The 72,089-nt window shown below is 35.9% G+C and overlaps 1 protein-coding gene across 2 annotated transcripts; it reads left to right on the top strand.

Annotated features, from left to right (window-relative positions):
* Positions 1-16,253: 16,253 nt before the first annotated feature.
* On the top strand, positions 16,254-64,301 carry LOC129870346 (protein PHOTOPERIOD-INDEPENDENT EARLY FLOWERING 1). 2 transcript variants are annotated; one of them, XM_055945103.1, is made up of 21 exons: positions 16,254-16,336; positions 23,972-24,067; positions 25,654-25,734; positions 25,829-25,936; positions 26,069-26,149; positions 26,250-26,338; positions 27,193-27,344; positions 27,435-27,496; positions 36,534-36,669; positions 37,083-37,154; positions 37,238-37,305; positions 37,394-37,528; positions 38,116-38,166; positions 38,352-38,420; positions 38,575-38,637; positions 38,713-41,779; positions 42,080-42,144; positions 42,306-42,370; positions 51,320-52,076; positions 62,239-62,759; positions 63,435-64,301. In XM_055945103.1, exons 2-21 carry the CDS (start codon positions 24,008-24,010, stop codon positions 63,853-63,855), a joined length of 6,123 nt encoding a protein of 2,040 aa, XP_055801078.1. In that variant the 5' UTR covers positions 16,254-16,336; positions 23,972-24,007; the 3' UTR covers positions 63,856-64,301. The 2 variants fall into 2 exon arrangements, with proteins under 2 accessions (XP_055801078.1, XP_055801077.1); XM_055945102.1 differs by having other exon boundaries at positions 16,264-16,340.
* The last annotated feature ends 7,788 nt before the right edge of the window (positions 64,302-72,089 follow it).

Raw genomic sequence — 72,089 nt, 5'->3', positions numbered from 1 at the left:
GGGATATTGAAAAGTGAAAGGCTATTAATCTTAGTATTACTTTTATGTTAAATAGGTTCGAGAGACGACGAGGCGAACGTGGTCAAGATTAATCTCGAAAAAGGTATGTGAAGCTATCATTTTCTTCTTTTGGCATCTCTTAGCTTTAAGTGATTGATATACGAAATGTGGGTATAATTCCATTCGTAGAACTCCAAGTATGACTCGTAAGTCTTATTCACTTCTCGATGGTAGAATTCCTATACTAATTGAGTTATTGCCTCTCAAGGCTTCTATACGATGAAGAGTAGTAAGTATGTGAAGCTTCCTTCTTTCTCTTGGCATATTTTGGCATAGGTAAGTAAAGCTATCCTTATTTTCTCTTGATATATCTTTGACATAAGTTATGATGTTATGATGACATGTTTATGGTACCGAGTCCCTTGATGGGCCAAGTATGATATATATTATTATCTAAGGATCGGGCCGAACGTTCCTCGGCATATATTACAATCTAAGGATCGGGCTGTACATTCCTCGGCACATATGTATACGATAACTATATGAGGGAAGGTAGTGAGTATGTAAAGCCGTCCCTTCTTTCTTTCGGCATGGCTTAGAATTAAGCAAGGATTAATATGAGCCTTGGGGGTAATTCTATTCATAAGTCTTGAGGGTGATTTATGATTTCTCTTCTAATAGATTTTCCGGTAGTTAATGTCCTCAATTTTTATAAGTTATTTTGTATCATCTTGATTCATGCCTATGGTTTTTAATTCGCTTTTGATATGATCAATAGTAATATTTGAGGAATGAGTGATATGACTATCGTCTTGATTTTCAAATAACAATTCGTCGTTACTACTTCATTGAGTCTTGGACAATGTTTTAAATTGCATATGGTTACTCACTACTCTACTCGTGTATACTGTAACCCTTATATCACCGAGTCCCGGGCAGGGTACGTAATCGTGTGTAGTTCACTGCATTATCCACCGAGTCCCTCACCAAAGGGCCGGGTACGCTATATGAGGAAAAGATAATGCAATGACATGAATGACTCATCAAGTCCCTCACTAGAGGGTCGGGTACGTATGTATATATATATGATGATGATGTGATGTGATAAGGTGACGATGGCATGGGGTCTGATACTGATACTACATATATGATTCACCGGACCCCTGACAAGGCCGGCTATATTGAAAATTTGAGCATGCATGTTTTTATAATTCATAGGGTACAAGTACAGGTTTTGCATATGATATGTTATCCCCTACTTCGCTATTTCAGATATGTTTCTAGTCATGCTATATTATGTTTTACATACTCAGTACATATGTCGTACTGACCCCCTTCTCCAGGGGGCTGCGTCCATGCCCACAGGTACAGGTACACAGTTTGGGAATCCGCCATCATAGGAGTCCCACTCAGCGTTCCAGAAGTGCTCCATTGTGCTAGAGCCTGATTTTGGTACTGAACATTGATGTATATATTCGTTGGTTACGGGTACGGCAGGGGCCCTGTCCCGCCTTATGTTATTGTTCTTACTCTTAGAGGTCTGTAGACATGTATGTGGGTTGTATATGTATGTGTGAACAATTGTGCCTTTATATTACGATAGCCTCATCGGCTTATATATTGTCTTGCCTGTTGGCACGCTATGACTCAAATAAGAGACAGGTTTACTTACAGTTAGCAAGGGTACACGCGACTGTCCAGTTCGGGCACCCGTCACGGCCTATAGGGTTGGGTCGTGACATATACCCTAGCAAGGTAGCCTATCCCTTCTCGATAAGAGTTTTATCGTAGTCCATTTTATAGCTCGCATGGTCTAAGATGTTGGTTAAAGGTCTTATCCTACAAAAGTCAAATGTTAAGCTATGAGTTTATGATGAAGTTTTATGATATGCATTAACCATGAGTTTTCATATGATTTTAAATGCTTTTAAGTCTTACTCATGTTCCTTATGATTGGTCGTGCATCTTATGTCATATTGTTCATGTTCCTTTACTTGTTCATGCATCTCTTACACACTTAGTACATTCTATGTACTAATGCATATTTTGCCTACAATGTCTCATAATGTAGGGATGGACGACACTCACGATCATCCTATTCGTGGCTAGAGTTTCCTAGGTATCAAGGAGTTGGTGAGTCCTCATCTTATCGAGGACAATGACTTTCTTTTGATGTTGCTACTAATTGACTTATTCTATTGTTTCGGGTGAGCTAGGAGCTTATCCTAAGCCCCCATCAAAGACTAGACTAGAGGCATGTTTAGATGCGTTCATCTGGACATCTATGGAGATTCCCTTAGACCTATTTCCTTAAGCTTTTACTTCCGTTTTTATTTTCATATTTATTTACCTTGTGTATGCGATGTATGCTAAGATAGATTGGTTGGGGTCCATCACATCCCGACGTATCATGGTTTTTCCCTAGTTCGAGTCATGACATAGAATACCCATGTTGAACAACCTGTCTTGACACTCAATTAAAAATTCATAGGCCTTCTCTCCGGCCGTACCATCAAATATAGGAGATATCAATTGAACAAACCTCTCAAAGCGCTTCTACTCGGTAACTGACATGGCAGTACTAGTGGAGCTATAAGCCTCGGAGGTGCAATAGAAGGTACTAAAAAAGAACCAGAGTCTAAAATCCAACACTAGGCCCCTAATCTATATAACTCTTGATATGAATAACTCAAACGAAAGGAATTAAAAGAAGGAATTTCATCTAATAAGTATCTTGTAACCTCTCAAGATAAGTACGAACGTCTACATACCGATCCGCAAGACTCTACTAGACACCCTGTTCTTTAACTTATGAGATTGGTAACCTAGAGCTTTGATACTAATTTATAATTACCCAAAAATCGAGGTCATGATGGCACACATCCCAAATCCATATGATGTGTAAGCCTAAAAGTAAAACTCATATGAGACTCCCAAGGGGAAGTCAAACCACAATTTAAACGAAAAGAAAGATAACGAAGAAATAATTCCAAAACCTGATGTCATAAGTAATAAGAGCATCTAATACAAGGTTTGAATCTAAATATATAACATGAGTATCCGAATAGTAATAAGGACTAAAAATGAAAGATAGAACTAGTGGCGATCCGGATTCTAAGTTCTCACCACTAATCTGATAATGAGATAATCCGCAAGAATATCAGCTCCGCGTGAGATACCCTGACTAGGATTTGCATCAAAAGGGACACAGAAGTAAGGCTGAGTAAAATCTATATGTACTCAGTAGGTTTAGACAACTCAGTATGAGGAATTAATCAAACCTATGAAATAGAAAGGCTCAAATATGCCATCGAACTTTGAGAAAAAACTTATTTATGTTATCAGTTAAAAGTTTGGCTCATCTATGTCATTGTAGATTAAAAAAAGGCTCATCCATTCCATTATTTTTTAACACCAATTTTGCAAAACCATTTTTACAACTGGCCAACTATAATTCGGCCAAGTCATTAGATTTTTTTTAAAAAAAAAAGCCAACCTAAATCAACAAGACCCCAAACAACTTTAACACTTTTCAATTGGGATTTTGGATCAAATGTACTATTTTTGCTTTTTCTTCCTCAAAACACATGAAAAAGACCAAGAACTTCAAATTTTTCAACTTCTTCAATTCTTCACAAAATCACCTCAAATTTAAAGAGTAACGTTCTTTTAAGCTAGATACCAAAACCCAATATCTTTTAAACTTGAATTCAACCTAACTCAACAAGACCCACTTGAAATTCTTCAAATTTTCAACTCTTCAACATCCTTTAATGGTAGAATTTTTTTCACAACTCTAAATCACTTGAAATTTAGAACATAAACTTAAAAAGAACTAGGGAACAAGGATTTAGTGTCAAAAACAATAACAAAAAACATGAATCAAAGTTGATTTTCAAAATTTTGGGACTGATTTCCATTTTTTTAAATGGGTGGATTTTTTTAATTCCACAAATGATTTTAGAATTTTGGTTTTTTAAAAAAATTAATGACCTAGCCGAATTATAATCGGCCACGTATAAAAAATGATTTTGCAAAATTGGTACTAAAAATAATGGTACGAATGAGCATTTCTCAAATGACAATGACATAGATGAGCCAAAATTTTAATAAATAACGAAAATAAGTCTTTTCTCAGAGTTCAATGATATATTTGAGCCTTTTTCCTAAAAATGATATACACAATCATCGATTCAATTCAATTTTTTCTTTAAAATCAAGATCAATTATAATGTTAGATTTTTAAAAATTTAAAATAAAATCAAGCCACGTTCAAAAAAATCAATTTATTTATTTATTAAATGGATTTGATTTGTTTTAGGAGGAGCAGTAAATTATAGAAAAATATTATGTTATACTTAACAGTCTCTCCTTAAATTGGCTTTGTGAAAGGGAGTGGGAGTCCATCTATAAACTTATTCAAATTTATACTTTTGTCCCACGTATATATAACCGAAAGGGGTAAATCTAGTTTCAGTCCCATTCCGAACATTCCCTTTAATCAAACCTCCGTCACAAAATTTTCTTTCTCTACCGTTGTCGAGCCACCACTACTGCCAAGATTGTTTTTTGTCGGCGCTATTCGCTCACCTTCTTTGGCTAATTAATTTTTTTTACCAAAAAAAGTTAGTGAGGAAATTCATTACCTCTACTCCTATAACCCTTCTCTCCCCGTCCTACGAAAAGTCTTTCTTTTTGTGTTTTCTCTTTTTAAAAATTTCTACTTTGCATGTGAACATTTGATTTGAAATTTTAGACTTTTTTTGTTTTCTTTTATGTGATTGTAATGTCCCAATTCTTGAGAAATTTTTTTTATGTGAAATGACTATTTGGCCCTTGCCCTTAGCAGTTTCATGATTTATTTGTGTTTCGAAAATGGTTTGTGTGGTTTTTGATGTGATCGGAGAGATTTTGGTGATATTGAGACTTCGAGTGGATTTTTTATGAGATAGTTGAGTTTGATCAATATTATGAGATCTGAGCATCAGATGGTGATTCCGTCAGTTCCTTTGCATCTAGAACATTGAGTTTAGCCTAGTAGAGTGGTTGGTTAGAGACCCAAGATCATAGAGTTTATTTTGAGCATTTAGGCTAAAAGTTGAGTTTTAGGCCTGAGAGAGGTATGTGGAGTATTTTTTTCAAAACAACCTTCTTTTTCAGAAATTCAACAATTTCATTGGCTCCAAAATATGTTTTATCATCAATTTACACTATTTGTTCATGTTTATAGAGTTCGAGATGAGTTCCGAGGGTCAAAAATATATTTTGAAGGGTGTTGGTGCAAGTGTGATCATGGTCAACACGGTCAACACACCTTTTATGCTGAAAATAGCCCATATTTTGGGTTCTTCCTCCTTTTTCTCATTTCCACTATTGTTGCTCAATCGGTGCTTAGGAGAGGTGATTTGTGAAGCAATCTTGTGACGAAATACGTTGAAATCTCTTTATTATTTCTAAATTATTTCCTAACGATTTCATCTTCCAAAAATATTTCAAAATCAAGATTTCATTGTGGGTTTTGGGTTTTTTCTCTCAAATTTCAGAATTAGTAATTTCATTATTTCATACTCGATTTTAATAGGTCTTTCAACCAAGAACTCCTCTGGATGAGTAGAACCAGATTTTCAAATAGAATTCCATTTTTATCCTTTTCGTTTTTGAGGTAATTTTTAGATGATTTTGACTCCGGTTCTTAAACATTGCAATATGGATACATAGAACTCTTTGTGATAAATTCTTTCCATTCTTGATAGTTTGGGATCATTTCAGACTAGATTATTTGAGGTTAAAGCTCTGAGGTTAATGACAACCTTTTTTTCTAATCCCTTTCTTAATAAAATTACAAGTTTTATATAAACTTAGAGAAGATAAGGTATTCTTGAGGCTTGGCTCCTGATTGGATGGTTTGGATTGCGTTATCTCGAGGGTCCACAACTTTTGAGGCATGCCCGACTTTTGTTGAAGTCTTCAGCTTTAATAAAGTTATCGACAATAATTTGCCCAAATTTTTCGAATAGGAAAAATTTCCTTTAATGAGGATAATTTGCTTTCGGTCAAGGGGTCCCATTTGAGTTTAATCAAAATAAATTTCGTCTATTTGAGACTCTTCTTTTACTTTCTAGATAATTTCAACTTTTTAAGTTTCTATCTGAAAGTCTAATTATTTCAGATTTTAATAACCTCAATTAGGATTAATCATCAAAAGGATATAGATAAGATTGTGCTAAAGCTCTTGGATTTAGCATATCTCCATTATCATCGCTCTGTGAAGAGGCTTCATCAAGAAGTTTCATTATGGCTTCTTCATTCTGATCATTATCTAATTCTGACAAGGCTTTTTGCAGCCTTTTCTTTAAATCACTCTTTGTTGGTGATTTCTTTGACGAGGAACCTTTCTGCAAAGATTTTTTAGACTCCTTTGGAGCTAGAAACCATTCTTTGATAAGGACTTCTTTTGATAAATATTTGATACTGTCAAATTCAACAATGACAAAAGTCCAACTTATAATATAAGAAATTCTTTTTTAAATAAAACATTTACACATTTGAATGTGTTCTGGTAGGGTAGAAATGCATTGATCAATTTGAAATTGATTGTTTTTTTGAAAAAATAGTTTTGATAAAACTTGGCGGTTATATCTAAAATAGTTTCACCATTCATAGAACCATCGAGGGATAACAAATTTTATCAATTTTGGACTGTATTTTACAAACCAATTATGAGAAGATGGTCGTAAATACAGGATATTAAACCACGCATTTTTATAATCATGCCAGTTGAAAAATTGAGTTTTATGTTCCTTGGAAAGATTAATAGGGGAGTGTAAATGGTCTACTTGTCATTCAAAGGGTGTTAAAATCTTTTTAATAGTAAATTTTGAATAGACTATATTATCCAAGTGTAATTTATTAACGAGCTCATTCTATTTCGATAGAACTGGTATCAATAAGGATAAATTCATAGAATTTCCTCGTCTTCAGGGGATTTTCAATCTCCACATAATTTCGGTTAGTATATAGGGGCTTGAGTAAGTGTTTAACTTCATGTCAATTATATTCCTTGTCTAGGGCAAGGATCAGAGAGACCTGCAAAGAAACAAGATCAAATTTCTCTTTAGCCTTCTAATTGGAGGTTGTTATAGGTGTAACGGCTTCAGCAAAACTCTTAGGAGTCTTCATGGTATAACTATCCTTCGTCTAGGTTTGGAAAAATCTTTATTTTCCTGAAGGTGAATAGGAACTAGGCTCTTATCATTGTAGAAATGGTTTTTTTCAAAACCAAGAGATTTGATGAAGAGCTCGGAGACAAAGGGGGATATGCAGCTGGGTTTATAGGGGAAAATTGTGCCGAAGATAAATATCTGTTTTGGTTATTCAAAGATGGCCTTATGTTGAAAGGTTTGGCTGAAAGGGTTTTTGCTCCTTCTCCTCCCTTGAAGGGACCACTTAATGTTGGCCTTACTGTTGGCCTCAGTTTTTTCCAGCAAAAATTCTCTGATTAGAAAATTTGGGAGAGAATTGTCTTTTCCCTAGAGAAACACAATTTGAAAATCAAAGTTGGATAATAAGGCTTGCCATCTAGCAAATATTTGTTTAGAGACAAGATTTTTTATATCCTTTTACAAAATATCGTTAGCAAACTTGCAATATACTCGAAGTAGAAACTCTTTGTTGATAAGGTCATCTTGAAACTTTGTAATACAAAAAACTATAGAAAGAACTTCTTTCTTTACCGTACTATAATTCTTTTGAGCAGAATTCCATACGCCAAAAGTATAGCGAACTAATTGTTGAATTGATTCATGAAATTTTCTTTATTTAAGAATTCCTCCATAATCAATATCAGAAGCATCAGTTTCAACCACCATTAAATAGTCAGGGTTAGGGATGCCCAAACAGGGAAGGTTTTTGACCATTTCTTTGATCTTAATGACTGTAGAGGTTTGATTTTTTCCCTAAGGGTAGAGGTTTTCTTCAACCTGTCATAAAGAGGTTTGCAGATCTTCCTGACTTTTGGGATAAAATCTGCAACATAATTAAGGTTTCATAAAAATCTTTGCAACTGAGTTTTATCAGAAATATCATCTGCGAATTTGTCAGAGAAATCTATGGCCTTGCAAGAACGTTTATACATGCCTTGGTATAAATCATTGCCAAGGAATCGGATCTTTTCTTGAAAAAGCTCTATCTTTTTTGCACTAACAACAAGACCATTTTGCTTGACGATTTTAAAGAAAATATTCAAGTGTTTGAAGTGAGAATCAATTTCGTCAGAAAATATCAGTACACATCAATATAAACAATGGATACATGGTTGATATGATTAAAATTATTATTCATAATGTTTTAAAATTCAGAAGGGGTGTTTTTTAATCGAAAAGGCATAACATTCCATTCATATTGTCCAAATGGGACATTGAAAGCAGTTTTATATTTATCCTTTTCAGAAATTTGAATTTGCCAAAATCCTGACTTCATATCAAATTTATTATGAATATTTACTTTAAAAGTTCTTTTCAAAAGATCCCTCTTGTTAGGAATCAGATATCTAATCCACTTTAAAGCAGTGTTTAAAGTTTTATAATTGATAACAAGTCTAGGAGAACCTATTTCCTTCTCTGTTGTATTATTGACATAAAAGGCTTAAATGCTCCAAGGAAATTTAGAAGGTCTAATAATTTTATTAGCCGAAAGAGTATTGATCTCCTCTTTACAAATTTTCATTAATTCATGGTTCATTTGAATAGGCCTAACTTTAGTTGAAATAACTTTTTCATTGAATCCATCAATATATGGATAATCAACGATGGGCTTTGCGTTCCCAAAAAGCATTAGGAAAATCTGAACAAATTTCTTTCTCAAAAGTTTGTTGGAGATTGACAGTTTTAGTTACCATCTCCGGGGTTTTTAAAATTTACTTAAGTTTTTTGATTTTGATATCGTCTTTGAGAAAATAAATCTGCTAATAAATAAGATTTATTTTAAAAGAAGTTTGTTTCTGCAAGAGCTTACTTTTTTTGTGACAAAGAATTTTGATAAAAGGAAATGAAATTTCTTTTTCCAAAATCTTATGCATATAACATCAAAATCTAAAATGTAGGATTTTGTTTGAGTAATGAAAGGTGTACCCAAAATAATCTCTTCGTTAATATTTTTTTGTAATAACAAAATCATTAGAGAGACAAATACCATTATTGCAAATATGGGCATTGGATAATTTATAATCAATTAAAATACTTTCTCCAGTAGCGCTGTCTAATTTCGTAGTACCCTTCGTAAGGTATTTGGTAGAAATCAAGCCTTCAATAATGCAATTTCTATCTGCACCACTGTCTAACAAAGCAATTTTGTTAAGAACAAAATTATCATTAATAACTAATTTGATTAAATTTGTGAGGATATCGTTTCATTTAAGGAGTCGAGGATCGAAGGTAGTACTGTGCACTTGGTTTTCTTTCATGAGCATAGTTACTCCTTTGAAGCTAGCAGTTATAGCATTTGGGGCTATAATGATCTTCATAAGCTTGTAATATACCCGATATATTACAGCAATTTCTCTGGTATCTATTTTACTATTCATATTCTTGATTTTGACATTAAGAGCCAAGGTATCCAAAACATTGGGATCATGGATATCAACTGAGAAATTGGGGTAACAGTTAAAGTAGACTGGGACATTGGCGAGGTTACTTTCAAGTACTCCTAACTGAGAGTCATCAAAATTCAAAAGTCTATCATCTGTAAGAAGTAGACAAATAGGAATATTCAAACCTTTCTGAAAAAGAGGTTTAACAGCTACTTAAACAAGACCAATATGAAGAAACTTTAACTTCTTCTTAAATCTATCAATGTCGGCAGCAATTAACAACTTGATAGTTTCAAAGAAATTATTAATAGCAATAGTGGATTCACAAGCCTTGATATTATATTTTTTTAACATGGAAAAATTACCTAGCTGGTAAATCTTTTCAAAAGGTTCTTTCGGAATAAACCAATTTTGTATATCGCTTTCTACCTTAGAGATAGACAAATTAACACTATTAACAGTATAAAAGGGCAGCCTGGTGTATTAAAGCTCCCGCTATGCGCAGAGTCCAGAAAAGGGCCCGACCACAAGAGTCTATTGTACGCAGCCTTACCTTGTACTTCTGCTAAAGGCTGTTTCCAAGGCTTGAACCCGTGACCTCCTGGTCACATGGCAGCAACTTAACCAGTTACTCCATGGTAGCAACTATTAATAGTATATTGATGATTATTCATGAAGAAAAAGGTTGCCTTGGACTATACTTAGGCTATGAAGTTCAAACAACAAAAAATTCTTTATTAATAAAGATATCAAGAATTTATTGTTAATAAATTTATAAATCTCTTGAGTAAATATGGACTCATAAATGGATTTTACACTAAGGTATCTTGGATATTAGTCGAACTGTCAAGTTATCTTAGAGGTAGGAACACCTTATAGTCTGTGCCAGTCTCATCGGCTAATGACCGCCCTTCTGGCTTGCCTACCTAAAGTCGGGAATTAGTCGGCATCTTCACACTTGACAGGATTCAAAACCTCAACATTAATCACCTGATATAAAACATCCACTTTTACAGATAGAGAGCAAGAAACTAGATAATTGTATTAATAAATGATTTTGTTATTAGAAAATCATAAACCTAAGCATAGCCCAGGCAGAGAAAATTTTGCTACTCATAGATAATAATAATTATATCAACATGGATCTGATATCATAAAATGGATTGTAAATATTGTAAGTAAATGAATACGAATTACTCATAATAAGTGCTGGATTATATGATAAAAGCGGAAGCTTGAACATTGTTACAGAGAATAGAAGACTAAAAGAAAAATGAGAGTATTTTTTCTGATTATAAATTAGAAAAATACCATTATTGCAAATATGGGCATTGGATAATTTATAATCAGAAAAAATACTCTCATTTTCTTTTATTCTTCTATTCTTTGTAACAATGTTCAAGATTCCGCTTTCATCAATATAATCCAGCACTCATTGTGAGTAATTCGTATTCATCTCTTTTGGCGGATGTTAAGGCTAATCAAGATAGTGATCCTACCTTGTTGGAGTTGAAGAAAACGGTTGCCAAAAAAGCCATTGAGGCTTTTTCCCAAGGGAAAGATGGTGCATTAAGATATTAAGGACCATTATGTGTTCCCAATATTGATAGATTGAGGGGAATGATATTGTTCGGGGCTCATGATTTGCAGTATTCTATTCATTTGGGTTCCATGAAGATGTATTGAGATTTGAGAAAAGTGTATTGGTGGAATGACATGAAAAGGGATATTGCGGAGTTTGTGACTAAATATCTAAATTGTTAACAAGTGAAGATTGAGCATCAAAAACCAGGAGGTATAGCTCAAGATATTGGATTCCTACTTGGAAGTGGAAAGCTTTGAATATAGACTTCATTATGGGATTACCTCGTACCCGTAGGCAACATGATTCTATTTGGGTGGTTGTTCACTAAATAACTAAATCAACTCATTTTCTTCCTGTTAAGACTTCTTATTCAGCTAAGGACTATGCTAGATTGTATATTCTAGAGTTTTCTAATCTTCATGGTGTTCCATTGTCTATCTTTTCAGATCGAGGTACTCAGCTTACATCTAAGTTTTTGGAGCTCTTTCCAAAAGGGTCTTGGTACTCAAGTTAAGCTTAGCACAACTTTTCACCCTCTAAGGATGGTCAAGCTGAGTGTACCATCTAGACCTTAGAGGACATGTTGAGAGCTTTGTCATAGATTTCAAGGGTAATTTGGATGATCACTTGCCATTGATCGAGTTTGCCTATAATAATAGTTATCATTCCAGGATTCAGATGACTATATTTAAGGCCTTATATGGTAGGAAGTGTAGATCTCTTATTGGTTGGTTTAAAGTTGGTAAAGTTGCTTTGATAGGTCCTAAGTTGGTGCATGAGGCTATGAAAAAGGTTAGATTGATTAGATAAAGGATGAAAATACCCAGAGTCGGCAAAAGTCCTATTTAGATATGAGGAGAAGGGAACTTGAATTTGAGGTTGATAATTGGGTTTACTTGAAAATCTCGCCCATGAAAGGTGTGATGTGTCTTGGAAAGAAAGGAGAGCTTAGTCCCCACTATGTAGGCCCATACTAGATTTTGAGGCAATTGGTAAGGTGGCATATGAGTTGGATTTACCTTCTAAGCTAGCATCGGCGCATCTGGTGTTTCATATGTCCTTGTTGAGGGAAGTTTGTTAGTGATCCTAGATCTATCGTGCCTTTGGATAGTATTGGTGTAAAAGAGAGTTTTTCATATGAGGAGGTTCCGATTTAGATCCTAGACCGACAAGTTAGAAAATTGAGAAACAAGAAAATAGCTTCAATTAAGGTATTATGGAGGAACTAAGAGGTTAAATATGCTACATGGGAAGCCGAAGCTGATATAATATCACAATAGCCTCGTCTCTTTCCTTCTTTTTCTAGTTAAGGTATTGATTTCCTTCATGATCCACTCCATCAAATCCATGTGTTTCAGTCATTCTCATGTTTTCATATGCATTCATGTTCATGAAATGAGTTTTAAGGTCATATTTTAGCTTGGGACCGAATATTCCATGTTTTTCGCATTTTTGATATGTTTTTCCATTCATGTTGGGTTGATATATCTCCTTTCTATTTCATTCATGCTAGTTTGAGTTCCATTCGAAGACGAATATTCTCAAGGGGGTGATATTATAAGACTCTGAAAGTCAGAAAATAAGGTTTAAAAGAAAGTTCTACAAGAAGTTGCTGCTTTTGGCACTAGGTGAACTTTATAGGACGTGAAGGGAACCATGGCCATGTAGAGGCTCTGTGGTGGATTCCTAGAAGTTTGAGGATCATGGGAAGGGTCCACAATAGGTATCAAAGATAGTGGTGTGCTCTACGAACCGTAGACCCTTCCATAGAAGTGGACCCATGATTAGTCAGGAATTTGGACTCATTTAAAGCTTAAAACTCAATGAATTAGTATCCTCTTTGCCTATATTATGTCAAATATTGACTTTAAAGTGATCATTTGCAGATGTGAAGAGTTAAGGATAAGGCATGAGCATAATGTTGAAGAAAAGAGCTAAAAATGGCAAAAATGGGCAAAATGCACTTTGGAGCTCGCAAAAGGCCTTTGGTGTCTCGCCAAAAGAACCTTGGAGCTCACCCAAGATGCCTGAAACCAAGGCCAACAGCCAAGGTAACTCAGTGAGGTGATGATCAGTTGGCGATTCACCGAGTGGAAAAAGGCAAGACAGGTCGTGCCTGCCTAAAAGTGTCTTAGAGAATGGTTTAACTACAGGCCAAAAAGGCGAGTAGGATAAATAGTGATGTGGGTAGCCTAGGTTCAGGCTTAATTGTGTTTCAAATAGTTCTTATTGTATGTTTGAACTAAATTGTTGAAAATCTAAAGTGGGATTCAATTTTGTATGTGTTGGCGAGCTGTTTCATGATCTCCTAGTTGGTTTGTGAGTCACATAAGGGTATTTTTTGTCTTGTTAATTGCTTAATTACTGTAATGATCCGTTAGATTATTTCGAGAATGAGTCCTCTCTCTTTCATAAAAGACCCTTTTCATAATTCAAATTAGAAATTGCAGACTATTCGGTAAATACGGTTAATTAGTTGACGGATAATTAATTTAGTTGGTGGGCTAAATTGATAATTTATTTAATAAACTATAGCACTTGTCTCATATTTATTAAAACAACTTAGCAGGTTTTGTTACTGTTAGTACATAATTAGTTTGAAGAAGGGAAACAAAAGCACTTATTGTTCGGAGTCGACTAGAAAGACGACCAACTGACTCAGATAAAATTCTCACCAAATCTTTAAATTGCCATATGTTTTCAGTGACTCTAAGGTAGATGGAAATGAATATTAAAATATTAGTCAGAGATAAAAGAAATAGATCATTCAAATTATTTCTTAGAATTATGTGAACAAGAGTTAGTGGGCAATCATGGCCGAATGATTGCTAATGATGAGGAAATCATTGAAAAAGTTATGGAAAAAATGGATATGATGGTTGATTCCTTGAATTTTATATTTGGGCAGATATTGTTCTTACGTTAAATAGAGGGTTTCTAGGGTGAGAATTCTCAAATTAGGGGTTGAGATATATATTATTAGCTAATGATTGGAGTTTGAGATATATGAAATTTATCATTACATAGTGGTTAGGGTTTAACCAATGTTACTGATCGTGTGTTTGGTTTTGATTTTAAAACGTCCTTATGGTTATCACGTTATGATTCAAGTTTTGATATGTTACTATACCTAATTAAATATTAAGTATATTGTATTATATGAATATAATTAGATTTATGTTATTTTGAAAATTTGAGACATAACCCTAGGCTTGAATTTGGAAAATAGGAGAGTTGACATTTTAATTGACATCATGATTAGGAACTTGATTATGTATTTGAGTGAGTTTTTGGGTCTAGGATAACCTTATAGTAATATGGGCGGTGTTAGTTTCAAAATCTTATTGTGATTATTTATTTGATTAGATTGCATTGATTTGGAAGGCCAATGAAAGGGGGAGACTCAAGTCTCTGAGTGATTATTCGATTATTTGAGGCAAGTGAACTTCTAAAACTTCATAAATCTTTATAATCGTCGAATTTTCTTTCTTGTATCCTTTGGGGAGTAATGGGAAAGAGGTGGTGGATTATTTATTCACATGAATTGACCTAAATGAGGTTAATAAAAAGCCAATGTTTTGTTATGTTGTGATCGAAAAATGTGAAATGCCTTGATCTTGATGCGAATTTTTATGATATGCTTTGATAGCTTCATTGTGATTGTAAATTGCTTGAACTTGTCGTTTCTTCATTATTGTGTGAACATGCCGAATTGGATTTTATTCTTGAACACTGTGATGAGATGAATATATGTGTTTCTGAGGTCATTTCAGGCGAGATTGTGATGGCGAGGTAATTTCCAGCAAAAGTGTGATGTCGATGTCATTTCCGGCGAGAGTGTGATGCCAAGATCATTTTCAGCGAGAGTGTGATGTTGAGGTCATTGCAGGCGAAGGTGACTGATACTTGATTTTTGATTATGTATAAGCGTCCTTGCATATTTATGTGTGTTGTATTGGCTTTTGTGTATGACTCGTGTGATACTTGTGAATTCTTTCTTGTAATGACTTAACTGTGATTGTGGAACTTATATGAATTATGTATTGTGAACTCTAGGTTGGGCTGATTTTCTGTGCACGTTGTAGTTACAGAGATTCGGTTGGGATGAAAGGAGTTCCTATATTCTAATAGATTTGCCTAGTTTTATTAGTTGACTTGCAGAGTACCATGTTGTTTGATACCCACTCCTTGCTTCTACACTTGTGTAGGCTCCGAGCTCGAGCAGTTTGTTTGAGTCATTCTTTATCCGCCGAGGCTTCAAGGTAATTTTGAGAGGTAGCTGATTGACGCCCGACGATCTCCCTTGTCCCTTTTACTTATGCTTTGTTCTATTTGAGACACAAAGACATTTGAGACACGTGTTTTCTATCATTTCGTGTTTACTAGTGGCTTATACATGTGACAACTAGATGTTGGGGATTATTGAAGTTACTTAAATCTTCCACTTTTGTTTATTTGACCTATTTAAGTATTTTCGCATTGTTGGGTTTAGGATGACTTGTCGTGCTGGGATAGGACGAGTGTCATGACGCCAGTTTTGGATCGTGACAATTACTTTTAATTTATTTTCTTAAATTCTTGTTAATTTTTTCTCTGGCGGTAAGGCAATAATTATTAATTGTAATTAATTTCTTTGCTTAATTTCTCTACAATGGACTATCGATACAAATTATAATTTTTTAGTTATTTGTTACTCCCTTCATTTCAAAATAATTGAATTATTGGAATATGACACACATCTTAATAAAAAAGAGACATAAATTAGTCATGTTTTTCCATTTTTGCCCTTTTCAAACTCTATGCTAACTCTCAATACTCATTTAATTCATTCTTAGAATTCAATCTTAAAAATTTAATTAATAAAGGGTAAAATTGAATTTTTTTCCCAACATCTATCTTGAATAGTGAATAATTCAATTATTTTGAACACTAAAAATACTTTAATAATTTAATTATTTTATAATGAAGGGAGTATTCATTTTAATTTAAATTACCTATTACTTAATTGCTTAATCATATTGAATATAAATTACTTACCCTTACCAAACGACCCTTAGGGTATTTTGTTTCTTTGAAGTGTGCTATTGGTTAATACGGTGCTTCTCACAGTTAAAATACTTAAAACATTTTACATCGCCTTCATCAGATCTGCTTGTCTCTTTTATGTATGTATGTATCTCCTTCATCTTTTGTCTGCTCAGTGCTTTTGGTTCTTCCTTTAATCGGTCGAATTTATTTCTTTTTTGTGCATCTTCGGACTTCGGTATGTTTTCGTATTTGAGGGAACTGAATTTGTTTTTTTTTTTGGTTCTTTGGAGGCCATTAGTTTTTGGGGCCTAAAGCTTTAGGGTTGAGCCGCCCTTGGTGGGAATTCAAAGAAGAAAGTAAAAGATCTTTCCACTCTCAGTGTCAAGAAAAAAGAGACTACGTTTTTGTGAAAACTTTGATCTTCCTTGTGAAAAGGGTAGTGGCTATAGGTCATGCGGAGTAAGAACTATGAGTTGTCACAAGTTTCTGGCCCTCCTCCCTTTTTTGGACAATGATGTTGTCTGGGCAGCTTGAACGCACCTCGATTAATCCAGTTGTTGCGTGCAACCTCCAGCTGCTACATGTACTCTATTAACTTTTCTAGTCTTCAATGATAGGCACATTAGAGGAATTAGCCTAGTGTAATATTACTCTGCTGGAATTCGAACCTTGATTTTCAAGTTGTTACTCCAGCTCTTTAACCACTAGTCCTCCCCCATAGAGTTGGTGCCACTCCTTTTCGAAAGGCTGCTTTAAACACAGTGGACTACATAGTATCACAATCCTTAGATAGGGTTTCCCTGCATTGAAGCTGCCTAGGAATTAGGATTTCTTTTTGTGCATGTATGATCCTGGAGTACTATAAGAAAGCTCCGACACCAAAGCTATCAGGGAGTTTCTGTACGAGAAATTAGAGGAATAGGGTCCTCTTGTAAACCACGTGGTCTCAAGATGATGAGGATTCACCCTATTCAAGAAAAGGAATGATGTATGAGGTTTGAGATGAGGATGTCATCCTCTCTGGGTGTTGCTCTTTTACACCTAAGCAGAAAGTAGGACAAGGGTTTAATCTTCTTAAAAATTGGACAATTAGCCCACCTCTCTACCCTTCTCCACTTAAATATCAGTTTTTTTTTTGCTGACAACAATGTGCAAACCTGTGATATGCGCCTAACCAACTGTGGACATTCATCTTGATGGAACAAATCTTTTAACCAGTAAAAAACTAAAAATCTGTGATATTACTGACCAGTAACAATCTTTGTTGTTGATATAGACTAGAAAGTCCTCTCCTTAATAGGCATGCGTCCAATAACACAACCTAGGAACAGTGAACGCATATTTCTAAGTCAAGTTTGAAAGTTCCCCTCAACCTGATTTAATGGGTTGGAGAGAAATCCCCTGTTCTTTTTATTTGTTTTGAAGGTACAAAAATTGCAATTCTTTTAGCATAGGTTTTTGATGAGTGCCCATTTTATAATTTCCTTTGGACGGTCAAAGCATCTCCCATAATCTGTCATGTTAGGTCTCCTTTCTAATTGCAAACTAGAGGTTGTTCTACTTTCTATGTTTTTTTTAAGTGCAGGTGGCTTTAATTTGCTTATCACTTCTTTGAACTGAAATGGCATAGTGGCCATTGGATCTTTTTTATCATCAAACTAATTGTTATCTGATTTGTATTTGTTGTTTTGGCAATTAGACATTTTTTTTCTCTGTGCACTTGATACAAATTTTACCAAGAAAAAAGTGAATGTAATATTTAAACATACCTTCCTATTTTTGATATTTTAACTGATAAAATATGCAGGTTCTTCATAAGCTCCATGTGTGCATGTGCTTAGGTCTATAGGAAGCCCTGTACCCCCTCTATTCCATTTCAGGTTATGGTGATTTACTAGAAATGGAGTTTAAGATTTTAATTGACGTATATATTGCATTAGTTTTAGTAAAAGAAAGTATTTATGTAATGCTAAAAAAAATAAAGACATGAAAGTTAAAATTTTGTAACTAAGTAAATTTGAATCTTGAAAATTGTGAGAGCTATGTAGAATAATATTATTATATTATTAATGAATGGTGTCTATTTTTTTTGTAACATCCCAAAATAGGAAGTGTCGTATAACTCTGAACAGAGAGTTCTATTTGTACCACACGAACTGGAGTTTACACTATTAAGTTATTTCCCTCCTAGTTAGGTGGTGTAGGATAATGAAGATTGTTTCACAATCTTTTCTTTTGATAATGAAAGATTGATTCACATCTTTTTTTCTTTACATTTGTTTTCCTGCTATTATTTGCTTAGCTTTTTTTCCCACTTCTTGAATTACTGGAACTATAGACTGCCTCATGTGTATCTGAATACCTAAGGACTCAATCTCTTAGTTCCGAAGTCTTACGTTTCCTGCCGCCGTGAGATTCAGTCTAGTATAACACTTCATTAATATTTTGTACTTTTCAACCATGAGATATTGAGATTCATGTAGGAAGATTACTTGGTAGAAAAAATCATCACAAGGTTGTACTATAGCTTAAATACTGACTTAGATTTGCAATACTGAATTATTCGAAGAGCTTGATGTTAGTATTCCGATTAAGGAGGTAGTTTAATTCTTTAAGAATGTAATAAAGATTTTATTGCGGATTGAGTTTCAGAAACAACCAATTCATCTCTATTTGACTTGGGAATCGTGCCAACCCAAGTCTGACCCTTCCCTGCACAGTCTCTCTTCACCAGGAAATTCCAATATGGGTGAAAAATTTCTCTTCTTTTTCAGTGACAAATCTTTTGAAGAAAACAATATTAGGGATAACCAGACAATATGATACTCTTTAACAGTAAGTGGCAGAAGATTTACAAGTAAAATCACTATTGATGGACAAAATCTCACATAGGTGTGTGATGCCCTTAAACAAGCATCAAAGGGAACATGGAATCTTCACAGAAGGTGGAGGAGAACACTACCACAATATCTCTAAAGGGTATATCAAAACTACATCCATGACAAATTAGTGCGCTTAGAAGGTTGGCAAGGAACATTTAAATTGGGAGTGGCCACGATAGGGAATCCGATTATTCTTGTGTAATGACAATTATCTATATATACAACACTGCTATAGAGAGAAGGAGATTATGGGAGCATCTAAGAATACTGTCTAGAAACTGTGTTGAGCCGTAGGTCCTTCTAGGCAACTATAATGCAATTCTTTCACATGAAGATAGGGTGAACGAAGAACCTGTAGCACCCCAAGAAATAACTGATCTCCAAAGTTGTATAGATAATATAGGGGTGGGTCAGGTGCTTAGTCGTGAGAGACAATTCACATGGTGCAACAAGAGAGACGGAGATGCCAGAATCTACTCACATATAGATTGGGCATTTGGCAATCAAGAATGGTTACACAAATACAACTACATGGAGGCAAATTTCCTGGAACCTGGATGCTCTAACCACTCACCCATCCTAATGAACACAAGGGCTATACACAATGACTTAAACTCTTGAATATGGTTATGCAACAAGAAAATTTTAGTACATTGGTAGTTGATGTCGGGAGGCAACAAATACCAGGTTATGCATTATACAATATTTGGAGAAAACTACATATACTAGCCCAAAAATCAGGACAACTACAAAGAGAGTACTTGACAATGGAGAAGACAATGAGCCAATTGAGACCAAGACTCTAGGGAGTACAAGATGAAATGCTAACAAACCTCTTCAATCAAAAGCTAATTATGGAGGAGAGACAACTAACAAAGGAACTAGAGAAATGGGAAAGTGTAAATGAACGAGTGTTGAAACAAAAGTCCAGGGTATATGGATCAAGCATGGAGGCAGGAGTTCCATATATTTCTTGCACACGTCAAAGCTCGACAAGCAAGGAACATAATATCATCTATTTATACTGAGCAGGGGACTAACTGGCTGAGCCAGATCAGATTCAACATGAATTTGTTGAATCCTTTCGAACTTTACTGCAGAAAGTTGCATAAACAATGCCTTGCATAGACATATGTACTATCTGTTATAGACTATGTCTCACTATTGAACAACAACAACTACAACCAGTGACTAGTCAGGAGGTGGTACAAGCATTGAAACCTACCAGTAGATAAGATCCTAGGTATTGATGGTATGATGCAGAATTTTTCAAGCATTACTGGAGAATAATAGGTGAGGAAGTGACCAAGGGAATTCTACTATTCTTTAAATATGGTAAACTTCTGAAAAGGCTAAACATAACCATAGTCACACTTGTGCCCAAAGTTACACCATCATATGTCAAAGGGTATAGACCAATAGCATGTTGCACAACTCTATATAAACTCATAGCCAAGATACTGACAACCAAACTAAAGACAGCGGTGGACTATATTGTTTGTCCCTCCCAGTCAGCTTTTATTGAGGGTACAAATATCTTGGGCAATGTATTAACTGCACATGAGCCGGTGAAAGATTATTCCAAGAAAGGCGTGTTACCTAGATGTATCATAAAGGCGGACATTAGAAAAGCACATGATTCAATAGAGTGGCCATTCCTGAGGATGATTTTACTAGAATTTGGACTCCCTACAAAAATGGTAAATTTAATAATAGAGTGTGTGATCACAATGTAATACAACCTCCTAATTAATGGTGGCCTAACCCCACAGTTCCAGGCAAAGAAAGGGTTGAGTCAGGGGGATCCTATGTCCCCTTACCTTATTGTTTTAGCTATGGAGTATCTCCGTAGAACTCTCCAACAGCTTAAACACAATCCCTGTTTCACTATCATCCAAGATGCATGAAGCTAGGCATTATCCACATATGTTTTGCTGATGGTATGCTAATGAGTTGCAGGGCAGATGTGGGATCCATCAAGCTTTTATTCAATACATTCAAACATTTTTCTAAAGTATTAGGATTGCATGCTAATATGGAAAAGAGCTCATTGTACATAGTTGGTGTTCCCCATGATTTCAAGGAAAAAATACTTACAGAGCTGAAGCTATCCTAAGGAGAACTCCCCTTCAAGTATCTAGGAGTCCCACTATCAACTAGAAAACTCTTAATACATCAGTGTCTTCCTATTGTGGAAAACATGATAACAAGAATTAAATGCTGGACATCCAAGTTATTATCCTACAGTGGCGACTACAACTTGTGAAGAATGTTCTATTTGAAATGCAAACATATTGGGTTCTAATATTCTTAATGCCTAAGAAGATTTTGGCAATGGTTACAACAGATTTTGGCAATGGTTACAATAGTATGAACATTCTGGTGGATAGGAAGTCATAATTGCTCAAAAAAGGCACTAGTAGCATGGGAGACAATATACAAGCCCAAGACAACAGGATGAATGAATGTGATAGACATATTTATATGGAACAAGGCAACAATATGTAAACTCTTATGGGCAGTGGAACCGAAGAAAGATAAATCATGGGTAATATGGGCACATACATACTATATAAAATCCAAAGACTTGGAGACAATGTAGACCCCCAAACAGGCATGCTGGCTAATGAGGAAAATCTTTGATGCCAGGAATTGGTTGGACAAGGGCAATATATTACCTAAAAAACTTAAAGCACTCACCGACTTAAAGGGGTATAGTATCAAGAAGGGATATTTAGCAATTAGTCAACAATACCCGAAAGTAGCTTGGAGTAAATTGGTGTTAGTCAAAGGTCAGATATCTAGGCAGCAATTCATCCTATGGTTGGCATTACACAAAAGATTGGCAACAGTCGACATAGTACAGAAGTGGGGAATTGTAGTCTCGACTAATTGCATACTATGTGATGATTAAGTGGAGGAGACATTCGAGCACTTGTTCTTTGATTGTACCTATTCTAAAACTATATGGCTGGCTCTTGTGAGATGGCTAGGATACAATAGACAACCAGGTGATTGGAATTGTGAAATTCACTGGCTGTCCCCACAGATCAGGAATAATAGACCACAAGTAAGAATGCTAAGACACTGTTTTGCTGCAGCAGTGTATCAAGTATGGGCTGAGAGAAACAGAAGGAGGTTCAACGATCAGACTAATACGTGCACACAAAGGCTTCAAGAGATAGCAGTCCAAATGCACATAGAGGGACAAAGGCACAAAAAATGGTTACAAAATCTAGAACAACTCAATTCATATCTAGTCTAGTTATAGAGAATGTAAATAGTCTCCTCTGATTGTAAGCAGGGTACCCTACACATAGATAATTGAAATAGTATATAGGACGGCCAACTCGAGTCCAAACGGGTTGGCAGATATATAAAGAGTTAGACTTTTGGTTGAATGAAAATTGAAGCTTTTGACCCAAAAAAATCGGGAGTGATCATCCCAGAGATGTCACAACAGGGGCTTGATAGGTGTTGGCAGTTGCCGAGAAGATCCTTCGATTTATGGGGAAAACATCACCTGGCCATTTTGTCCAGCAGCTCCACTACTGAAATCCTATTTTGCTGCAACAAATATAGAAAGCTGTCCGGATATCCCATTGGTAGCCAACATAAAAACAGTGAAAGACACATCCTTTCTCTAGATCTCTAGTTAGCACCTTCAATGACTCTTTCAACCTTTGTTTGAACCATAACACTATTCAAAGTGGTTTTTGTTCGGATGGAGAGTTACCATAGGCACCAAAGTAATCCCCATGGATCACGAATAGATTTCTATTCAAGAGGCAGTGCGAGTCATAGTAGGGAGTCAGTTTTTGAATGGAAGGCAGTGCGAGTCAAAGCATGGGGTTGGTTTTGGAATAGATTGCTATTCCAAATTGTTCTTAAAGGCCGGAGAACTAAACTAGGGTTTGAAACAACGAGGGTGTTCTAACAACTTTTTATAGAGAATTGCCCTTTAGAGTGGGGTTTCCAGAAAATGCAGCGGGGTGGAGATGTTTAAGGGCATCCTGGTGCACTAAAGCTCCCGCTATGCGCAGGGTCCAGGGAAGGGCCCGACCACAAGGGTCTATTGTACACAACCTTACCTTGCATTTCTGCTAGAGACTGTTTCCAAGGCTTGAACTTGTGACCTCCTGGTCACAAGGATCAACTGCATATAGTCCTTGAATTCCCAACCATTGAGATTTCTTCTGGGTGGTAAGGACCATCCCTGGTCCTGGTCTTTGAAATTGGCAATCACTGCATTCTTAGAAATGGAACAACGGTAGAGAATAGGGAAGTGTCTGGGAGAGTGCCTGAGCCTTGGATCATGCCAAAACCGGATTTCCCTTCGGTCATGAATCATAGTGAATAATGAGAAAGCATCCATGTTATCTTCTTAGCTTTTCTTATCTGGCAAAAACAACTAGCCTCCCTTGCCCTCAATAAGATCATAATCACTAGATTATTCTACTTGAAGGATGCAATTGAGGATTGTTTCATATGCCTTTCAATATCATGTACCATTTTACTCGCCAGGACTTGATCCATTAAATAGGATTTGAATATGTTCTAGCCCTTTAACAACAACACCATACCCAATGAAATCCCAGAGGGGGGAAATTGATAGGTCCTTCATGTATGATGAAAAATACTTGGGATGTTTTTCCTTGGGGTGGTGGTGGTGGTGAAGCAAAATAATGACAATGAGTTCTTATGCAGTGGATAGACGACACTTGTTTGACATTCCTCTTTGGAAGTTGATTAATAACTGTACCTACATACTTTGTTTGGTCTAGTTAAGCTAGCTGTTCCTATATTCTTGAATTCATTTTCAATCCTATTTTCTTCCATGTTATGGAGATAAGTGTATGGTTGTGCTAATTTTTCTTTTTCCATGTGTAGAAGCCGGAATCATGGTGTATATATCTTGAGATTATCATGGCTTCTAAAGGGTATAAGTGTAAGCCGGACCATGAAACACGTGTCCGACGCCAAAAGGTACGAATTACATCTTAGTTGCAATCATCCTCACACTTAGAAGCTATCATTTGAGGTTTGGATTTTTCTGTACTGATTTTTTTTAATGTTCGATCCATATTCCTTTATATCGGCCTTCTCAAGGTGGATGGGGCTGTTTTTCTTTTCTTCTTTCATCTTTTGGCAAGTAAGACTGTTTTGATCTATGCATTATTCCTTTTTAGTCTGAGCAAGATGATAATATCATAGCAGTATGCGTAGAATGTGAATGAACTTATCAAAGAACGCGTAAAGTTCTAATGGATTGGTGTTTAGCCTAGATCAATCTAAGCGTGGGTGATAGACCAAACCTTGGCAGTGTTATTCAACCATAATAATTCAGAATTGGTCATGTGCCGAAGATGTTCTCAAGTCTTTATTCTTGAATGGTAGCTTAATTAAAAGCCTTCACAATGGAATCAAATGTACATCTAATTTAGGCCAGAAGGGTCTTATATAGAATGGAGGCAGTTCATAATTTTGTTTGGGCTGAACCCTTGGATGTATCAGCAGTTGATGTGAAAGAGTTAATAGGTAGAACATTTAGCTACTGGTTTGATGTCTATCAATGTCTGGATGCTTTTTTTTGTTTGAAAGCAATTTGGATACCCTCCTAGATGATGCCAATGCTATAATACTTGGAGAATGACAAAGATACCTGTGAATATGGAATTATATAATTCTTATATTACCATTCAAGTCCATGCAATTGGTTAATATGTTTTTTGGACTTCTCCATTGATTGATCCAAAGTTGCAAGGTGATCTTTTGGTGGATTAGTTTTTTATTCTTATTTCACCTTCTTTTATTGAACTATGGCAGCATATTAATGATAACAAAATGGCCATTTGGCCTATTAGTTTGTGATCTGCACATGCTTTTGTCACATGGCTAACCAATTGTGGTTAATGCTATGCAATATAATTAGTGATGCTCGATAAAGAATTAGACAAAAAACTCACGCTTTGAAATAGAAAGAACAGAAGCATGAGAGCCCTGTTCAAAAAAAGAAGGGAAGCATGAGGGAACTATCTAAATTTGCTAGCTTTTTTATAAGCTCCTAGGGAAAGGTCCTACTCCCAAAGAAAGGAAACTTAAGTATATTCTTTAAGGTAGGATGTTCTTTCTTGATCCAGTTATAAGGATGGGGCAATATGGAAAGATAAAATGTGGTACATAATACAAATCAGTATCACTAGTTTTAAAATCTATTGGACCATTTTTTTTGTCCTAGCAATTGTGTGATATAGGCCAATTTATTTTCTGCCTCCTAATTAGTAGGTCAGATATACAGATAATCCCATAAAAGATCTACTTTATTAGAAGATAGATGAAGGATATACTGATGGAATTTGTTCAATCACGGGTAGGTTACATTATCTACCTAATAAGTAGATAGATGAAGGATATACTGATGGAATTTGTTCAATCATGGGTAGGTAAGGATCGTCCTTCCATAGTCTTATAGGATAATCTACGATAGCTACATGAATGAATAATCAGGGGGTACCATGTCCTTTCTTGTGTTCTACATTTTCTGTTTGCTTATTTTCTTGATTTATATTTAGGGTCTTGAAGCACCTAAAGAACCTCAACGACCTAAAACACACTGGGATCATGTTCTTGAGGAGATGGTCTGGTTGTCGAAGGTATATAAAGTCCTTTCCTATTTCAGGAGCAATTGTCCAAGTTAGTAGATAAATGTCAATGAAGTTATTATAAGGAAGGTATCTTGTTTATCAGGACTTTGAATCAGAGAGGAAATGGAAGTTGACTCAAGCAAAGAAGGTTGCTATACGAGCTAGCAAGGGAATGCTTGATCAGGCTACACGGGGACAAAAGCGAGTTAAGGTTGTTGTTTTATTCTCTTCTTCCTGCACGTGAATATTTTCATATTAGTGTCCGACACTTCAGTAGGTATTGCATTTTTTATTAATTACATTGCAAAAATTTACTTATTTCTCTTCTATAATATTTCATCAGGAAGAAGAGCAACGTCTGCGTAAAGTTGCACTCAATATCTCAAAGGACATCAAAAAATTTTGGTTGAAAATAGAGAAGCTGGTAAAATTCATTATCTGGAGAACTTTCAAACCCAGTTGTTTTTACCAGTCCAAGTAATCTTGAGCTTTGACAGATTATTGACATGTTTTTCATATTTCAGGTTCTTTACAAGCATCAGTTGGAGCTAGACGAGAAGAAGAAGAAAGCACTTGATAAGCAGCTAGAGTTTCTTCTTGGACAAACAGAAAGGTTCAGTTCTTTTTTCCCTCTTTTTCTTTCCTATTTTGCTGATGTCGTTTTTATTGATAAAAAGACCCTCTTATTATTACTACATATAAACTGGAACAACAAGGTTTTGTCGTCCTCATGGGTAATTTAGGAATTTCAATTCTTTGATTTCTTACACGCGGCTGCTGCAGTTGGCTTTTCCCTGCATATTTCCCATTTTTGCCCTCATTCATATTCTTAAAACTACTCCCTCCTGGGCCTTTATAATTGGTGTGTATGTACATTATATGTATAGGTATGTATAGATATATGTATATTATATATGTATTAAGTATGTATATTATATGTATAGATATGTATATTATATGTATATGTATGTATATTTATATGTATATGTATGTATATTTATGTATAGTATATACATATTATTATATACAGTAGCTATACACAAGGTACATCTGATATTAGTTTATAGAATATTGAATCACTTGTGTCTCTTTGGTATTTGCTAATTTTCCTGCCAAATTTGCTTTCTCATAAATTGCTTATTTCTTCAAAATTATCCAATTACATGGCTAAAAATCTTTAATAATTATGAAAAACTTATCAACAAGACATTATTAACATGCAACTAATTTATATTAATCACGCAGTAGAAAAAACTGACACAAGTTATACTTATTTAATTGAAATTTCTATTTTTACTTGAGTTTTGGCTGGACTTAGCACGGGCCTCCTGCAACAAGTTTACAATGAAAAGATGTTATAGTTATATATGTATATAATTTTTTTTTGATTAGTTGAGGTGTAGTTAATTGGTTGAGTGCTCGACTGACCAAATAAATAACATGAGCATTCTTCCTTGTTTATCCTAGGTACTCAACAATGCTTGCAGAGAATCTTGTAAGTTCACCAAGTACTTGCAAACGAACCAATTCTTTGCCTGCTCCAGAAGCATTTAGAATCCAGTGTATAGAAGGGAGTGAAGGGGATGTAACAAATCGTGACTGTGTTGGAGAAAATCTTCGTAAGTACATTAACTAGATAGCTGACCAATATTGAGAAACTTGTTGACAATAATTTTCCCGTTGTTTCTTACTTAAACTGAAATTTTCAGAACCTCTTTCAACTGGTAGTGATATTGATGACGATTTTGGCGTGCGATCTGAAGACGAAATGGTAAGCTTTCAAATAGCAGGGGTGGATTTTGATGCCATGCTTATTTATATTAGTAGGTTCTTGAAGTCTTACATATCATTCAATTTTACCATTGAAAAGGTGTTTGATATGTATTCTTAAAATGCTTCAATGCGTGGAGAAGCATGAATTATTTATACTTGAGCTGAAATAGTGATCATAATGCCTGGCGTGGCTTCAATATTAAGCTAATTTTAGGAAACTAGCTTTGAGGCAAATTTTCTGATGAACCAAGTTTGGAGATTTTCTTCCACGCCACCCCTTTTTTAGGTCCTGAAGGAAGGGGTGGGGTTTGCGCTGCACAATTAAATATCAAAGCCCGGAATGAGATGTGATTATTTGAAATAAGATCTCCAAATCAATATGTTGATCTTTATGGCGAATTAAAATGTAATTAGATGACCTTACGGAGTATAATAAACATAAACAAATGATGATGCAATCATCAGTTCTCCGAATGGTAGGCAATAATTTTATGGGCCACTAGTGGTTTCTGAACTTAGGGGTCGTTTGGTAGTGCATAAAAATAATGCTAAATAGAGTGTATTAGTAATGCTTGTATTGGTTATGCTTGCATTAGTTATGCATAGAATATTTCTTATGCATTGTTTGTTTTAATGTATTAAAAAATATCATGCATTGCATAAAAATATTTATTTATAAAAATATCCTCAACAATTATGATGGAAAAGATGTAAAAGGGTTTGCAGGGGTAGTTGGGTCTTTAACCATACTAATGCAAGCATTAAATCCCCTTGCATTACTAATAACTAGAAATTCGGTGTTAGTAATGCAAACCTTAATATACAATAGAGTGTATAACATTAGCTATACATGCCATGAAAAAGTGTACCAAATAAGGTACTACTAATACACCTAATTAATGCATGCATTATTTTTGCTAACACACTCTACCAAATGATCCCTTAAATTTCTTGAAGCAGTTGTGTGGATTCATAACCACCGTCATACATGTATTGCTGAACTTCTTGAGAACTCATTATTTTCAAAGCTTGTTGGGGAATATTAAAGGAAGACCTGATGCTGACAATTCAGAATTTTCACTAGAAAGAAGTTTTTGAAAAATCCTTTAATGCCACATTCATTGCTTTAATCCCAAAAAAGCAGGAGCAGAAGAATTAAAGGACTTCAGGCCCATAAGCTTGATTGGAGGGGATTATAAGATAATCTCCAAGATTATCCCTGAGAGGCTGAAAACTGTTATGGGGAAATTAGTGGATGTTCATCAAATGGCCTTTCTAAAAGGCAGACAAATCATGGATGCATCACTTTTGGCAAATGAGCTGGTGGATTCTCGGACATAACAAAAAAGCTCAGGTTTACTTTGTAAACTTGACATTGAAAAGGCTTATGACCATGTCAATTGGAAATTCTTGCTAAAAATTCTAGGTGACATGGGATTTGGGGGAAGTGGATAAACTGGATAAAGTTCTGCATTTCTAGTGTAAAGTTTTCCCTAATTATAAATGGCAACTCAGAAGGTTTCTTCCAATCCCAAAGGGGGTTGAGGCAGGGGGACCCTCTTTCACCCTTACTTTTCCTTCTAGCTATGGAAGGACTTAATCATATGTTCAGAAAGGCCAATACCAATGGTTGGTGAAAGGGGTTCAAGGCTCAGATATAGGGGAATAGAGATGATCAGTTGGGAATCACTCATTTACTATATGCAGATGATTCCCTTATTTTTTGTGAAGCCGATGTTCTTCAGATCAGGCATATTAGGGAAATTCTTTACTATCTTTGAAGCTATTTCAGGTCTGCATGTTAACTGGCAAAAGAGCTTTCTATATCTAGTAAACCTAGTAGGCAACATGGAGTTGCTAGCTAACAACTTGGGATGTCAAATTGGATCTTTGCCCACAAAGTATCTGGGAATGCCATTGGGGGCAAAAAATAAGGAGTTGGAAGTATGGAGTGAAGTGTTGGAGAGATGTGACAAAAGGTTGGCTAGATGGAAGAGCCAATACCTATCTCTGGGAGGTAGGTTGACCCTAGTGAAATCTGTGCTAGATGCGCTGCCATCATATATGATGAGTCTGTTTCCTATCCCAAAAGGTATAGTAAAGAAAATAAACCATCTCAAAAGGACCTTCCTTTGGAATGGAAACAGGGAGAACAAAGGCTATAATTTGGTGAAATGGGATGTTTTAACCCTCAACATGAAACAAGGGGGACTAGGCATTAAGAAGCTCAGGCTAAAAAATTCATGCTTACTACAAAAGTGGTTGTGGAGATTTTGCAATGAAGACACATCTCTCTGGAAGAGAATTATTATAGAAAAATATGGCCAAATGAGTCATTGGACCACTGAAGAAGCTCTAGGTTTTTTTGGTTGCAGTGTATGGAAAACAATCAGAAGACTATGGCCCCAATTCAAGGCCAACACCTCTCTCATGGTGGGGAATGGAATGAAAATAGACTTCTGGAGAGAGAACTTGCTAGGGGAGGAGAGCCTTATGGCTAAGTTTCCTGATTTATTCATTCTCAGCCAACAAGACAAAACCACTGTTTCTCAGGTGTGGAGTCCACAGGGTTGGGATCTTATTTTCAGAAGGGCCCTTAATGATCGGGAGATAGTCAGAGTTGCAAACTTATTCCAACTTCTTAGCACCTTCCCAGGGATATCTGATGTTCTAGATAAGGCATGTTGGAAGCTCCATAGCAAAGGAATATTCACTGTAAAGTCATGTTACTGGAGGAGGAATGTACCTCAAGCACAAGGTCCTTTATGGCCTTGGAAATTGACCTGGAAGATCAAAATCCCCCTGAAAGTTTCTTGCTTTACCTGGTTGGTATGTAGGAGAGCATGCCTTACACATGAAGTTTTACAGAGAAGAGGTAGACAGATCTTCTCAAGATGTTTTATGTGTGAACAAGAGGCTGAGGTCAATGGACATCTGTTTCTACATTGCAAAACAGCTGTAAATCTGTGGAACATGTTCTTATGTATTTTGGGTGTGTGCTGGGTAATGCCAAAGACCACTAAAGGGTTACTGCTTAGCTGGAAGGAGATTGAGAGAAGAGAAAAAGAGGAGGACTGGTGGGAACTGATCCCATCATGCGTATTGTGGACTTTATGGAAGGAAAGGAATGCAAGATGCTTTGAAAACAAGAGTAACAACATCCAGAAAATCAAGATGAATTGCCTTAGCTTACTCTATTTTTGGTGTCAATAGGATATGGTGGGGGATATAGAACTTTTTGTGGATTTTATAGGAAAACTATAATGAAACATGGTCTAGTGCTTATGCTTTTTGCAGTGCCCAACAAGGGTATGTAACTGATCAGCCTCATCATTTTTTTGGATGATGAGCTTGGTTTGTGAATATAAAAAAAACTCATTATTTTCACCATAGAAGATGATCTTGTTTTTATAAAGGCCGTCAAGGATAAAACCTTCTTAATACTGGATTTGAGTCTTTTTACTCCAGAATTCACCTTCAATCACCTCCATTCTAGCTTTTGTGGCAACATTTTCTTTTTAATCCATTGTTAAATGACAACTTTCTAAATTTTGAACAATTTAACTTTAACTATCTATCATACCCTTTATGAGAAAATTTGATAAGCCACAGAAAGGTGGTAAATGGGATGGGTAAGCTGAATTTAGGTGGGTTAAAATGGGCTGATAAAAGTTACAACAACAATATACCCCGTAAAATCCCAAAAGTGTATAATGGCAAACACCAACCACCCTAAGTAAGACAACCCTATACTATCTACTAACCTGCTATCCTAAGACGTGTCTTTCACACCTTCCTATCTAAGGTCATGTCCTCAGTAACCAGAAGGTGCGTCATATTCTGTCTTATCACCTTTCCTCAATACTTCTTTTGCCTACCTCTGCCTCTCCTTTTACTCTCTATAACAAACCTCTTGCACCTCCTTACTGGTGCGTCTACGTATCTCCTTTTCACATGTCCAAACCATCTGAGTCGCGCTTCCCTCATTTTATCCACCACGGAGGCCACTCCCATTTTATCTCGAATATCCTCATTTCTAATCTTATCGTCTTAGTATGGCCACACATCCACCTCAACATCCTCATCTCCGCAACATGCATTTTCTAGACAAGAGAGTTTTTGACCGGCCAACACTCCACTCTATTGTTAGTCTGACCCCCAGTCTGTAGAACTTATTTTTGAGTTTCGAGGTTCTTTTTATCACACAAGACTCTGGAGATAAGCCTCCACTTCATCCACGCTGCATCAATACGATGTGTGATATCATCGTCAATGTCCCCACTCCCTTGGATTAGGACCCGAGATACTTGAATCTGTCACCCTTGGGGGTTTGTATGTCAACCTGCATTTCCACTCCTACCTCATGCATCACATCACTGAAATTTACACTCACATACTCTGTATCGAACCTGCTCAATCGGAACCCTTTAGTCTCCAAAGTTTGTCTCCATACGTCTAACTTAACTGTAACTCTATTAAGCGTCTCATCAATCAGTACTATGTCATCCACAAATAACATACACCAAGGCACCTCATTTTGAATGTCTCGCGTCAATACATCCATCACCAAGGCAAATAGAAATGGACTAAGAGCTGATCTCTGGTGTAACCCCATCTCCACAAGGAGGTGCTTCAACTCTCCTCCCACCGTTTTTATTCATGTTTAAGCTCATTCATACATGTCCTTTATCGCCCTAATATAGGCTACCGATATACCTCTTGCCTCCGGACATCGCCACAAGACTTTCCTCGTGACTTTATTGTAAGCCTTCTCAAGGTCAATAGACACCATATGTAAGTCTCTCTTTCTTCCCCGATATTTCTCCATTAGTCTCCTCACAAGATGGATAAATTTTACGGTTGATTGCCTTGCCATGAATTCAAACCGGCTCTCAAAAATACACACACCCCTCCTCGCCCTCATCTCCACCATACTTTCTCAATCTTTCATAGTGTGGCTTAACAACTAATACCCTTGTAGTTGTTGCAATTTTGAATATCACCCTTCTTCTTGCACAAAGGAACCATTGTACTCAATCTCCCTTCCTCGGGCATTTTACCATCATAAAAATGGCATTGAACAAGTTAGTTATCCACTCCAAGCCTGCTTTATTCGTGCTCTTCCTAAACTCCATCGGGATCTCATCTGGTCTTGTTGCTTTTCCCCTACTCATCCTGCTAATAACACGCTTCACCTCCTCAACCTTAAAACACCTGCTATACCCAAAATCTCGATGACTCTCAGAATGCTCCAACTCACCCAATACAATGTCTCTGTCCCCTCCTTCGTTCAATAGTTTGTGGATGTATGCTTGCCATCTTTGCTTAATGAGGGTCTCTTCCGTCAACACCTTGCCTTCTTCATCTTTGATTCACTTCACTTATCCAAGTCTCGAGCCTTCCTCTCTCTCGCCTTCGCGAGCCTGAAATGGGCTAAAAAGCAACTTTAAACTCAACCCGCCCAAAACTTACCATTTTTAATTGTTTCATTTGTTCTTGTATAATTTTTTAGTACCTAATAAACTTATCATTTTTTTATCATGACTATATATAACATATCAATAAAAAATATTTTTGACAAGATTTCTCATGAATCAATATGAGCTAGATATCGACCCAAATTTTGGTGATTTGAAATGGGTCGGGTTGAAATGAGCGAGCTAATAAATGAGTGGGTTAATAATTAGCCCAAACATGGGTAGGTTGGACGGGTTATTGTCTCATGGCTAATTTTGCCGCCTCTATAGCCATGCAAATATTATAAAATGTTCAAGACCGCAATTTACAAAAGAGGAGAAAGAAGAATCTATGGTGTAACTCAATGTATGCGTGCATCCGGTGGACCGTATGGAGAGAAAAGAACGCAAGATGTTTTGAAGACAAAGTAAACTCCATACATTAATCAAGTCTAATTGTACACTTCTGTTTTCGTTGCAGGGAGGAATTTGTAAATGTAGAATCATTACTTAGCTTTTGGAATCCTTACAAGACTAGGAAGGGATTCATCTTTTTGTTTTTTTCTCTCTTGTACATATTTCAACACTTGTTTGGTGTTTTTGTTATATTACCTTTTTTGAAAACAGGACCACAAGTTTCAATAGTCCTAAAGCCACACAAATGTTATGTCATTTCTTCCTAAACTTGTTGCAATTCGAGCTTTTCTATTTTCTCTTCTTCAATAGAAAGTAGGGAGGTCTAAGTCACACTACAAGTTTCTAAGTCACACTATGAAAGTGTGGGAAAGGGTGATAGAAATGAGAGTGAGGAGTAGTGTGTCTATTTCAGAGAACCAGTTTGGATTTATGCCGGGGCGCTCCACTACAGAAGCCATTCATATCTTAAGGAGATTGGTAGAACAGTATAGGGAGCGGAAAAGGGACTTACACATGATATTTATTGACCTAGAAAAGGCCTATGACAAAGTTCCAAGGGAGGTCTTATGGAGATGCTTGGAGGCGAAATGTTTACCTGTGGCATACATTAGAGCGATTAAAGACATGTATGATGGAGCTAAGACCAGGGTAAGGACGGTAGGGGGGGACTCGGAGCACTTTCCTGTTACGATGGGGTTGCACCAGGGATCGACTCTTAGCCCGTTTCTATTCGCCCTGGTGATGGATCAATTGACTAGACAAATACAAGGTGAGGTGCCTTGGTGTATGTTGTTCGCGGATGACATAGTCCTGATTGACGAGACTCACAACGGAGTTAACGACAAGCTGGAGGGCTGGAGACAGACGTTGGAGTCTAAAGGATTTAAATTGAGTAGGACCAAGACAGAATACTTGGAGTGCAGTTTCAGTGGCCTGCCGCGTGAGTCTGACGGGGAAGTGAGGCTTGGTACCCAGGCCATTCAAAAGAAAAGACGCTTCAAATACCTTGGGTCTATTATACAGGAAGATGGGGATATCGACGACGATGTTTCACACCGCATCAGTGCAGGGTGGATGAAATGGAGGCTCGCCTCCGGAGTGCTGTGTGACAAGAAAGTGCCACCAAAACTCAAAGGCAAGTTCTACAAAGTGGTGGTTAGACCGACCCTATTGTACGGGGTGGAGTGTTGGCCAATCAAGAAACTCCATGTCCAGAAAATGAGAGTCGCGGAAATGCGAATGCTGCGGTGGATGTGTGGGCACACTAGGATGGATAGAATTAGGAATGAAGATATCCGAGACAAGGTGGGAGTGGCATCGGTGGAGGACAAGATGCGGGAAGCGAGACTGAGATGGTTTGGGCATGTGAAGAGGAGAGACACAAATACTCCAGTGCGGAGGCGCGAGAGGTTGGCTATGGACGGTTTCAGGAGGGGCAAAGGGAGGCCGAAGAAATATTGGGAAGAGGTCATTAGACATGATATGGCACAGTTGCAGCTCTCCGAGGACATGACCTTAGATAGGAGGCTATGGAGGACTCAGACTAAGGTAGTGGGCTAGGTGGCCGATCGGTTCTCCATAGTAGTCGTAGTCGCGCTCATTTGTCTTAACATATGATTTTGCATGGGATTACTGCTTATATTAGTTGGCCCAGTATACTTTGGGTATCCTATTTTATCTATAGTAGTTAATGCTCCTTTATCCCCGATCTTTCCTACCCTGACTTTATCGCTTTATCGCTTTATCGCTCTCATTATTCATATCTTTATATTGTCTGTTATATGCCTGGCTTTACTGACCTATGTCTTGTTTTTCCTTGTTTCTCCTCCCTTGTTCTTCTCTCTTAAGCCGAGGGTCTTTCGGAAACAGCCGCCCTACCTTTTAAGGTGGGGGTTAGGTCTGCGTACACTCTACCCTCCCCAGACCCCACATGGTGGGACCACACTGGGTTCGTTGTTGTTGTTGTAATAGAAAGTAGGGAGGTCAATTTTGTCACATAAATTGAAACGGAGGGAGTATTATCTTTTAGCCTTAAGCATCCAAACCAACAATCTGGTACTCCCTTTGTCCCACTTTATGTGATGGTGTTTGACTGTGCGCGAAATTTAAGAATGAAAGTAAAACTTTTGAAACCAGTGGTCTAAAATAACCATATATATATTTGTGTAGTTATAAATCATTATTAAGGGTAAACGGAAAAGTTCAAAGTTAAATATTACCAAATATAGAAAGTTATCATTCTTTTTGGGACTAATTATTAAGTAAACTGCATATATTGGGAAAGAGGGAGTATTTAGAAAGTTCAAGCACCTTGTGTAAAGAATTCAAGTATGAAAATATACAGTGTCTTGTCCTTCAGTTCTGCCTTCTATGTGACTTCACTCTAGTTAGGGCATTTGTTAGGCTGAGAACTGAACAATGATTTGACTACATTCAAGTTTTTTTGGATAAGAATTCAACTGCAATAAGCTGGTTTCTGTGAAATCATTATTGGTAGGATATCATTCTGCTCCGTACTGATGTCCTAATAACATACCCAGTGAAATCCCACTAAGTACCTCGGCTAATTCCTCGAGGTACATGTTACTTCTCACCAACATAGATACCGAGTAACTCTTCCCGCCAAGGCTTGGACGAATAGGAAGAAATTACCTAATTTTATTTTTTTCTCCGCTAGAATTTGACCCTTTGACCTCATAATTCTCAATCCACTACATTGGCTACCTGGCCTCACCCTTGGGTGCATGTGCCTGAGAATACTGTGTTATGGTATTTTATCTAGTGTACTGGTCAAGTAAAAACCGTTTTTCTTTGACAGCTGTACTTGCGAGTTGCCTGTAGACTGGGAAATCTGTGAAAAAGTACCAGTCTTTGTAGTAATGAAGCTTATCTGGCTCCCACTTCCTTCCAAGATTGGGTTTTAGAGGGCCTCTTATTTTCATTGCTCTTTCATTTGAGTCATCTGAAGTATTTACTTTACGTGGTCGTTTATCTGTTCCAAATGCTAAATTTTGAATGGTTTTTCTTTCTTATCAACTCATCTGATTTTGGGTTATAACCATCTGAAAAATTATTGTTAAGAGGGGGATATTATAATGTTTGTTGCAGTCTGCTAATGTTTTCCTATAAACAATGTTGTCATTTATGTTGATACTGCTTTAGGAAGATGACGAGCATACTATTGAAGAAGATGAGGCTGTTATAACTAAAGAAGAAAGGGAAGAAGAGTTAGCTGCTTTACAAAATGAAATGGATCTACCTCTTGAAGAGCTCCTTAAGCGTTATGCAGTTGGGGAAGGTACTGTATGGTTGATTAGTTATTGTAGAGTATTTCACATTCATTTCTCTTCCTGCCCTTTCCTGAATGCTATGTAATGCGTTCTCTGTTATTTGTTACGTCTTCTATACTTCTGTATTTTCTTTTACAAACTGCTTTGATATCGTTACTTGAGCAGAGGGTCTTTCGGGAACAGCCTCTCTACCTCCCGGAGGTAGGGTTAAGGTTTGCGTACCCTCTACCTCCCCTAGGATTACATTGGGTATGCTGTTGCCTCTTCCTGCCCTCTATTTGACAAGTTCCTGTATCATCTGACAGTCGTGAAGAAAATGAATTATCTTAAGTCTCATTGTTTTCTCGAACAATCACATGATTTTGGTGAAGTATCATCTAAAGTATGTGTTTAATTTAGCTTAATCATTGTGAATTTTCAGCTAGCAGAGATTGTGGCCCTGAGAAGAATGGTGCAGATGTTACAGTCAGTTCTGGCAAAGGCAGGGATAAATGTGAGTAGCAGTCAGCCTCTTTGTGTAGTGCTAATTGTAAAGTCAAGGACCTCTCCATTAATTGAAGTAATCATGTTGTACAGGTAGAGACGTTGATGTTGCTACTGAGACCGACAAAAGTTGTTCACCTGCAATTTCTGGTCGTCGTTCTGTAAGTTGTATGTGTTTATGGTTACTGCTTTGACTACTATAACTGGGTAAGTGGTCGAGGTGATATATCTGCCTTTTGGTATATGCAGGTTGAAAGTAATGGCGTCGTATCAGTTCCAAATAATTATTGTTCTGACGTAGGGAAAGACAAGCTAAGAAGTCCTCGGAAGAAGTATCAGGAGTTCGACAAAGTTAAGTTGTTGAGTGACTTTAATGATGAACAGGTGAAGATGCTTATATAACAACTTCTAATTGAAACCGCATATTAATCAAATAGCAGTGGTGGTTTAGACTTAACAGACAAATTTTTCTTTAGCTAACATCCAAGAAAACTTGGTTCAATTTAATTTACAGCTTGCATTGCTTATCATTAAAGCCGAGGTTTTTTTGGAAATGGCCTCTCTACCTCCTTGAGGTAGTGGTAAGGTCTGCGTGCACTCTACCCTCCCCAGACCCCACTTAGTGGGATTTCACTGGGTATGTTGTTGTATTACTTATCATTAGAAAACTTATCCCTTGCATGACCAATACCATCAAGTATGATTAACTGCTTTGTCATAGAGGAGCTGCACTTATGTGATCTTCTTTCAATGCTGTTCCAATAGATAACATTTGATTATTGAAGATCAAGATTTTAGTGGAAAATTCGAGTGTCTATCATTTGTGCAGAAAAATCACAATTTTCATCTCGTGTTTTCATGGAATGCAGTGTTTTTCCTATCAGACATGTATCCTTGGTTCCTTAGTATGCTTCATGATGAGTATCTTCAGTATTTTGTACCTTCCTCTGAATTTTCTCCATTTTATTTAGGATGATGATGATTATGTCCTTGCTGTTGGTGAAGATAAAGGATACAATATGGTAAGGCTACATTATTCATTTGGTTACAGAGCCTCAACCTGTGTGAGGCAAAATATCATCATTTTTACTGTTCATTTATATTGTGTTCCTCTATTTCCAAGATGAATTTTAGGTAATAGCATCTGTCGCCTAATCTAGCCTTCGAGATTGCTCACAAAATTAATTACTTTGCGTGGTATTGGTAGGATGATGAAACAACTTTGTCAGAGGAGGAGGAGTTGGCAAAGGCAGAGACAAATGACGCTGCAGATGAGGTAAAAGCTCATCTTTTGACCTTCTTATCCAAAATTCTGATGCATTCTTTTATACATAGACCCGGTCCACAGTTTTCCCCTCATGTATAACAGAGTTTCAAAATGGTTGAACATTACATTTGCTGTCACAATGAGGTAAATTTCCAATTTTCAGATTGCGCTGTTGCAAAAGGAGAGCGAACTTCCTTTAGATGAGCTCCTTGCTAGGTATAAAGAGGTATGTGGTGCTCTGCTCTTCTATGGGACTTGATGTTACATTTAATTCTTACCACTGTCACGTTTCTCTTGTTAGGATTCTGATACTGATGAAAATGTCGGGGATGATTCTGAATCATATGCGTCTGCTTCTGATGATCTCCTGGAATCACCAGCACACAATGAATGTGAACCCAATCAAGTAAATGATGGACAGTGTGATGTACTGCCCACTACAGTCACTGAGAAGGAAGAAAAGGAAGTTGAAAGTGTGGATAAAACAGGGGAAGAGAGGCAGAGTGAGGATATAATTGCTGATGCAGCAGCTGCTGCCAGATCAGCACAACCAACGGGTAGCACCTTCTCAACAACCAAAGTGCGGACTAAGTTCCCGTTCCTTCTAAAATTTCCCCTTCGTGAGTATCAACATATTGGTTTGGATTGGCTTGTGACCATGTATGAGAAGAAACTTAATGGAATCCTAGCAGATGAAATGGGTTTGGGGAAGACTATCATGACAATTGCTCTTCTTGCTCACCTAGCATGTGAAAAAGGAATATGGGGCCCTCATCTTATTGTTGTCCCAACTAGTGTCATGCTAAACTGGGAGACAGAGTTTCTTAGATGGTGTCCTGCTTTCAAAATCTTGACATATTTTGGCAGTGCTAAAGAGCGAAAGATTAAAAGGCAAGGCTGGTTGAAGCCAAACTCATTTCATATATGTATCACAACTTACAGACTCGTTATACAAGACTCCAAAGTTTTCAAGCGTAAGAAGTGGAAATATCTGATTTTAGATGAAGCTCATCTAATAAAGAATTGGAAATCACAAAGATGGCAGACACTTCTCAATTTTAACTCAAAACGGCGTATACTTTTGACTGGTACACCATTGCAGAATGATCTCATGGAGCTGTGGTCTCTAATGCATTTCTTGATGCCTCATATTTTTCAGTCTCATCTAGAATTCAAAGATTGGTTCTGTAATCCTATTTCTGGAATGGTTGAGGGACAAGAAAAGGTTAATAAGGAAGTTGTTGATCGCTTGCATAATGTCCTTCGTCCCTTTATTCTCCGTCGTTTGAAAAGGGATGTGGAGAAGCAGCTTCCTTCAAAACATGAGCACGTAATTTATTGTAAGCTCTCAAGGAGGCAGCGTAACTTGTATGAAGACTTTATTGCTAGTTCGGAGACACAAGCCACTCTAGCTAGTTCAAATTTTTTTGGGATGATAAGTGTAATAATGCAACTTCGCAAAGTGTGCAATCATCCTGACTTATTTGAAGGACGTCCAATAGTGAGCTCCTTTGATATGAGTGGTATTGATATGCACTTGAGCTCTTCCATTTGCTCGATGCTTTCGCCTGGTATATTTTCAACTGTCAACCTTGGTGCTTTGGGGTTGTTGTTTACACATCATGATTTTTCAATGACGTCTTGGGAGAGTAATGATGTTCAATCCATTGCTACCCCATCAAGCTTGATTGAGGGTCGTGTGTCTCTGATTCATGGTGAAGAAACTTCACAAGGACTTAAACGGAATAAGAAGTTTCATGGAACAAACATATTTGAAGAGATCCAAAAGGCACTTGCTGAGGAGAGACTGAGAGAAGCAAAAGAGAGAGCAGCAGCTATTGCATGGTGGAATTCCATAAAGTGTAAGCAGAAACCTGTATATTCTACAAGTCTTCGGGAGATTGTTACTGTAAAACATCCAGTCCATGGCATGTACTGTCAAAAAAATAATCCCTTGTCATTCTTGCACTCCGCTTGGCTTGCGGAATCAATACTGTTACCAGTTGAGAGATTCCAACAAATGGTTGATCAGGTTGAGACTTTCATGTTTGCAATCCCTGCTGCACGTTCCCCAGCACCTGCTTGCTGGTGCAGTAAACCAGGAACTTCCGTATTTTTCAGTCCAACCTTTAAGGAGACATGTTCAGAGGTTCTTTCTCCTCTTCTCACTCCTTTTCGTCCAGCCATTGTTAGAAGGCAAGTCTACTTTCCAGATAGGCGGCTTATACAATTTGACTGTGGCAAGCTGCAGGAGCTTGCAGGTTTATTGAGGCGATTAAAATCAGAAGGTCACCGTGCATTAATTTTCACCCAAATGACAAAGATGCTTGATGTTTTAGAAGCTTTCATTAATTTGTATGGTTACACTTACATGCGTCTGGATGGTTCTACTCCGCCAGAAGAGAGACAAACTTTGATGCAACGTTTCAACACGAATCCAAAGATTTTCCTTTTTATTTTATCAACCCGTAGTGGTGGAGTTGGCATCAACTTGGTGGGTGCAGACACAGTCATCTTTTATGATAGTGACTGGAACCCAGCTATGGATCAACAAGCTCAAGATCGTTGTCATAGAATAGGCCAGACCCGTGAAGTACACATTTATCGATTGATAAGTGAGAGCACCATTGAAGAGAATATTTTGAAAAAAGCAAACCAGAAGCGTGCTCTGGATGATTTGGTTATACAAAGTGGAAGTTACAACACAGAATTCTTCAAGAAACTGGATCCAATGGAATTGTTCTCCGGGCACAGAACAGTTTCCTTAAAGAATATTGAAGTAGAGAAGAATAGCAATGTCACTGAGCTTCAGCTTTCTAATGCTGACGTGGAGGCTGCTCTGCAAAATGTAGAAGATGAGGCAGATTACATGGCTCTGAAGAAAGTTGAAGAGGAAGAGGCAGTAGACAATCAAGAGTTCACTGAAGAAGCAATTGTCAGGTTGGAAGATGATGAACTTGGTAATGATGATGAGACGAAGGCTGATGAGCCTGCTGATCATGAAGCCCTAGTTACAACATCAAGTAAAGAGCTTGTGGCAACGTCAAATGTTAGCAATCCACTAAAAGAACAAGCAGTTACTTTTGCTGGTAAAGAAGATGACATTGACATGCTGGCCGATGTCAAACAGATGGCAGCAGCAGCAGCTGCTGCCGGACAAGCTATCTTGTCTTTCGAGAGTCAGCTACGGCCAATTGATCGGTATGCTGTACGTTTTCTGGAGTTATGGGACCCTATAATAGACAAGACAGCTATCGAGTCACAAGGTCATTTTGAAGAAACAGAATGGGAATTGGATAGAATTGAAAAGTTGAAGGAAGATATGGAAGCAGAGATTGATGATGATGAAGAGCCTTTAGTTTATGAGAGTAAGCTTATCTTAATCCTTCATAACTTTCGTCTTTGTATTTGTTTCAAGTAAATATTTGACCTAGCTAACTGTATAAGAAAATTTTCGCACAGAAATAGTTACATGTGAGGGATTTAATCAAATTTGGTCTTAGATGCTGTTTTTTAGTAGGATTGATATTTGGAGTTGGAACAAAAATGTTTTACTGCTAATTATACTAATAATGATCTAAGATATTGAGGCTGCAACCATTTTTAACTTGCCTAATTAACACTCTGAAGAATGTATTTTAAGTGACTTCTGTTTCCATTAATGCCAGGATGGGATGCTGATTTTGCAACTGAGGTATACAGACAGCAGGTTGAGACTTTGGCTCAGCATCAGGTTGGTAATTTTGAGATACTTTGGGTCATTGTCACCCTTCTTTTCCTTTTATCCCTTATAAAAGCTAGAGGAGAGGGAAGATAATATAGCTAAAGAAGGGATAAAGGATAAACATAACTGGATGTAGGTTACATAGAATGACTAACCTTATATTGTGACAGTTGATGGAGGAGCGGGAAGCTGAAGCCAAAGAGAAAGAGCTTGCGGAATATGAGAACTCCATGGGGTAAGTGATTGCTGTAATAATAAGAACTGTTCCCTTTTTTTCTTTAATTTCTTTTCTTTTGTTTTCTTTATGAGATAATTAAGAGTCTGCATTTCTTTCTTCTATTATGAAGAGTTTACTATTCCTGTTTATTTATTTTTGAATCTTGATTGTCAATTATCTCATTTGAATTTATTTAGCTTCTAGCTCCTTGCTGTTGGATGTCATTTGTGCTTCCATGTACCCAATTTTGTACAGTTAGTAGTCAGGCTGTATATAGTAAGATTAGATTGTTCACATCGGTGGGGTTAATGGGTACGTAGACTCCTTATATGGTCTTGGACAGTCCTCCCATCGTGAGTCAACTTTTGTGATTGAGTTAAGCCTAAAGTCCATTTCTTAAACACAATTGTTATGTGATGAAGGGGAGAAATCAGGATCTTACTTTAAATATGTGAACGGATAGTTGAGGTGGAAGGATTCTTCGACAAAGTAAAGGACTGGTGGTCAGTTGGATAGGGACTGTGAGGATAGGACATTACAAGAGGAATGGGTTGATAGGGCTTGTTAAGAAATAGGGTTGGAGGATATTGCTAATTATGAAATATGAAGTAATTTAGGGGTCGTTTGGTACATGGAACAAGCATAATAATCCCAGGATAAAATTTGGGATCAACTTTATCCCATGTTTGGTGTGAGATATTAGCTAATCTCAAGATTATTTTATCCCTCCATTTGTATTAAACTGGTGGGATTACTGCCCCATATGAAAGGTGGAATGGGATAAAATAGTGTCTATAGGATATCCCATCCCTACTTATCCCATCCCGCATACCAAACAACCCCATAAAGACAAATATTATGGCTACTATGGTTGAAACTTAGGGATAAAAATACTAAATTCTTCGATAAAACGACAAATTCCCACAAAAGATATAATGACATTGGAAATTTCGGGTTGATGGGAATATGAAGGAAGATCTCGAGGGAGATAAAAAAAGACATTCTGGATTTCTTCCGCAACTTATTTTGAAGGAGTGAATTGGAGGCCAAGGTATAATATGGGCGCCCAACCAGTAATCTCCATGGAAAAAGTACGGATCCAAAGACACCTTTTGGAGGAGAAATGCTAGAGGCAATGTGCATAATAAAGCTCTAGGTCCGGATGGGTTCTCTAGGCATGTCTATCAGAGCTACTGGTTGATTATCAAAAAAGGATATCATGAAGGCTTTGGATGTCTTCCACCATCAAGAAAAGTTTCAGAAATGCTTCATTGCTACCTTTAATACTTCAGTTCCTAAAAAGAATGATGATGTGAAATTGAGAGATTATAGACCCTAAGCCTGTTTTGTAGTTTTTATAAGATCATTTCAAAGCTTCTAACAGAGAGGCTCAAAAGGGTGATTTACTAGTTTGTGGATAATTTCACAAATGGCTTTTATTTCCACTCACAACTTAGTGGATAATTCACAAATGACTTTTATTAAAGGAAGACAAGTCATGGATGTATCAATTAGTGCAAATGGATGTCTTGGTACCAGATTAAAAAAAGTGATATAAAGTGTTTTAATAAGCTTGACATTGAGAAGACATATGACCATATAAATTGAAATATTTTAGTTAACATGCTCAATGATATGGGATTTGGGAGAAAGTGAGCCCGGGGAGAGGAGTAGAGTCCAGCAACATTGAGCCCCAAAATAGAGTTTCTATTCAAATGCCTACTCAACACGAGGTTAGACAGCTCTAAGGTTTTTTATATTCGGTGGAAGGCAGGCTGAAGGAAAGATCAACCAAAGATCCTACTCCTCTTAGAAAGGCGAATGAATCATTTTTCCTATGTTTCATTTTGTTTTAAGGCCCCATCTACGAAAGAACGGATTTAATTGGATATCATTGTGTATACAATCTGTTAGGTTTTCATTCCTTGTTAATGGCATGCCTATGTTTTTTTTTGCAACTCAAAGGGGTTCATGGCAAGGAGATCCTATCTTTCCTTTCCTATTCATCTTAGTGATGGAATGTTTTAGCAAAATGCTCACCATTGCTTGTATAAATGGTTGGGTGAGGGGATTCAAGGTTCACAGACAGAATATAGTTTGGAAGTCTTTCACTTTCTGTATGCTGATGATTTTCTTGTTTTGTGTGATGCTGAGGAAGAACATACCAATCACTGAAGGTTTATTTTAGTGATTTTTGAGAGAGTTTCTGGGTTACCAATAAACTGAAGACAGCCACTTATTTCCTGTTAATATGGTTTCAAATGCTATCAATTTAACTGGAGCTATAGGTTGCTACGTAAGTGGGCTGCCTACTACTTACTTGGGATTACCACGGGGAGCAAGACATAAAGCTGATAGCATATGAAAAGGGGTCTTGGAAAAATATGAGAAAGGCTAGTAAGTTGGAAGAAACAATAGGGGCAGAATGGTGATGATCAACAATGTTTTAGATTCTCTTCCAACTTATGTTATGTCTTTGTTCTCTATGCCAGTTAGGATTGAGAGGAGGATTTACAAACTAAGAAAAGAGTTTTTTGTGGCAAGGAAGGAGAAGAAACCATTTAATCTTTGGTTAGATGGGACACACTAGTTATGGACGAGGAGGACGGAGGATTGGGGATCAAGAATCTCAGGTAACTAAATAGAAGCTTGCAAATGAAATGGATATGGAGATTTAACACAGAATTGGAAGCTTTATGGGTTGGGGTAATCAAGAATAAATATGGAATCGAGGGACAATGGTGCACTAAAGAAGTCAAAAGTAGTCATGTAGAGTATCCTTATGGAAAAGTATCAGATCTTTATGGCCTGGTTTCTTGAGCAAGACAACAATCAGAATGGGAAATGGGACGAAGACCTCTTTTTAGCAGGACAACTGGCTTGGGCATGGCCGTTTGAAGGGCCTATTTTCAGGTTTATTTACTTTGGCGCTAGTGCTGAATCAATATTGGCCGACTGCAGAGAGAACGGAGGCAAGAATATAAATATTAGAAGGGATTTCAGTGATTGGGAAGTATCTAAAGCTGCTTAATTTTGGGCAACTGGGTTCTTTTCACAAATCACTGATTCAGAAAATTTGAAATGGAAGCCAAATAACAAAGGATACTGTACTGTTAAATCCATGTTACAGATCTCTTACAACGATGAAAAGCCAGCTTGAGCCTTGGCCATGGAAACAAATATGGAAATCAAAAGCACCATACCAGGTTGCTTGCTTCACATGGATAGTGAGCAAACGAGCATGTCTTATGCTATCACGCTTGGGAAATTACAAAAGAGAGGAGTAACACTTGCAGAAGATGTTTCTTATATGGAAATCAAGCTGAGTCTGTCAGCCATTTATTTTTCCACTGTTCTGTCACTGTTTAGATTTGCAATTTATTTTCTAATGCAATTGCCAAACGAACATGTCTCACGTTGTCACACATGAGAACTTACAAAAGAGAGGAGTAACATTGTGCAGAAGATGTTTTTTATGTGGAAATGAAGCCGAGTCTGTCAACCATTTATATTTGCACTGTTCCGTCACTGTTTAGATTGGAAATTTCTTTTTAATACAATTGGCATGCAGTGGGTTATGCCAAGGGATACTACTGAGATGTAGAAACAGAAAAGGGCTGTCAAGAAAGAAGAAGAATCAGATTTAGGGTACTTGCTGCCATCTGGTGGACGGTTTGTAGTGAAAGAAATGGAAGATACTTCAAGGACTCGGCAAACAACACTCAGAAGCTTAAATCAAGTTATATTAGCTTGGTTTTGTTTTTGGTGTAGAATGGTACATGTAGATTAGGCTGTGCTCAATTCTTGAATTATTAGGATGTATTGTGTGTTGTGTGTTTCTTCTGTAAAATTATCACAACACCATCTTAATGCTGATTCTTATTATAAAATACCTTACCTTCTCAAAAAATAGAAAGATAGTTGTCATCTCTTCCAGAGAGCAGTTCAAAACCTTTACTTGTGTATGCTTCTTTTCATTAAAAGGGTGCAAAACAGGGTCTAATGTGCTTTTGTGCCCATTGTGGATTGGTGGAAAAATGGCTTCATAATACTTGGGATCAAATGCAATCAACTTAAAAAGTTGTATTATAAATAGTTTGTAATATTTATTTGTGTTATCTTTTTTTAAGCTTTGTACAGTTCCCTACCTAGTTTTTCTCCCCATGTGAAGAAAATTGTCATGCTGTTGGTCTTAGTAGTTCTAGTAGTTGTGGTACATGGGAAGAAGCTTTGATATGCTTGTCTTAGTAGTTCTAGTAGTTGTGGTACATAGAAAGAAGCTTTGATATGCTTGTTTTTGGACTGAATTGTGAAGGTAGTACAACATTATCTTGCCTTCTTTATTGAATAATAGAGGGGAAAAAGGAAGCAAAAGGACTGAGTATATGCTTGAAGTAGATTTAGAAATAAGGTAAGGAATGAGAAGGTTCACAAAATTTGTGACAGTATTGACTAATTCGTAGGAGGCTTGAAGGAGCTTTCCTAGATAGAATTTGAGTACCACGGGGAAAAACATAGCTAGATAAATAAGATAGGGATCACCTGGGCTCGTGAAGCTACCTCCGGGGGGTGGGGTGGGGGGATATAAAACTTTAATTTAAGGAAAGCTTGGATGTAATGCTTGATATAATATAAAAAGGATACAATAACCTGTAGCTTAAATCACTCAAAAGGTAAATAGGGTCTGCATAGAGAGGTAAAAGACAAGTTTGATTACATGTATTCCTAGTCCTAAAAGCAGCAGAGCTTCTAGGGAAGTTGTTTTGTTTTTTGATATTCGATAAATTTCTCAGGACTAGTGGTGCACGGTTTGAAAATCGGGTGAACAATGCCCCCCACCCCCAACCTCCCTCCCCGAAAAGTCCTTAAGAAATGTTTCAACGAAGGATTTGATTCTTTTACTGCCAAATGCCAACTTGTGAAACGTTGCATGTAGTTAGCCCGTCCTGAATTATATATGTGATTTTGATTCTCTGTGCTGGGACTGTTACTGTTTGAACTAAATCAAGTTTACTAGTTGGTTGTTGTCAATTAAACTACTAGCTTCTCGGTGCGTGCGCTGCACAGTTGCCGAATTATGTAATAAGCAGTTTTGTATGATAACATTACTAACATAAAGATTTGAGTAAATAATTATATATCAAAAGAATAACGTTTAAGTTTTTGTGATTGATCAATGGATCATCTTATTATATGGTTGGATATTATCTGAACTTATGAACCTACGAAGATGGACAATCAAATTTAATTCAATATATGTGATTTATTTTACTTATTTTATTTTATGGCAAACAGGTGATGAATTATATTTTACCTTATACTTTCTTTTATACAATATTCTTGTTGTATGTTCATATATTCCATTTCCAAGGATAATTATATTGGTCATTGTTGTCTTCATAAAACACTTGTTATATTCACGTTAATTTCTTCATCTTTAATTTTGATTGCACCAGCTTTTTGAATTGCATGTATCTTCTTTGCAATTGAACATCCTCCAACTCGATATTTATTCCTAATGATAACTATATTGGGTCGTCGTTATTGTTTTAAAAGAATTTCAATCTTTTTGTTTTTTATCTTCCACATTTATCTCTTTATCTTTAATTTCAATTGCATCAACTTTTTCAACTACATGTGTTTTCTCTGCATTTAAACATTTTTCAACTCCTGATTATATTGTATCAATTTTGAAAAATATTGTGCAATCTTCATTTTTTCTGCCACCTACCAATTTGCAATAAAATTTGTTGATTCTTTTTGTACCAAAACAAGTAGTATGTTATTTTGATAATTTAATTTACTAAAATAGAAATAGCATTACTTGATGTTTTTTGTAAAAATTTTTAAAAAGTAATATAGTGTTGTATTATTAGTTCTATTTATGTTGTAACATTGCAACCAAGTAACTATTTTATAACTATAAAGAGTGTAACATTATTACCTTCTCTGTCATTAAACATGTCAACTATTTTACTCTATCTGTTCATTTTTACTTGTCCACTATATTATAAATACATTTTCAGTTTTACTTGTCATTTTTAGCATATCAACAGACAGACGTATTTTTTTCATGGTTTACCCTCAACATTAATTGCTTATACACTAAATTATTTCTCAATTGGATCTAAGACTAAACATCAATTAGTATGGATATTGTGGTGAAAATGCTTATATTGATCATTGTTTCATAAGAAACGTGCAAAGTTCAAAGTGGACAAGTAAAAGTCAACGGAAAGAGTAGCTGATATCTACAAAAATATAAATATATTATTAGTTCATTTACTTCTTCACTTCCCCAACCTCTTTTGTCAGTATATTTCGACATTAAAGTTATTTCTTTGTTTTGCACCTTCACACTACTAACTATTATTTAGTAATTATTCCCTTAATTCAAAAATCAATTCCTATACCCTTTTTGGGAGCTATTGTTTTCATATATGAGATTTATAAGTACATTATAATAGATATAGTAGATATTATGATATTTCCTTCGCAGTATTAAAAGAAAATTGGAAGGTTAACTTATAATATTAAAGGTAAAGAATTACTATAAATACAAAAGTTTGTGTTATAATGGTGATCGTAACATTGCATGACATTACAATTAGTTGCAAAGTCATTATTCAATAACAGGGATTCAAAAGAAAATTCATGTGTCAAGGGGATTTAACACCTAAATATTTATATACAAAAATAATAATTTTTACCCTATTTATATATATAGTATAAACTTTCAATGAAGAGGGTTCACTTTAATTCCCCCTTGTACCCTTATGCCTCAGCCCCTGGCTAGACCAACTGTTTCATAGATCATTTTTTATGTATATAATTTTGTCATCTTTTCAAATAGTTCTCACATAAGGTTATATGATCATACCTAGATTTTACAATTAGATGTTATACTTTTTAAAATTAAACGCCTTTGATTCCAACTAATGATTATTTATGATAATTAAAGATAAGTTAACTAATTCCAACTTACCTTTTCTTAATAAGTACTTTCTCTTTTCTTTCCTTTTTCCTTCTCAAATAAAGATCTCAACTTTAAATAAAATGCCAAGTATGTTTGCAAAGAATGCTTAAAACATATGTATACGTTTTACGAAATATTGAGTAAATATGAATAAAATAGTCTTCATACATTTGATGGAATAATAATCAAGAAAGTCTTAAAGATATTACTAAACAATGTTCCTTTGGTATATGTGTAAGCTCTTAGAAGGAAATCATATCTTTTTTTGTTGACCAATTGCATGAAATAAATAAATTCTTTATTACTTACTAATTGTATCTTTACCCAATATCAAGGCATGTTCGGTTGGTAAAATATTTTCTTTAGGAAAACAAGTTCCTCCATAATGGAAGTAGGAAAACAAGTCACATGGATTTTTTCACACGCTCACAACCTACCCCTCTCCTCCCACCCTAAACCCAACCCCCAACCCTTACCCCTTCCTCCAACTCAACCACTTAATTTTATCTTTGATATCTATACAAATACTTTTAGGATTATATTTTTACTTGTATACCAAACACGAGAGATCACTTGTTTTCCCAGAAAATGCTTCCTTGAAAAATATTTTCCATGGGAAACATTTTCTTTCCTACCGAGCACACCGTCAATCTCTGATATCTCCTATCAAAGCCAAGAAACTTTAATTATGTTTAAAAAGTAACTTTAAAAGTAGTTCTATTCTTAGTTTTTATTGTCTTTGGCCTTGCAAGCTTAACAATTTGCAGATGATGTTAGTTTGCACTCTTCAAAAGCATCAAACTATTAGTAATACATGAGTACATTCTTCTTTGACAATGAAAATTCTAACCACGATTATAGAATCCGAGAATTCTAAACACAAAAATTGAAAGAAGCATAACTAGCAAAATCAGGAAGTGAAGAAAAAGTCGTACTTCACGGCCCTGCATCACCCTAGATTTATTGGAGGAAGAGGAGTCCTGGCGGTGATCTTCTTGGATCTCTATATGTGAATAATTGAAGTCACTAGCCAACAAAAGGCGTCAATTTTGACTATTATTGTTGTGATTGTTGGGGTTTGTAGGCGTCCTTTTTGAAGGAAAAAAGTAGTGAAAAAAAGAGATCTATATCAATACTTGCTCCCTTTAATTTAGTGTATATTGACAGACACAATTGTATCCCTCGAAAAATAGGAGTCGGAAATGCTTGACATAATATTTCTAGTACTAATACTTTTCAACGAATATACAATGAGAATCTGATAATCAGCCTTCAGTTAATTAGGTTTATGAGAATATGCTAACTTACACATATCACATGGTATTTGAGAACTTATCAACTTAATAGGAAATGAAGTACTTCTGTACTACATATTGTAAGAAAAGAGAAGGACAACTTGCACAAAAACTCTTGCAGAAACAGAAATAACGATTCCTTTTTAAAAGACTTATGGTTGTGACTATTATGAAAAGACTTTAAAAATTAATTTAAGAAGTTAGTTTTTTTTTGGGCGAAAGACACATCCATTCGGTTAGGGGTTGTTTATGTGCTTTTTTTTAATAAATAGGATGTGAAATTTTTTAGAAGGGTATTTTAGTAATTTAACTTCTAAGTTTATGGGTTCATGCGTTTAAAGTAATACATATGAGTGAATGGTATGAATATTTGTAGGTGCTGTCTGTCTCTCATTCACCTCAGCTGTTTTTTATGTTCTTTTAATCCTTTGTTGTTATTTTGAGCTGAGAGGGGTCTATCGGAAACAACCATTCTATCTCTACGAGGTAGAAGTAAGGTCTCATACACTCAACCCTCTCCAGACCCTACTTGTGGGATTACACTGGGTATACTATTCTTAATCCTTTGTTGTGTTGGAGTAGAGGTTAGATAAGCTTTCCTTTTGGTTCAGTTATTTTACTCCTTTGAAAGTAAGCTAACTGACTTTGACTGTGTTTTCTTTTAAAACTGATTTTCAACTGCAATATGCTTTGCAGGCATACATCTTCTGTTCCAAAAACCAAGTCAAAGAAGAAGGCGAAGAAAACAAAGTTCAAATCTTTGAAAAAAGGAGGTCTAGCTTCTGAACGTCAAGCTTTGAAGGAAGAGTCGTCGATGGAGTTGATGCCTATGGATGATGATATTCTATCCAGTGATCCAGTTACGACGCCGGATTCTGCTCAAGAGAGAAAGCGTAAACTAGCAAGATATGATGATGATGTTAAAGGCGCCAAGAAGTCTAAAAAACTGAAGAATTCCTCTGAGGTATCTTCTCTGGTAATACATTCAACATATCATGGAAAGAGGCAGGTTGAATCTAAAGAATTGAAGCAGTATGATGTTGGCACGATGAACATCGATCTCAGACCAATAAACAGAAGCAAGATGGGAGGGAAAATCTTAATCAGTCCAATGCCTGTAAAACGTGTTCTTACTATTAAATCTGAAAGGCCGATTAGGAAAGGCAAAACATGGTCTAAAGATTATTTTCCATCAGCTGATTCATGGTTGCAACAAGAAGATGCTGTACTTTGTGCTTCTGTTTATGAGTATGGTCCTCACTGGAGCTTGGTGAGTGATATCTTGTATGGAATGACTGCTGGTGGAGTTTATAGAGGAAGATATCGTCACCCTCTTCATTGTTGTGAGAGGTTTAGGGAACTCATACAGAGATATGTGTTATCTGCTGCAGACAATGTAAATGATAGATCCAACAATACTGGCTCTATAAAAGGTCTTCTCAAAGTGACTGAGGTAAGCTAGAATCTATTTCATCTCCCTTGCTTTTGGAGGAGATTATTAAATTTAAAAAAAGAAGAAAAGAAACAAAGACTTATCAAAGAGTAGAACAAAAGGTTTAAGGAAACTAAGAATTTCCCTTGTGTCCTTTTATTCTTGTTGTTGAGGGTAGGGACCTCGCAAAGAATGAAACCATAGGAGATAGAGGGACTGAGGTTGATAAACTATTTCGGATGGTAACTTTTAGGTCTCACTCGAAGTTGTATTTATGTTGACAAAGTTGTTCTACTTTAAATTATCACTTCTCATAATTTTTTGTTCTTTCATGTGCATTCTTGTTGCTATTTTGGGGGCATTGATATGTGTTTAGAGATTAGGGGTGTCAAACGTGCGGGTTGGGCTAAAGACCCATTCAAAGTTTACTTGGGTTAAAAGCTTACCAAGTTTTCATTCTTTCTTTGTTTTGTTTTCTTGTAAATTGTTTAATCACCAAACAAAACTAATAACACTTTTTTTTTAATTTCTTTATTATGGGAAAATATAACAGCATGAAACAAAAATATATGTTTTCAAAAACATTTTGACAAGATTTCTCGTGTGTCCGTATGAGCTATATACTTGGATTAAATTAAACCAAGTTTTAGATGAGCGGGTCACGTTTTCACGTACTAATTATGTTATTTCTATTAGAGATGCATGATTGAAAAATGGTCAACATTGCATGAAGAGTTACAAAAAACATGGCAAAGTGTTTTGACCTAGTGATAGAGAAGAATATATTGTGTAGTGAGTGTTTCTTCTGCTCCACCCTGATTAGTCTTTGCTTGTTCCTAGTTGGAAGAAGATAAGATGCTCTTCCTCATCTTAGACGACCTTTTACTTGAACTTTCTTCCTTTGGATTAAGACTCTCTTAATTTTTTCTCTTGAACGTCGTGCCAACACAAAGAAGTCTTATGAATTTATCATCAGCTCTCTGATGGAAAAAGAACACTTTCTTCTTGGCTGGTGAGAAATCCTTTGAATTAACAGATTTGTAGAAGGCCATACACGGTTCATCCTAATCAAGCGAACCAACAGGCTTAAAATAGACGATAAGGGTTAGTGAAGCACTCAAATCAGCATCAAGGAGCAAAAGAAACATATGTAAAAGAAGGGGAAGGAAGATTCAATCTTACGTATGTAGAGTATATCTAAATTTCAACATTGTCATTTTGTTAGAATCGAATCATGGTTGGGTGATATGGAAATCCTGTGTAATTATCCATAGTGAGATTACAACTGCGATTTGGTTGAAGTGGCGGAGAAGATTCTCAGGTTTTGGGTAAACCTTGCTATCTAGCTTTAAATTGGTTCATTAGCAATGAAAGGTCTTATGTAGATGCAACTAACATAAACAAATGACCGAAGCTTACACTTCAATCTACATAGGAGGAGGACAATAGTCGACACTAAAACCTTCAATTCCTATCTTGTTGCCATATCGGAAACTTCAGTGATCCCTTTTTTGAGGATGGTAATAGACTAATAGTATATTTGTCAACACAGAATTCTGTGTTGGCATCCAAAGTTACAAATGAGATCAGTGAGTCGTTCTATCCTTTCCTACTTACAGGGACTCCATACACTGTAATAAAGACTTTGATTCTTCTACGAAAAATTCTTTACACCAGAAATGAAAGACAAAATACTTTGAAGCTTAATCTTCTGTAAAGAACTATGTTTATCGTCAAAACACATAGCATTCCTTTCTTTCTGACAGTCCACCATATGCAAGCTAGAATAACCCTCCACTATTTCTTGTTATTTATATTCCTCCCTTCGCTGTTCCAGCATCTTAGTAAATCCAATGGACTCCTTGGCATCACCCAATTCACTTTCCCCAAAGTCAAAAACAATTGCAACAGTTGATCTGTCACTCTGCAAGGTAGAAACAGATGGCTATTGTGTTCCTGGGCTCTATTGCTTAGATAACACCTGGAGCTCATTTGCCAGCCCCTTTTTTGCAGATTCTCATGAGTAAGACATGCTTTGTTAGCAACCAGCCATGCAAAGCATCTTACTTTAATGGAATTTTTGTCTTCCAAATCTGTCGCCAAGGCCACCCCTCCTGTTGGATCCTCCATTGCTTTATCTTTTGTACACCCCTTTCACTGTGAATCTCATCTTGTTGTCCCCTTTCCATGTGAGCAGATCAGGTTCACTGGATATTCCATTGAAAGATTCAAGAGATTTTGTAAGTTCAGCAGCCATGTCTATCTCCCAATCATTTGTAACTAGTCCAGCCTCAATGCATGCCAAATTTCACTTCATCCATAAAGCTCACATTTACGCGGGATAGTGCTTCTAACTCTGAGCTCTCTTCTCTTTCGGGCAACAATCTTCCACTGCCTTGGCATGTTGATAGTCCACATTCAGCAGCCATGTCTATCTTCCAATCATTTGTAAGTAGTCCAGCCTCAATGCATGCCAATTTTCTCACTTCATCCATAGAGTTCACATTTATACGGGATAGTGCTTCTAACTCTGAGCTCTCTCCTCTTTCGGGCAACTATATACCACTGCCTTGGCACATCGATAGTCCATAGAACAATCATATCATCGCCGGTCCAACTATAATGAGACAACTCAGTGGTACAAAATTGTTATGAAAAAGTCTTTCAATGCTTTTGGAGTGAATGCCTTTGGGTTTGAACAAGGAATCCTTGATGTGATTTTGAGGATGGGACTAAAGAGGAGGGAACAACTTCTACACTAAAGAAACAGGATGAGGGTCATGGAACAAAACGTTAAAGAAAGGGAAAATGAGGTAAAGAAACTCAAAAGCCCAGTGAACTATGAAAAAGGGAACTGCAGTTTAGAGGAAAGGATTATAAGGGGTAGGAAGCAAAATGCTGTTTCAGAAGGAAAGTCAAAGCTATTAGCTGGAATGTGCAGGGCTAAACGATAGTAGTAAGAGATTTGCTAACAAATGTGTGGTAGAAAAGTAGAAGCCAGACATTTTCTGCATGCAGGAACAAAAAATTGAGGACTTACACTGGCTTTAACAAGACATATTTGGGGTTCTAGATGGGTGAATTGGACAGAATTCAAAGACAATTGTTTCGGTGGTTGAATTACTATCTTCTGGGAAGAGATATTATGGACATGTACTGATGTGCAACTATGTTATTCTATTTCTACAATGCTTGAAGGGGTTCAGGTAACTACCAATTGGTATTTCACCGGAGTTATGAGCCACACTCCAACTGAAACGAGCCAGGTTGTGGGATGAAATGTCTACAATCAGATGTTTATGGAATGATCATTGGGTGATAGGAGGCGATTTCAATTGTGGAGATTTGAGCATGAAAGATTCAATTGCATAAGGAGATCTAGTGCTTTGAGGAGCTTTATAGACTTCATTCAGGACATGGGATTGAGTGACCTTCCATGATAAAGTGCCAGTTATACCTGGTTTATGGGAGACGAATTTACTCGAGCATCCAGTATAGATAGATTTATAATTTCCAATGAATGGAATGATACTTCTGGCTCTGTGAATGAGTTATCTCTCTCAAAGGTTATCTCAAACCACATGCCAATTTTTCTAGATTGGTCTACAAATGATTTCTAGTTTATATTTGAAAATGTGGTTACAACATGAAGGTTTCAGTAAGAAGATTACAGAATGCTGGCCTTGATTTTATTCCTTTCCAAAAACAGATACATCTTCAAAAGACCTCTCCATTTGGAACAGAGATTGTTTTGGCAAAGTCAAAATAAGGAAAGCCAAAGCCTTGGAGAAGCTACTGTTGCTAGCAATCAACCAAAAAATGGATTAAAAACCAAATTGAGATTTGAGATAGCATGCTTGCTTAATCTGAAAACTAAAATCCATCTGCTGGCAAAGGAAGAAGAGATCTCCTAGAGACAAAAGTTGATGTGCTTGTGGCTTAAGGAGGGGGTGATAGGAATACTAAGTTCTTCCAAAAAGTTTTCCATCTCTTACTGGAGATAAAATTGCATAGATTGATTAAAGGAGGCTGATGAGATAACCGAGGACAAAGAGGTTATCAAAGGAGAAATTCTGAATTTTTACCACAAACCTGATTGGCTTCACAATGGTCTCTAACGGAAGTCATGTGTCACCATTAAGCAAGGCATCATTGCTGCTCTCAATCATTTTCACCATAACTACCACATGGTTAATTCTTTCAATGCTTCTTTTATTGCTATCATTCCTAATAGGAAAGGGGTTATGGAACTAAGAGATTACAAGCCTATAAGACTCATAGGCAGCATAAATAAAATTGCAGTAGAAAGACTCAAGAGGGTGATACGGTAGCTTAGCTTTGGACATCAGAATGCATTTATCAACAGTAGACAGATAATTGATGTTGCTCTCATAGAAAATGAGGTTTTGGATTGAAAAAGCTTTTGATACATTTTGTTGGCCTTACCTTTTCTCAATCCTTAGACAAATGAATTTTGGAGAGAGATGGACCAGACGTATCTGATATTGCATCACTACAGTTAAGTACTCCATTCTTGTTAACAGAAGTCTGCCGGGTTTCTGTTCTCCCAAGAGAGGGTTCAGGCAGAGGATACTCTATTTCCCTTTTTCTTTATATGGATATGGAAGGACTTAGTAGAATGCTTGAAAAAGCCAAGCAAGTCCTGTGGCTTGAAGGGTTCATAGTGGGTAAGGAAAACTCCTAGTTCTCTGTCACGCCTATTATTTGCATATGATACACTCATCTTCTGTGGACCAGAGAGGTCTCAATTCTCAATTCCTTTATCTAAACCTCACTCTTATGATATTTGAGGCAATGTCTGGTCTACACTTCAATATGCTCAAAAGTGTTATCTATCAGTGAATATGGTTTCAAGTCTAATGGACCTAGAAGACATTATGCTTTGTAGCACAAGCTTCGTTCCCACTAACTATTTGGGCCTGCCTCTAGGTGCCAAATACAAGTCTACACTGATCTGGAATGCAGTAATTGAGAAATTCGAGAAAAACCTGGCCACATGGAAGAAACAGTACATATCTCACAAAGATTAGAAACAACTGGATAGAATAAGAAGAAATTTTCTATGGGAAGCGAACAGTCTGGGTCACAAGAACCATCTGGTGAAATAGTCTAAAGTCATACTTGTTGAAGCATTTAGTGGGCGTTTTGATCGACTTATTTTTACTAGCTTTCGGCTTTTAAGCTCTTTTTTAGTTTTGGAAGTGTTTGGGTATATAAAAAAGTGCTTTTATGCACATTTTTAGGCTGAAAAAGTAGCAAAAAAAGCCAACAACTAAAAGTTTGAGTGTTCCCAACTTATGGCTTTTGGCTTTAACTTATAAGCCACTTAAAAAAAGTCAATCCAGACACCCCCTTAGTGGACTTGGAGTCCAAAGACCCAAGTCTTACTCAACAAAATCATGCTGATGAAATGGCACTGGAAATTTAATCAAGATGATGTTGGGCAATGGAAGGAGATTATCATAGAAAAATATGGGAGACTTGACCATTGGAGCACGAAAGCTATCAGAATACCTGATGGTATAGGATTATGGAAGAGCATAAACAGTCTATGGGATATTCTAACATCTACTTCCAGATTGGTGATGGGGTCAACACAAAGTTTTGATTGACAAGTGATAGGGGATTCAACACTAAAGGAAGTATCCCCAAATCTCCTTGTATTAGGAAATCCAAACTCTTTTATTCCTCATAATTGAGAGTGCAGTTCACAGTAACAAAATCTTAAGAGGAACTTGCAAGATTGAATGGTGGATGAAATCATAGATTTGTTGAAATGTCGGGTGAATGCAGTGTTTTAAGAAGCGAGAAGCGGAAAAAAGCGACGAGGGCTCACTTCAAAGAAGCGAGAAGGGTGAAGCAAAGCGCATGCTTTTTTCATAAAAACGCTATTTAGTATAAAAATAAAAAATATTAAATATGTATAGATAAATAATCAAGAATTCAATAGAGGTAACATATTAAGCAAATCTTTCAATTCTTAGATTAAAAGGTAAATAGATAGCAATAATCCTCACAATTCATAAGAGTAACTCAATCACAGAAGTCAGAACAACAAAAAAACAAAGGAAAAAAGAAATAGAGACAGAACAGAGCAGCTGGCAGCAAAACAATAAAAACAGAGCAGCTGGCAGCAAAACAATAAAAACAGAGCATACACACAGCATTACAAACAGAGCATACTGAGAACCTCAAATCAGGAAAAAAAAGAACAGAATAGCGCTACTTAAGTGGGCTTTGCCCCAGCTACCTCTATCCTTGGGAAACCAAACGAGCTACCGAAGGAAAGGGATGCAGTCTCTCTCTTGGAAAGTAGCATTACAAATAGAAAATTGAAAGAAAAAAAACCTAGTTACCTTTAGCAACAGTCGCGCAGAAGATAAACGGAAAAAGAAGAAGAGAAGAAGAGAAAAAGAGAAGAAGAGTAGAAGAACAGAAGAGAAGAGAGGAAAGAATAAGAAGAACTAACCTTCAGTAGCAGTCACAGCAGTAGTCGATAGGAGGGAAAATAATTGGAATAATTAACTGTAAGTATTTTTATAGAAATTAAAAAAAACACCCTAGTAGCACTTTATTTCAATTAAGCGAGCTTTTTCTTGCTTTTATAAAAAGCGCGCTTCTCGCTTCTACCCAGAAGAGCACACTTTTTCAATATCATCTCACTTCAAGGCATTACAGCGCCGGCTTGTCGCCTCGCCTCGCCTCGCTTCTCGCTTTAAGCGAGCGCTTCAGCGCTTTTTAACAACACTGGGTGAATGTACTGTTAAAACACAGTAGAGGGACAAAATGAAATGAGGGAGCTCAAGGATGGCCTCACTGAGTTAAGGAAGGATATGATGATATGTGCTCCAATCTAAGTTGTGTGGACTCTTTACCTTCAGTGCCGCACCAGCATCGACATGAGGTGGGTGTGGGATACGTATTGGATATGGTCAAATGAATTTGGGTTCTTTGACCAAAGTTGACTGGGAAATTTCGGAGAGATACAATGACTTCTGAATCAAACTTAGTAATGAACACTAATGAGATGCATATGTACTTTATAATAATTATAGATTTGAATTTGCTCTCAAAAATTCGTCCATTCCAGTCCTTTCAACTAGTCTACCATAATTTAGGCATATTCTTATAAATCTATTTTTCTATATGAAGTATTTTTAGCCAAATTCCTGCACCTGTATCCGCACTCCCGAATCTTGAAATTTAGATCATAAAGGATCCGACCTCTAGATATGCACACGTGTCCGAGCAGCTTAGGCTCCAATAAAATGATGACAGACTTATGGTCATGGAAACTAGTATGGAAGACAAAATTACCACCCAAAGTAAGCTTCTTCAGCTGGTTGGATTTAGAGGGTGCTTGCCCCATCCAGGATTCAGGGATGACTTCTTAACTAGCTAACAAGTGTTTCATAAACCAAAAGGACAAAATCCATTAACCATTTGTTTCTTCACTGCTCAATGGCTGCGGACATTTGGAATATGTTTCTCATTATTATTGTACTAAGTCACTGAACTCGTTTACGCTCTTCATTGTCAGAGATTCCTATGTGAGCTAGAATTTTAAGAAAAAATCATCAAAAAGATCTAGAGCCCGTTTGGATGGGCTTAAAAAAAGTAACTTTTATGTATGAAGTGCTTTTAGAACTTTGAAGTGCTGAAAGTTATTTTTATAAATAAGCAGTTGAGTGTTTGGATAAAAGTGCTTATGATGTGAATTTTAGGGTTAAAAGAATAAAAAAAGGTAGTTTGAGAATTTAGTTAAAATATAAAGGATATAAAAGTAATTTCCATGATCAAAGAAAATGACTTTAAGCACTTTGGAAAAAAAGTTAGGAATCCTAACTTTTCATTTTTGACTGACTTTAAGAACTTTATAGCTTAAAGTCAGCATTAGGCAAACACGTTCAAAAACTAAAAAGGGGCTTTAAGTTGGTTTTGACCAACTTAAAGCCCATCCAAACGGGCTCCTAGATTATGTTACCTGCAAGCAGGGGTGGCTCAATATAATTGGGAGCCTAGTAAATTTCAGTTAGAGGCCTAAAATTTAAACAAACTTGATATGTACTTATTTCTTAAATGTATTTTTCTAGCCTTTTTAGATGCAAATTATTATTTAATATTTTTTTCATAAATGACTTCTTTGGATTTTTTTCTTTCAATTATTAGTTTTAGGTAAGATTTTATCAATTCGACGTTGAAAAACATCATTTCACTGAGCAATCATTATATGAGTTGTTAACATAATTTTATAAGTAAAGTTGAGAAATCTTAGATAAAAATAAGAGTTATAACCTTAGAATTTGATTCAAGAAGTTGATAACTTAGTATACCGCCACTTTAACATGCTTGCTGTAATGCTTGAAAATCTAAGAAAAAATAAAGAAAGAGAGTGTGCAATTCACTTGCTCAACACTTTTCGGCTATTGATTCTTATTTTTGATAGAGTATTACGCTATCTTGTTAAATATTTGAAGAAAGAATGTACAAAATGATAAAATGTAAGAAGGCAAAATATCATTTTCTTGATTTCTTCTATTTGTAAAGGGGTTCAAGTAAATAAAATAATATATATTTTTTAAAAAATAATACTTTTTATCATAGATAATAAATTTTTTCTATGAAAAATACTGAAACATAATTTATTCTTGGTAAAAATTTGAGGGCCCCCAAATATTGGAGGCCTAAAGCATATGCCTTATTTCTTTAAGCATAGAGCCAGCACTGCCTGCAAGCCATTTTTTGGTATATTTGGCAGGAAACAACCTCTCTACCTCTTCAAGGCAGGGGTAAAGTTTGCGTACACTCTACCCTTCCCAGATCCTATTTGTGGGATTACACTAGGTACGTTGTTGTTATTGTACGGAAAGGAATCGAAATGTTTTGATGGGTTATCAACTTCAAACTGCTGTCTAAAGGCTAGATGCTTTGTCAATCTTTTCAGTTGATGAGCTAAACTCTGTCCTATAACTAACTCTCTTGCACTTTTGGATTTTGTCAGTTCTGGTTTTTTAGCACTCTGTTGCCCTATAAATAAGCTGACAAAACTTTTCCTTTTGTATTAACTTTTCCTTTTGTAATCCTTTGCAGCATCTTCTTGATGCTTCTTATGATATCCTATTTCCTCAAATACTCTTTTGGCAGAAGAATCACTCTTAACGGCTTTTTAGTCATTTTGCTCTTTGGCTCTCCATTTAGTCAATTTCTGTTCATTTCCATTGCAATGTTTATTTGTGTTCATGTTCTTTTTATTACTGAGTTTTTGTCAAGCATCTTTTAAATATGTATGATAGTAAGTCATTTGACATAGCGCTTCCTCTGTACACAGAAGCTATAGACCAAGATATGCTTACTGGTATGATTTTGGGGTGTGTTTGGTATGGAGAAACATTTTTGAGAAAATGTTTTTCAATTTTCTGATGTTTGGTTGGTCAATATGTTTTGAAAACCTTTTCTCTAGGAAAACAAGTTCCTTAAAAATGAGGAAAATGACTTCCCTAATGGTAGTAGGGAAAACAAGTTGGATAAGTGACATTCTAAGTTTATTGTCTCCTCTCCACCCACCCAATCCCCCCAACCCCCGAAACCCCACTCCCATCCCATACTGCCTCCATAGTGTTTTGCTAGATAATATATAAATGCTTTTGGGATAATATTTTCATGCATACTTATCAAACACTAGAAAATAAGTAAGAAACACACTTGTTTTCCAGGAAAATATTTTCCAGGAAATCATTTCCCGTGGAAAACATGTTCCATCGTACCAAACCTTTGTATTTTTCAAATATGCCCCTTTTACTTCTGCAGATGAGCTCTTAGTTGTAAAACTGAACTTAGCTTGACATCAAATTGCCAAATAGTTGTATTTGGTGATGGGGTGGTTTTGAGGGATACAAAGGGAAAGGAGGAAAAATTTACTTCAAGCTTCTATTTAATAATTGAATGATGAATTGGTTGAGTGAAAGGGTCAGGAGTTAACTGAAATTCGTTGCATCAACCTTTCTGTACTGGCCAAGCCAATCAGCTGCTGTAAAAGAAACTTCCTGTAGTTTGAAAGAATTTAAGTTTTATAGTAGCAGTGTTATGCATAATCAAATTGCCCTCCCCTGGGAAAGAAAATGGTAATGTTTATATTTGGCTAACTTTTTGGTCCTCTTTTCAGGAAAATGTCCGACTGGTGTTGGATATCGCATCAGAGATCCCAGATCATGAGCCGCTTGTTCAAAAGCATTTCTTTGTCCTTCTTTCCTCTGTGTGGAAAATGCGGAAAAACCTTACAAATACGTTCTCATCTTCCCAGAATGGATTCTTTCATTCTGGAAATTTATTTACACCAATTACGAACCGTGTTTCGACGAATTACTCAATGGGTCCACCTGTAAAGAGATTTTCTAATTCAAGTGTTTGCGCCAAGTTAGTAGCAGTTGCTCTTGCTGACCAGCAGAGTGCACAAAGTGATGAGAGAGTCCCCATCTGTGACCAGAGAGAAGAAGCTTCTTTTCCTGCTGAGCATTTGGATATCACACTGGAATTTGGGGCAGAGAAAGATGATGAGACAATTCCCCTGCTAGATCCTGTAACTGTCAAAATACTTGGTCCTGGATCTCCATCGTTTCCAAGAATGACAATAGCTGAGCATCATCATTTCAAGTCTTCCAAGATTATGGCTGAAAACCGATTCTGGTATGTTATCATGCAACTCTAGTTTGTTACATGCTTACAGTTAAGTGAACGGAGTCAAATGGCAACTTAATTAAATGATTTCAGTCTGTCAGTGAGGTTAAACAGACCTCTTTCTTAGGTTGAATTATCTTAGATATCCCTTTCAGTTTCTAAAAGTTCATGCAATTCCTTAAGTTGTGAGTCATTATATTGACACTGTGCTATTAGTTTTCTTCTATATCATGGTGTTATTTGATAGTCACATCTACTTTTTGTGATCATACAACAAAGAAATGAAATTCACATATAAGAATTGGAAAAGATTGTAGGTCTTTCACATTCTCGTACTTTATTTTTGTCTGTGTTCTGAATTCTCCATCATTTAGAGGCGCTGTCATTCACATTCTCTTCTAAGAACCAACTAAGGCAAGAAGTTGTACTGAAAGCAAATGTAACATTCGGATATGTTGTTTCAAGTCTATTTTATAGATATGCTCTTAAGTACTTGAATTTGAAAAGATAAATTCAAAACGGAGATTTGTCCTTGGTACACTGTATGTAATTTTGGAAGCACTGTTGAAGTTGTTAGTACTTCAAATTTAATGAGTGCACATTGATCCCGATTAATCGACTTTCTCATTTAAATCCATATTAATGTGGGGATTAGTGTTTACATGCTACTTTTCTGTTTTTCAGGGCTGCATCAAGTAGTGAAGGTTGTTTAGATTGGGCTTCCCTTGCTTTTCCTATTGGGGATGCCAAATCACATACTCCGTTGAAATTGCAATTTTTGGGGAAGCATAAGCCCTCTGATTCGGTGAAGGTATCGAAATCTAAGTCCAGAAAGATTTTAACAGAATCTAGTGACGTTGGTTGGACCAAGGATCTAGTGTTGCCACCAATGCCATCTGTGTCTGATGATTCCTGTCCAAGAGATGATGTGGGATTATCATTCCTTGCAGAAAGTGGAAATGGTTTTGAAGATAGGGCCCTGTTAGACCTAAATCCGGTATTTAATGCAGGGAGTGAGGATGTACTCACACATGAATATGTTCCGGAATTTATATCGGGACTTGATGATTGGTCAGTGTTTCCAGAGTTCACAGATATCGGATAGCTATCAAAATGTGAACTATGATATCACCTTGGAGTCTAAGGTGTCAATTTGCTCTAATATTGGAGGCAAGAAACGTTTCAGGCACCAAGGCTAGGAATCATGAAGGTGCTCTCGGGGGGTGGTTCATAAGGAAAGGGAAAATCTCGTTTATTAGATGCCGATGAAGAGACAATTGGTTTGCCGTGGCAGCAGTTTTCATGTGTGGACATTGATGGTCAGAGGTATTTGGTGGACGTGAAAGACGTAGAGATGCTCTGCATACTAAATGTAAAAAGTTAGCAATTGATGTAAGTAGGCTGCTTAATTTTTTCATTAATGGGAAATCTGTGCTTGGAAATTTTGGAGGATGCAATCTAGTCAAATTCATTTGTGTAGGCACATTTCCCCGCTTAGATTTCGGAAAAAATGTAGTGGTTTAGTTATTGAAATGAAAAGTTATTTCTGCACCTTTATCTCTCTCTGCCTAATTCATTGGATTATCACACCGATGATGTTCCAAGTTAAATAGTCAAAGATGACGCTGCTCTCTGTGCGTCAAATAACTAGACACCGTTCATTGAGGGAGATTTTACCTGGGTACTGCAACAACGTACCTGGTGTAATTTCAGAGTTTGGAAAGGATAGAGCATACGTAAACTTTACTTCTATGTTGAGAGGTATAAAGCCTATTTTGGGGGAGTTTACCTTTTTACTTGGGTATACGGAAATAATCCATTCCTTACAAAAAAAAAGTGATACAACTTCTTTCACCAAAACTAACAGTACTCTGTTAACAATATATACACAATTTGGTAAAGCATACAATTTACAAACAAAACATAGATTGTATTGTTGTATGTTGCATGTATTTTGTATATCGTGTTTATGTCATTGTATGTCCACTGATCATTGGACATACCAAACACATACAATTTATTGTTGTTCTTCCTCTTCCAATTTCAATTTGAAAAAATCAGCTAAAATTAACCCTAATTTTCACCAAACTACTTTTAAAATGGTATATAAACTCGTAAGTATATTCATGACCAATCCAAAAAAATGACAAATTTGCTATAATCGATTTTTGAATTCAAAGTTTTGAAGTTTTTTTTTAAGAGTAAGTTATCAAAAACGCATTTACACTAACTTTTTTTTTGAGTTTCATACCTAAACTACCACTCATTAGTTTGAGAAACACTTCTCAGTGGTGTTATAATACACTTTTTAGTGGTGTTGTAATAAACTCTCTTTTATTTTTTTTAAAAAAACTTGCCACATGACATTCGACATGGATAAAACATAAAAAAAATTACTAGAATATTCAATTTAAGACTTTAATTTACATAATATAAAGTGATGATTATTGTTATATCCCCAAAAATGAAACTATTTACCGTTGGATACCCCATTACTTTCATACCCTTTGTTTGTAACTATCTCGCACATTTGATACCATGAGAATATATAATATACTCTGATGGTATCAAATAATTTTGCTGAAATACTGTCTCTTCCTTTTTGATACCATCAGAATAGATTATACTCTGATGGTATCAAGAAGAAACTGCTTTATAAATTGTTTGATACTGTCAAAGTATAATATACTCTGATAGTATCAAAGAGGAACAAGGGAAGGGGCACTGGTGTAAATACACGTTTGATACCATGAAAGTGTATATATACTATGATGATATCAAGAAGAAAGAGACAGTGCTTCAGCAAAACTGCTTGACACCATCAGAATATATTATACTCTGATGGTATCGAGATCAAAGAGGAGTAGTGATGCTGACAACAGCATGATGTCATGCGCGAAATTAAAAGGGAGAAAGTGGGGTAAGAGGGTAAATAGTTTGGACCATGAATATATTAATAGTAAATATTTTGGATTGAGTCCAATTTAGATAAATAGTTTCACAATTAGTCTATTTTGTGTAGTTTTTCCTAATATAAATTTATTCATTTTTATTTACAACATTAACATTTTAATTACAAACATGACAACTTATTAAATATGCACAACTTTACACGTTTTTATACCTACTTTTTTGGCTTATGGATTGATTTTGTAATTGGATACATTTCTTTACTTATTCTTTTTTGACTTTTTAGATTTTGTTGCTAATTTTTGAGGGTGAAAATTTATCATCTAATTAATATGATTTCTACCATTAATCATATTCTTTATTAATTTAAAATATAATTACTATTGAAAAAAGATTTTTCTCTCTTTCTCTCTCTTTAATTCCATTTTCATTCTTATATATAGGTCTCTTTTTACTTCTCTCTTCAAATGAATATATGTTAGTTAAAAAAATGGAAATGGTACACATTTTGTGTTTAGATTGATGACTATTTTTTTTAACCATAAAATAACTTACACTAAAATATAATCAAATTTTATCCCTATTATAAATCATTATACTCAAAGCACTCGTTTTATAATTTTAGTTTTAAAAAGAGTATATTAAATAATGTACATTGTGGATTAAGTTTTGTGGACAGTTATTTGTAACCACAATAAATAACTTACACCAACAAATAATTAAATTTCACACTAATTAAAAGTCATGATTATAAAATTCATTTTCGTTATTTATTCCAACTATATATTTCCTTAATCCATAATATTATCAACTATCTACCAATATTTATCATCAAATTAATAAATAATTATACCAACATATATGAAAAAAATCACCAGTGTTAATAAAATTTTCATTCATATAAAAATAAAATTATAAAGTATTGTATCTATGTTATTGTTTAACAAAGCAACACCAACATATTTTAGTTTTTAAAAAGAGTATATTGAATAATGTACATTGTGTATTAAGTTTTGTGTACGGTTATTTGTAACCACAATGTCGTTTGATGAGAAATAAAAAGGAATATCAAAAATTCAAGTGGCTGAAGCTGAAGCAGCTACTTTCGAAGTAATAGAAAGAAAAGCAACGACTGGAGTGGGAGAGTCAGAGTCGAAAAGAGGATTCCTCACTTCTTTCTCTCATTCAAAATACCAATAAATAATTAAATTTCACACGAAGTAAAATTCTATAAATCTGATTTTTGGTATATTCTAATTATATAATGCCTTACACCATAATATCAACTATCTATCAATATGTGTCATCAAATTAATAAATAAGTATACCAACATATATGAAAAATCACCAGTGTTTGATAAAAATTTCATTCATAAAAAAAAGAAAATTACAAAGTATTATATCTATGGTATTGTTTTACAAAGCAACACCAACATATCAAATAATTAAACGATAATACATATACAAATTATGATTTTACACCACAAAAACACGTACAATTGAATGTTTTTTTCTTTTCGCAATCTTAATTAAGCATCATAATTGGTGTTTGCGTCATAAATGACTCCTTCAATCTTGTAATTCAGATACCTTCCTGCAATACATTTTGATAAATAGTTAGACACATACTAACCTACAATAATGTATAACACTATAATATAATCATTTATGTATAATTTTTTTAAAAGATTAAAAATTAATTAAAATGGCGTATAATATGGTGACACTTTGGTGTACAGTTCAATTTGATATATAATATATGGCGTACACCAATATATACACCACAAACTAACCAAAAAATTATATAATGGTAAAAAATATGATATGGAATGGTATACATCTGTTATCTTTCTTGGTATAAATTATGTACAGAATTGGTATATATAGTGATAAAAATTATGAAATAGAATGGTATAAACATGTTTTTTCTTGATATAAATTGTAGAAGTGGTAAATATATAGTGGTAAAAATTATGATTTAGAATGGTATAAACTTCTTGTTTTTCTTGGTGTAAATTCATTTAATATGGTATACATTATGGTGATAATTTGGTGTACACTTCAATATGATATACAAGTTTTGACATACACCGTCATGTACACCATAAACGCATCAAAAAATGCCAACTAATTTGTATAAGATCCTTAATTACACAATGTGCACGTGTTGACTTAATATTGTTGTTGTACTATATATTTACAAATACATAATAAATTATTTAAATCATCAGATACACCTTGAACTAACCATCCATTTACCAAAAAATAATGCTTAATCAAAATAATTTGTAAAATTCGTTTTATATTTGTTGTTAATTTTGTTTTTGGTTATATGAATAATACCATCATATACAAACCACACTCATTTCCAAGTTAAACAATTATACAAAACAATTTAACTTTTTTCCAGATCAGCATACGAATTAAGATTCAAAACAATTATACAACATACGATTTACATAAATATTAAAAAAAAACCTTTAAAATAGTGTTTTTGGACATTCTAACGTTTTTTTTTAAAAAGATTGAACTATATATTCACGGTTTCAATGCCTGAAACTATAAGTTATTTTTTTGTAAAATTGATATACGAAAATCCTCGATACTAATTTTAAAAACTCATACATACCTGTTACATCCCATTTTTCATCGTGCTGAATTAAAATTGACACATAATTGCTTTCAGCCATTAAAATGAGTTTAACTAGAGATAGAGAGTTTGGTTTTGGTTAGAATACGTTTTTTTGAGGTTATGAGAGAGAAACATTAACTAATGAATTGTAAGACCCCGGAAGTTGGAAAGTTAGAAAATGAAGTTCAAAAGAAATTTCCTAGGAAAGTCAGCTTTTTAGGCACCAGGTGGCCTTCACAGAACCTTCCATGGGTTGTGAAGAGGACACAGACTGTGGAGAACTGTCGTGGTCCAGCCTGGTGCAAGATGGATTATGGGTGAGGACCACGAGAGACACCATGGGCCGTGGTGAGCACCACGGGCCGTGGTGAGCACCACGGGCCGTGGTGGCCTTTGTGAAGGTCACCCCTCAGACCCAAAATAGAGTCCCTCACTACAGCCACCATCACGGACCGTAGTGACCTTCACGGATCGTAGTGAGTCCTCCGTCTAGGTGCGCCAAATTCAGTTTAAGTTAGGGGTGTTTTGGTCTATCCCTATATTTTCATTAATGAATGTGAACGGTTTTAGGGGTTTATTCTATCCTATTAACTACCCTAAGCTATCCTAACCCTCTTATTCTCACCCAAACACTCTAAACCCAAAATCCTCTCTTTAAAGTGTTCTCTCAATAGTCTTCTTCTTCCTCAAGAAACTTAAAGGATTTCTTCTAGGTGAAAACTTCATTTCCTTGCAAACTAGGGCTCCTAAGATCAAAGGTATGTGGGAATTCATCCGTGGAACCTTTCACCCATGGAGTCCCAAAGTTGTTCTCAAATTATCTTTATGATTTCTTGGACTAAAGTCGGTAGTTTCATGAATTTACATTAGGTCTTCTTAATTATGATCTATTTCATTGCTATTTGTCATGACCCGACCTAGGACCTAGTCGCAACACGACGATTAAAATTCTGGAGTACTCCAACCAAGCCTCTTACCATAACATTCATGAGCATACATAAGATAATAAAAAATCAAATTAAATCAAGCTATGGAAACAAAATCCTCAATAAGAACATAAGTCTCAAAAATACAAAAATAAGAGACAAAATAGACTCTCACTATCTAACATGCCTTTAATACTAGATGGGGGTGTGAGATAATCTCCCAGAAGTAAAGAGGTATAACTATCAAATGTTAAATAAATGTCATATCCTCGAACTATAAGGACTCACCAACAAGAAGTTAATAGTACGCTCTACCCACGAGTAGGAGGAGGATGAACATGATCATCGGCCCCTACATTATGATACAATGTAGGCAAAAAGTATGCGTTATTACATGGAGTGCACTAAGTATGTGAGAATATGGATGAACAATAAAAATCGGACATGATCAATATGTATAATGGATGCAAGACCAATATCATTAAAAGCATGAGTAAACATGGAAACATTAAACATTTATATCATTGGCCAATGCATAAAAATATCATAATCATCATGAGAGCTTACATATGTGGGAGATAACCATAACCGACATTAATACCATGTGAGTTATTACATGGAATCCGATGATTTCCACATCGAAAAGGAGGAAGACTACTTGACAAGGTAGACTCTGTCCAATTATTATCATCATGTGCTAGATGTGGATCAACTAGTTAGGCCATATTGGCAAACCTATGGTGGCAACATAGTTTAAGAGACTAGAGGTTGCTAGTAGGGCTAAGGTCGAATCCTCTCCTCAAAGTCCATTCAATGCTAAGTACATCATCCCACGGAATACATATCATGTCATAATCATAAATCATACTTGTAATAATCATAATTCATAAACTTGTTCATAAGAATAGCTCATTATCATATAATTCATGTAATGTGGGCATAGACCTTCCACAAAATATATTTAGGTTCTTAAGTCAACTTCCTCATTAAGGATCTTAACTCACCCTTTCATTAGAGTCTTGAGTCACCTTCTAGGATCATAAGTCACTCTTTCATTAGAGTCTTAAGTCACATCAAGGATATCAAGTCACTCTTTCATTAAGCTTGCTTGAAACATCATAAAAACACTATTCATAACCTTTCATAAAACATTTATAAACTTCTTTGCATAAAGTATCTTTAAACTCATTCATAAAGCTTGTATTGAAATAACATTGAAAATCATGATCATATGTCAAAAATCATACTTGAAACTAGTATATAGCATGGTTCATTAAAATTTAACTTGAAATCATGCAACATGATGTGAATTATGCATAGTTAGGCTAATAGCATAGATACATATCATAATTGAGAAGACCCAATGCAAATCATGAAATTATGGATTTTAATTGAAGAAATCATAAGAGAATTGAGAAGAAATATTTGGGATTCCATGGATGAAAGGAACCGATAGATCAAGTCCCGCATACCTTAACCTTGATTAGCCCTAAATTGTAGAGATTAAAAGCTTGATCTTGAAGAACCCTTTGAATCGCTTGAGGAAGAATAAGACATTGAGAAAAGACTTGGGAGAGAAGGTTTTTGTGATTTAGGGATTATGGAGAGAATAGAGAGTTAGAAGACCTTTAGGGTATTTAATTGTTAGGAATCTAGTCCCAAAACCATCCATATTCATTAATGAAGTATAGGAAAAAGACTAAAATAACCCTCATTAAAACTGAATCTGAAATGCATAATGGGCCATCACCACGGACCATTAAAGGCACCACGATCTGTGGTTCCCTCCGTGGTGAGGCACTTAGGAATTTATGAAAAGCATTTTGGAAAGCTGCCCACCACGAGACCCACCACGGCCCGTTATGGGCAGCACGGTCCATGGTGGTCCTCCGTGGTGGTTTCTTGGACTTGTATTCATCGGTGAAGTTTTTAAGTAAAACTAATCATTAACGTCAAATTCAAGTTCCCTACTTCTCACATCCGAATAGGACTTTTATTAGCTTTGGGCTGTCTTTAATCCTTCACTAGTGAGTCTACCCTTCTCCACAGCCTCAAATATCAACTTGGATCCTATCAAAGCAAGTTTTCCAAATTCAAACCAACTGATAGGGGATCTATACCGCCTATTATACAAGGCCTCGAATTGAGCCATCTTAATGCTAGAATGATAACTGTTATTATAAGAATACTCTACCAATGGCAAATGATCATTCCAATATCCTTTAAAATCAATAACGCATGCTCTCAACATATTCTCCATTGTCTGAATGGTACTCTCGGCCTGACTATCCATTTGTGGGTGAAAAGTTATACTAAGCTTCACTTGGGTACCAAGATCCTTTTGGAAAGATCTCCAAAAGTAAGATGTAAACTGAGTACCTCAGTCCAAAATGATAGACAATGGAACACCATGAAGCTTAACCAACTCTAGAATATACAGTCTAGCATAGTCTTCAGCTGAATATGAAGTCTTAAGAAAAAGTAAATGAGCTGAGTTAGTCATTCGATCAACAATCACCCAAATAGAGTCATGCTACTTACAAGTATGAGACAAACCAGTAACGAAGTCCATATTCAAGGCTTCCCACTTAGAAGTAGGAATGAATTTCAATATCTTGAGCCAAACCTCCTAGTTTCTGATGCTCCACTTTCACCTATTGACAATTAGGACACTTAGCCACGAATTCCGCAATATCCCTTTTCATGCCATTCAACCAATACACTTCCCTCAAATCTTGATACTTCTTCGTGGAAGTAGGAATACCACAAACTATGAGCTTCAGACAATATCATAAATTTTAAGCCATCCATAATCAGAACACACAATCGGCCTTGATATCTCAAAACACCATCTCCCCCTTAAGAGAAAGC

Source organism: Solanum dulcamara, chromosome 10, assembly GCF_947179165.1.
Source record: "Solanum dulcamara chromosome 10, daSolDulc1.2, whole genome shotgun sequence".
NCBI classification, from domain to species: Eukaryota; Viridiplantae; Streptophyta; class Magnoliopsida; order Solanales; family Solanaceae; genus Solanum; species Solanum dulcamara.
The sequence above is the reverse complement of the archived record's forward strand: the minus strand, read 5'-3'. Positions and strand labels throughout refer to the sequence as shown.

Bases quoted from the DNA above. Each gene is read 5' to 3' on its own strand.
- LOC129870346 (XM_055945102.1), top strand. The intron at 25,937-26,068 runs GTTGTTGTTTTA...ATATTTCATCAG, and splicing joins GGGGACAAAAGCGAGTTAAG to GAAGAAGAGCAACGTCTGCG. The intron at 27,345-27,434 runs GTAAGTACATTA...TGAAATTTTCAG, and splicing joins CTGTGTTGGAGAAAATCTTC to AACCTCTTTCAACTGGTAGT.